This window comes from Pyrgilauda ruficollis, unplaced genomic scaffold (genome assembly GCF_017590135.1).
Source record: "Pyrgilauda ruficollis isolate IOZ18807 unplaced genomic scaffold, ASM1759013v1 scaffold25, whole genome shotgun sequence".
Taxonomy (NCBI): Eukaryota; Metazoa; Chordata; class Aves; order Passeriformes; family Passeridae; genus Pyrgilauda; species Pyrgilauda ruficollis.
In genome coordinates, this window is record NW_024523822.1 from 17,758,286 (window position 1) to 17,829,650 (window position 71,365).

General features: G+C 44.1%; 2 protein-coding genes across 2 annotated transcripts in view; one reads left to right on the forward strand and one right to left on the reverse strand.

The window, feature by feature from the left end:
- The first annotated feature begins 4,798 nt into the window (after window positions 1–4,798).
- Window positions 4,799–50,246, forward strand: ZHX2 (zinc fingers and homeoboxes 2). The gene is made up of 4 exons (XM_041470727.1): window positions 4,799–4,993; window positions 7,328–7,385; window positions 41,140–43,830; window positions 48,972–50,246. The coding sequence occupies exon 3, from the start codon at window positions 41,325–41,327 to the stop codon at window positions 43,824–43,826; it is 2,502 nt and encodes an 833-aa protein (XP_041326661.1). The 5' UTR covers window positions 4,799–4,993; window positions 7,328–7,385; window positions 41,140–41,324; the 3' UTR covers window positions 43,827–43,830; window positions 48,972–50,246.
- A 14,148-nt stretch (window positions 50,247–64,394) lies between these two features.
- DERL1 (derlin 1) overlaps window positions 64,395–71,365 on the reverse strand; it is a 16,316-nt gene continuing 9,345 nt past the window's right edge. Inside the window, exons 6-9 of the mRNA XM_041470728.1 lie at window positions 70,102–70,197; window positions 69,390–69,442; window positions 68,098–68,208; window positions 64,395–67,025 (exon numbers count right to left, since the gene is read on the reverse strand). Of these exons, the coding sequence (XP_041326662.1) occupies window positions 66,887–67,025; window positions 68,098–68,208; window positions 69,390–69,442; window positions 70,102–70,197 (399 nt within the window). The 3' untranslated portion in view covers window positions 64,395–66,886. The remainder of the gene's footprint in view (window positions 67,026–68,097; window positions 68,209–69,389; window positions 69,443–70,101; window positions 70,198–71,365) is intronic.

Here is a 71,365-nt window from a genome sequence, read left to right on the forward strand (position 1 = left end):
CAGGAGTTTGCAGTGAGGAGAGCAGCTGAAGCTCAGGACCAAGCAGGAGCATATAGCAACATATGAGGGACCCTGGGCAGCCTTTCCTATGTCTGTTTGTGGCTCTGTGATTACTTGTGGCTGACCCAGGCACCTCTCGCTGAACTTTCCAGGTATAGAGACATGGACTCTTACTGAAAACAAGAGAATCAGTAACACCTAATAGTGCTGATCGTCATGAGCAAATGAAGCACAAACACAATTATTTGAGAGGAGCAAAACGATCTTTTGCTTTATGTTTATATCCTGTGGTCATTTCAATTTTTTTGCACCGCTTTTGCACCAATGGCTGCTGTGTTTGGCAGGAATTTGCAAATACATTGGTGCTTTACAGCCAAAAGTAGGAATGGTCTAAACAGCTGGAAAAGGGAAACCCCTTCCTCTTGCATTTATTTTTATGGCAGCAAAATGTAGTCACTGTCTGGTCTTGATCAGTCTTGTTTTTTTTCCTTTTTTTTTTCTTTTCAGCTTGAGGGTTGAGGGAAACAAAAGAAGGAATGGATAAAGAGCAAGGGAAAAGAGTGATTGCTGCTGGGCTCTGTCATGTGGTGAGGAAATCAGGCTGAAACCGGAGAGACCAGGCCAGACCTAACAGTCATACTGGGAGGCCTTGAATTGTGTCACTGTGACAGTGGATCTGAGCAGTGACAATAGCTGGTGATGTTTCTGCAGTCTAGCACCATCCATATGTGAAGTTGTGCTGATGGGTTGCTGCTCACAACACTTTCCCCACCTGCCTGCTTTTACAGGCAGCCTCAAATGATGACCCCTGTCCTTCCCAAACTGGCACATGCATTTAGACCATGGGGACTGATGTGGTGTAGCATGTTTTTTTGTTGTGTTTGCATCAGTTCTCTCTTTTTTCTGTGTGTTTTTCCTACTGTTAACACTGCTGTTGTTATGAGCTTGGGTATATGGTGGGTGGTGGAAGGAGTGTGTGATTTTTGGCTCTGTCCCCTTCTGTACAACTTACACCATGTATCTCCATCAAATGAAGATATCATGTATCATGTATGGCACCTGGATGGATCTGAACATAGGGACTGCAACACTACAGGCATGAGGAAGAGTGGCTGGGAGGTTGCCCAGAGAAAAAGGACCTGGGGGTGCAGATTGACAGTGGCTCAACATGAGCCAATGTGGCCAAGAAGGCCAATGGCATCCTGGCCTGTATCAGAAAGTGTGGCCAGCAGGACCAGGGCAGGATTGTCCCCCTGTAGTCAGGACTGGTGAAGCCAGACCTTGAATCCTGTGTCCAGTTCTGGGCCCCTCAGCTTGACAGACAGTGAGGTGCTGGAGATTGTCCAGAGAAGGGCAACAGAGCTGGGGAAGGGTCTGGAGCACGAGTCAGATGAGGAGCAGCTGAGGGAGCTGGGGGTGTTTAGCCTGGAGAAAAGGAGGCTCAGGTGAGACCTTATCAATCCTTACAATTCCCTGAAAGGCGGCTGTAGCTAGGTGGGGGTGGTCTCTTCTCCCAGGTAGCAGTGACAGGATGAGAGGAAGTGGCCTCAAGTTGCAACCAGGGGAGATTTGGATTGGATATTAGCAAACAGTTTTTCACAGAAAGGGTGGTCAGGCACTGAAACACACTGTCCAGTGAAGTCACCATGCCTGGAGGTATTTAAAAGACACGTAGATGTGGTACTTAGGAAGTGATTTAGTGGTCAACTTGGCATAAAGGTTCTTTCCAACATAAATGATTCTATGACTATATAAGGGGAAATCCCATGGTGTTGAAAATTAATTAGCAGGTCAACAGTTGTTTGTTTGGTTGTTTAAAAATAAAAAAGTTATTGCTGTACATATGTTGGGCAGAAAAAGTGTCCAACAACAGTGCAGCAACCACTGTGTTGGAAAACAGTTCTCACTCGTGGCCCTTGCAGAGGAGGGGTGCAGCTACTGTTTTCCAACACCTTCATTACTACAGGCACATAGGTAACTAACCAGAGGGTGACAGTCTGAAATGCAAGGGTTAAGAGGAATAATGTGAAATAGTTTAGCCTTACTAAAAGCCAAATAAACTAATAATGAACTTTTTCATAGCCAGAACCCTACAGGACATCACTTTCTCTCTCTGGCTGAATTTTCTTATGCAATCAAACATTCTTCTCCTTTTCTAAACCCCTTGCTGCCAATTTAAAATAGTATGAGACTGAGATTTCTCACCCTTCAAGAAAACACTTTGATTTGTTGAAGGAAGTTAGGAACAGTTAAGGAGATAGGAAAGAAACTAATATACCTTTCTCTGTGCTGACATCTGCAGCTGGGGGATGTGTTGAAAAGTAAATATAATCCACTTTGAGCAATGCTTTCCCATTCTCTTTCATGCTGGTTCAGTGCTCTGATTCCCCATGAACTAGACTTAGCATTGGAAGGTGAGGTGCAGAAAGGATGTAGGACCTCAGTGAGGAAGTGAGTGGTCACCTCCCCATGCTGGGGCTGTGGGGTTAATGTTGTTCATTTGCAAATTTTTTGAGAGCACTGAGATGAGAAGTGGCAGGATCACTTCTGTCTGTCTGTTCAGTGCCAGGAAAGCCAGGCCAGGACCCTGACCAGCCCGTCTCACCTTGTAGCCAAGGCCAACTGCATCTGCTGCCAGAAGTGCTACCCCACTTCTTACCAGCTCCAAGTAGAACTATGGATGGGCACAAGCTGGCCCTGAGCAGCCTGTGCCCGAGGAGCTGGAGCAGTCCCCTGGGGTGGCAGTCAGGCAAAGGTGGCCTCCGTGGCTGCCTGGCTCAGCCTTCTGCTTCCCTGGAGTATCACGCTTCTGCTTCTCCCTAGAGGGGAATGTGAGATCAGTTTCAACCTGGCGGAGAAGAACATGTTTTCTGAAATTACTAAATCTCTCAGAGAGGAGGAATAGTTTCTGGGATGGTGCTGCACAGTGAAAATGTGCCTAAAACTATGAAATTCTTCCCTCTTTTTTTTTTTTTTTTTTCTTTTAAAGACAGCTAATTTGGTTTTTGATCTTATTTACTCTTTATTTTGCTGTTGTTTTCCCTTTGCTTATTTTTGTGCTTTGTAATATTTTCAAAAGCAGCTGGTAATATCAGAAGGCATTGCAAAGAGGGATTTGGTCTATTCCTATAGTTTATAGAAATTTTCCTGGAGGAAGCTAAGGCTGGAGAGCTGCAGCATGGTGCAAGCCTTGGATTGACTGTCTGGGACAGTTTCTGCTCACAGATCCCTGAAAATTGTGCAGCATGGATAAGGACCTTGTGCGAGTGGTCATCACTCTGATGAGGTGGAGAAGATGACTCTTGGGAGGGGCCTCCTGCTCTGTGTTTTCCAGGTCAGCACTGGTGGTTTTCCAGGGGAGCTCAGGGGCTGCCAGCAGCAGCTGGTGGGGGGTGAAAATACCCCTCTCTTCTTAAGCTTTGTTCAAAAGGCTGGAGAAGGACAGCTGAGTGCCAAGTGGGACAGGGATAAGACCTCTGCAAGACCTCTGGGGATGAAGTGCTGTGGGAGATACCCCGTGCTCTGTCCAAGCATCACTGTCTGCCCCATGTGTGTGCACTTACCAAGAGACCTCAGAGCACTTTGGGGGTTTTTAGTGGCTTTTTCATGGCATATTTAGAGTTTTGATGTAGACTTTCAGTTGTATTTTGTCTGTTGTAGGGATAGGGGCAGGGATGGGTTAATTTTAATGGCTTTAGGAAAAGGTGTTGAAGGCAAGGAGGCTCGTGAGCATGTTAGTCCATGGTGCTGTGCTCTGCCAGGTTTGGTGAATGCTTAACAAGGCCTGGACCGGCAGCCAGGAGCTGTTGGGCTCTTGGGATCTGTTGGGATAACTGTGATTTTCAGTGTGTGGAGAGAGACGACTTTCAAGAACATTTGTATCTGCTAATCACGCTGTAATAACAGCCTGCAGTCGAGAGGCTGCAAACCCCCCATTTCCAGCACAGCTGTGCATGTTTAACTCGATAGAAGGCATTGCTAGGCTGCTGTTAGAAGTAATTCAGATCACTAAGGTGGTAATTTTGATCATGGTGTTTTTTAGGGAAATATAGGTGTAAGCTACACTGAAAAGTTAATAAATGCCTAGTGTGATGCAAACACCAGGCAGTGAGGAGCAGGGACGTGGTGGGCGGCTGCCAGTGCCGCACCCTGCACCCTGGGCTTGCTCTATTCCTGCCTCGCTCAGCCAGCAGCAGAGGAAAGCAACACCCTGGGCACATTACCTTAGTGAAGGAGGTTTTTCCTGACCTATTGCCTGTACCACCAGTTTGGGCTTTGGGGCAGTCAGGCCATTTGATGGATCAGCAGTGCTGTGGAGGGAACACTAGAGCTGGTGGAGCTGTGGAGAGCTGGCACGACCTGCTCCATGGGGATGCTTTTGGCTGACCCCAGGATTTAAACCACCAAACCCGCATCTTCAGGAAGAGAAGTCAAGAGGAGAGTGAGGTTTATTTTCCTTCATTTCAAGCACAGCTTGGGAAAGCAAGTGCTTTCAGGGCTTGAATTCAGTTTCTCTCTGTAAAATAACGCTTTGCAAAATTGATAATTTCTGTAGGTTGAGAGAGTCTCAAAGGAACTTTTCTGTCAAGCATCTAAAAAGTACCATTATTTCTCTTCCCTGTCGTAACAGCAGCTCAAGATTTACCTTTTAGCTCTCTGAAGACATCTCGACAATCTCTCTTTTTTGTAAAAAACTCCATGGTGAATAAAGCAAAATAATTCCTTTTTCAGGTGGTTTATGCTGTAGTGTTTGGGTTGCAGAAACCATGTGGAGTGCTGGTGTTTATAAAGTATGTAAAAGCTGTTTTGTTTATTTTGTTTTGTTTTGCCATGAGATGTTTTACTGGAAAGAATCTAGAGTGATGAAGCAGCTGGTGGCTGAGTCTCCTGCTCAGTGTGCAGAGAATGAAGATTGGCTGGGATAGCTGGAGTTACTCACTGCATGCTGTGGGCCACGTAAACACACGAACAGGCAATTCCTGTCAACCAGGAGGTGTGTGGTAACTCAGAAAGCACCATTTACTGTTCTGTACATGCACTCACCATGACACCACAGGGAGCCAGCAGGTACAGCTCTCCCCAGCTCTTGTCCATTACTCTGTGGGTGTTGGTGTGGCACAGCTCATGTGGGTGAAATGGTGATGGCTGTATGAATGCCTCTGGTGCAGAGGGGAGGTCTGGTCTGAATTTGCCTGATCCCAGCATTGTGATGCATTCCAGGAAAGTGGTGTTTTCATGGCAAGGAAAGCTGCTTCTTCTGCCTTGTACTGCCTTGGAGTAAGCATGTCCCCATGGGAGGCTGCTCAAGAGCTGCCTACAGCAGGGATGCTCAAGACAAGCAAACTCAGGCAAGAGTTTTCAATAGTAATTACCTACCTGTTGAAAAAAGTTGATGTTTCTATATGAAACATGTTTGTGACTCCTTCATTTCACTGTTGCCTAACTCCAAGTGTTCAAAAGCAGTAGCAGATCTCCCAGAAGTGTGGAATAGTTTGAAAGATCTGAAATATGTATGTGTGTGTGTGTATATATATATACACACATATATTACCAACTTGTTTCTGAGCTGTTATATTAAACCCAAGTCATATTCTCATAGCCACGAGGGGCAGAAACTTTTTGCATACTTTCTGAAGAGGATTGTGCAGAATGATTACAACAGCAAGAGATTGAATGTAATAACCCTGAAGATTTCTTTCTGTTTTATGTTTCAAAAAGTGGAGAAGATCCTTGCAGAAGCTTCACCAGCTGGGTCAGCTTTAGGACAAGTACCAAAAATTGTGAGGGTCAATTTGCAGTCCCAACAACCAACAGCACCATACACATACGTATTTCGTTTACTTAACATTCTAAGCAGATGTTTGAGATCGGGGAAGGACAGGGCTGTGTTGGACTGTAGGTGATTTTCTTGTTCTTTAGAAGTGTTTTATTCACTTGGTTTGGATTTAGTTCTGTTGGCAAGCTGTAGGGTCACTTTTGTGTGTTGGATGCAGCACTGAAAAAGCAGGATTTCAGATAGCAGTTTTAGAAAAATATAACTGGACTAAACCTAGTACATACAGAAACAGCTTCATCCTAAGCCTACCATGTGAGAATGAAGAATTTGACCCGAAAGAGGGAGGAAGAGCAGCAGAAGGTGGCCTGCTGGGTCCCAAAGTGTTGGAGGTATAAATAGCACAAAATCTGCAGCTATCCCATGTGTTTTATTTCTCTTTTACAATTCAGTGAAACTAGCAATTTTTTGCCTTACTCTTAGATGGAGCAAAAGCGGGAAGCAGTTTCCCTTTTATCTGTGAATAAACATGCAGCTTTTTCTAGCCTAAGCTCTTAAAATATGGTTATGGTTGTGTAATAGCTTCTGGCTTCCCAGCTCCTCCAGTAGCCAGTGTGCTCTTTCAGGAAATCAAGTCATATCTTCCTCTGAAAAGATCCAAAAAAATATCAACCTAACCTGCTGGGAAGCAGCAAAAGACTCCAAGTGGTTTCTTTTGGGTTTGTCAGCCGACCTTCCTCGGGCCAGATAACAGAGGGGTCTGGAGTTTCAAAACCAAATGCTTCAGCTTAAGCTGAAAATGCAGGTTGTGCTCACAGTCCCACTGAGGCAATCAATAAGCTTCTGCCTCTTTTCCAGGGGGGCTTGTGAGGTGGTTTTCTGTTTGTATTTCTTTTACTCAGAGCAGCCCCCTGGCTGTTTATTATCTCTTTAGCCATTCTTGCAGACCTGCAGGCACTGTGTTTCTTAGGTGTGTATACAGCCACTGCCAAAGGGGAATATTTTTCTATTCAGTTCTGCTCTTGCAGCTGCTGAAGTGAAACCTTCCTCCTGTTTTTTTTAGAAAAAAAAAAAAACAAAAGCAAAAATGAGGAAAGCTTGCTTTAGCTTTGGGAGACAGCAGGTGAGTCCCTCTGGGGAGGAGAAGGACAATTTTGATGGTATTTTGTAGTAGCTCCCGATAGCCAAAGAGTTTGTTCTGGAACATGGCAGCTGCAGCAAATGTTTTGTGGGTATTTACAGTGCAAACCACAGTGGTGGTATCTCAGGATATCAGTGTGAGTGCTCTCCACTGTCTGCTTGGCCTAAGAAATTTGGAATTTTTTTCTCCTGAGAGACTCCCAAGGTTCATTATGTTACTGTAAAAGGGCTGGAGGACCAAATCTTTCAAATTGCTTGTCAGTGGTGGTCAGTGGAAGAGGGAATTGCTGGAATTCCTGCTGGCATTCCTGGTGCTGATGGAAAAACTAAATTACCAGTCATAAAGGAGAAGGGATGGCTGCTATTCTCTTTCATTTTTCTCCCTGACTTACATGTTTTTTTCCTCTTTTGTAGGTATCAGAAGTACTGTTCATCTTCAGAGAGATTCCCAGGATGTAAGAAATCAAGTGCTGTAAGTTTCTTTCCATTTTCCTTTACATGAGAAATCCAAGCTTGCTGAAAGAGAAGGAGAATCTTTTAAATTTTTTGTTTTAAAGACATTTCAAGAAATGTTTACAGCAAGCAAATCCAGTATTTTGGAACCAGTTGAGTGCCTTTGGCACCTCTTTGCAGCCCACAAAATAAGTCAGCATCGTATTACCACATAGGCTGAATAATTATCTCACTACAGATATAAACCACATGAATGCATTTAACTCAGAGTATGGTTAGCAGAATGGACCATTAGCACCATCTGAAGCTTGTTTGTTGTTTCCAAGCTTTACCAGCTATGGAAAGACAGAATCTTGCTGAAGAGTTGAGGCATTGGGAAGTGAGCTTGCATCTTTTGCAATGGAAAGAGAGCACAGATTGGCTGTGATGTTGTTTTTGTGTGTATGGACAGCACTACAGCCTTGTCATCACAATAGGAAACTATCAATATTTGGGTCTTCCCTGATTGGATAAAATAGCTTTGAAGGAAGTTTTATGTATCACAGGAGACACTTGCACACTTGCTTCAAATTGGCACCTTAGCCAGGAGCTTCTATATATATTTAAAAAAAAAAAGAATTGAAAATGTGTATTTGAAGAGCAGCTGCCCTAGGGCCTTTCCCTGTGCACTGCTGAAGGGCGTGGGCTGGGATTTCCCAGCAGCTGTGGCTAGTCTGCATCTCTCCAGGTGGGCCAGCCAGTGCTGTTCTAAAGGAACCGCAGGAAATCCTGGTTGGGGCCTTTGGCTGTGTGCCTGGCACAGGGGGGCTCCTGAGGCAGTTGCTCTGAGGCTGGATAACAGGGCTAAAATTTGGATGCTGTTGTTCTGGACTTCGTTGCTTTTTGTAAGTAAATTTCATTAGCAGAGGGGTAGAATAAGGGGGTTTTTTTTGAGGCTTTTATAATCAGCTCAACTCCTGTTTTTACCCTGTTCTGTGGTGATGGCAATCTGTGGTTGCTTGGACATCAGCAGAGTTTTGTTTCTATTTTCATTTTAGTGGCTTAAGCCTGTTTTCTGTTACAACAACAAAAATCTATTTGGGCTAGAGCAGAATAAAACCCCAAATTGAAATCAGCCTGAAAAAGAAAGGACTAGTTTTATTAAAGGAGAAAAACTGAGTCCATCCGTGTTTGGTAAAGGTGTGGTGAAAATTCCCTGATAAACACCTATCAAGCATTCAGAAACTGGTAAGCAAAAAAATTGAATCCTTCTTTCAGCATTTTGTGAAGGTTACTGGCAATGAGTGCAGTAACTGCAGAAAAAAAGGGATGTGAAATGATGACAGTGTTTTGTATTGATCTCCCACAGTAAGGTCCATGGTTCATATTCTTCCTTTGAATCACAGATGTTTTCTTCTAACTCCTTGGTGTTTAGACTGCCACACAAGACATCCTAATTGAGCTGTGGAGCTTGTTTTTTGTGAGACACTTAGAAAGCATTGCACAGGGTGGGCTCTGGCCTCTGTTTTTTTACAGCTGTGTTGGGTTCAGACTGATGAATAGATACCAATTTAAGTGAAAAAAAATTCAGCAGAAGTGTGCTTTGTATATATTGTGTTTCTCAAAGTATATCCACATCCTAGAAAAGCCCTTTGCTCATCTCAGAACCAAAACTTGATTGTTTTTCTGTTAGGTAGACTGTGTGAAATCTGGGAATCATTTTCTCAGTTCCTAATGAATCTATATTCTAATGCACCCCTGGGGTGGTTGGTTCCACGAAGGGGTTGAACATGGGGACCTGCTCCTGCTCTTCAGAGAAGGACTTGCTGGTCCCACATAGCTGTTGTCTGTGTTATTAAATCAAAGTAAAACAAATCAAAGCAGTGCTGAAACAGGCATGTAATCCACAGGTGCCTCTGATATAGCTGTGCTAAGAGGATGAGAGATAAAGCCAAGAGTAGCCTCCTTGGAAGCTCCCCAGGCAACTGGTGTATGGTCTCAGATGGCTGTGAAATTACTGCAGCAAGATACAGGCACAGTTCAGCAATGAAAGGAGACTGGAAGTTCCCATTTACCTGTCTTGCCACACTCTGGCTGCATGACAGGAACTGGGGAGCATGAGATGGCTGCAGTAGGACAGTTCTGACTGAGAAACTTACCTCCTGCTCAGAAGCTCAGGAAAACCCAGAGCTAGAAGAATTTGGCTCCTCTATGTCTGCTTTCTCTGTCCTCTTGCAGTATTGCCCTGCAAAATGTTTCAGTTCTTCTATGAGGGAACTGATGGAGAGAAGGAAAAAGAGGCTTTCTTGTCATTTCCCTTTCTCTGTTTGACTGCCAGCAGCTGGAGGTGAATCTTGCCAGTGGCTGCTCCCAGAGGTGCCTGTCCCCTCTGAGGGGTGGCAGTGTGGGTGTCAGCAGGGGCTTGGGGTGGCTCTGACTGACATCCTTACAGAGCAGCCTTGACCAAGAGCTGTGTTATGAGCTGTTAGGGAAGGTGTTGGTTTGGGAAGCTCCTGCCACTTCCAGTGGATCTGGGGACATTTTTGAGCAAACTGAGTGGTGGTTGCTTCACCCATTAGGCTTTAATTCACCATCCCTTTGTAAGGCAGCATCTCTGTCCTGCTGTTTAAAAGCAATACCCACTTTATTATGGGCAGAATTCAGCTGATGGAGTTTTGTTCTCTGCAAGGCAGAGCCATCTCTTGGTGGGGAACCAAGCCCTGGGAGGATGCAGGGGAGGGGTTCCTTCAGGTTGTAGGTGCTTGGGGAGAAGGATCCTCAGCTGGCAGGTGGTTGTGTGGCTGCTCTCCCACCCCAGGATGCCCTGGGTCAGGACAGGTTGGTGAGGTGGCTGCAGATCCCAGGATGCCCAGGACTGGCTGCAAGGTTGGACTACAAAGGCACAGCAGGTCTGATGGGGGAGCAGGAAGGACAAAGAAACTGTCCTTTGGGCAGTAGTAGCTTGGAAGAATTAACTCACTTATGTCAAGGCTTGTGGATGTATAACTTCAAAAAAATACATACTTGTTGCAGTAAACTGTTCTCTTATCAGATGAGCTTTAGATGAGTTTGGGGTTATTTTTGTTTCTTGGAGCTTGAGCAGTGAATTTGCAAGCATTTTCTGCAGGGAAAATGACAACAGTGTGTTAGGGATGCCAGAACTACACACAGAAACTGCTTTGCCAAGTGCAACAGTGGTGCTACCTCCTTGCTCTTATGTGGGGCAAGAGATGGGGCTCTAGGTGTAGCAGCCCTGAAATTGTCACTTGTACTTGTCACCAGTAAAGCCACCTCTCCAAACAGTGCGCTCCTCACAAAACCAACGCTCATTCTCCCAGTGCTCAATCAGGTGACTGTCTGGAAATTTTGGATAGACGGTTTTATTTTTTAAAAGGAGGGGAATACTATTGTAACTGAAGGATAAAGATGTGAAGGAGAAGTTGGTTGGAGAGCAGGAGAAATTTAGTCAGGGGAGATGAGGCTTAGCCAAAATCCTCCATTACAGCTCCAAGATGAGAAGGGGTGAGAGGATTTCATTCATGTAACTGCAAATCTGCAGTTCATATCATAGCAGTTCATATCACAGTCCTGGGCAGGTTTTCCCAAGAGTTGAGTACTGCCTGGGCTTTGGTAAGGATGGGATTGCTTCTCCCTGGCTCTCCAGCAGTCCCAGTGTGGTGGTCCTTTGGGATCTTGCTCCATTCTTCTTATTTTTGATACTGTCTCTTCTTCCTTTTCTTTTCCATTAAGTATGATGTCACAAATGACATCAGTCCAATAATTGCTTGTGGTTGTCATAGCCACAGTCTGTGACACCCAAACAAAGCAGCAGGAAACCAGAGCTGGCATACAGATGCTGTAATATTCATCACATTCCTTTTGGCTAATAACTGTGTGGTTAGGGATTTATTTTCCATTGGGAGAAAAAAAAAAAAAAGGAGGAAGGGGGCTTAAAAGCAAAAAATTGAGTCACTGAGGAGGAGGAAGGTGTTTTCCAACTCCATCTGACCTATGTAGCTGCACTTCTCCATCCCAATATTCCTGAGGGAATATTGCTCTGGCCTCAACTGCTCAACTCTCTTCTGCAATTGTTCCCATCACTTCTGGTGATGCTCCTCATGGAAAAGGCAATGGGAGACATTGCACTGCCTCTAACACAAGCTGTGTCCCTGGGGCAAAGCCTCCCAAAGGCTGGCAGCAGCAGCCACATGTCAGGCAGCTTAACTGCTGGATGGCTGAGGCTGCCGTTGTTGTGGTGCATGGATAGAGTACAGAAAGGTTTTTTCATCTTTTGGGAGCATTAGATACGAGGGGGGAGTGGTTGTTTGCCGTTCTTTGTCTTGATTTGTTTCTTGAATCTGTGAAATAAGCTTTTCTGGTTGAGCAGCAGAGCTTGTTTGTCCCTGCAAGATTTAATCACTCCTTCAGTTTTGCACAGTTGGCCTAATAGTACGAAGGTGCTTGCTACAAAAAATAATGCCGATAATGTAAAAAAAAAAAATTACAGAAATAGGTGTGGTATGAGCACTGCATTTGCATGGCAAGCACTGGAGGCAGGTGAGTGGGGCTTGCTGGGAGGGAGCCACCTCAGCCCCTCACTGCTGAGGGCATGTGGGGAGCCACCATCCGTGTGGCCCTCGCCAGAACTTCCCCTTGCGCAGTGCCACCCCCCTCTGTGCCCCCACGGGGATGTACTGACCTGGGGACTCCGGCATGGCTTCCCCAAAAGGTTTGGGCATGTGATTCCTGGGCTGAGCCCAGGTAATTCCCCAGACCTGCCTGTGCTGGGAGCAGGCAGCAAACACAGAGAGCAGAGTCCAGCTCTGCATTCAGGCATTCGGTGCTGTGGCTCCTGCTGGTGCTTGCAGGGAGGTGCTCATTATATAATAGCTGGTGGTTGATTAATATGCTGTGAGTCAGAAGCACCAGGGTATTTTAGCTTTCTCTAGTTGCTATGGAAACGTTATTTTAACAAATAGCTTTTTAATATTTAATTAAAACAGCTTTTGGCAAGCTGGAGTAAGAACGATTACAATTACTACTACCAAGGGTTAGCAGTGAAGTGTATTCCGGAGTCACAGGTTTTTTTGGTTGAGCCTGTGTCATGTGTCCCCCACCTTGATCTGTCAGCTTCAAAAATTAAAAAAAAAAAAAAGTAAAAAATCACTTATTTATTGGTTGTGAGAGATGTATTCTTGTTCCTAAGACACAAAGCAAATGCAATGCGAATCTGCAGTTACTCTTCACAATTGAAGGTTGTCACTTCTTTCAATGTACAGTGCCAAGGCAGCCCTGTAAGGACGAAGCAGTGTGATAGCATTTATTAATCACTGCTGTATCACTGGTGTTCCTTCTACCTCTGCCTCCCGAATGAGATCATTCCTGTTTTGCTTGCTTCGTGTTCCCTCTGTGTCAGGTTGGATGCTTTTCCTTGCCAGCTTGTGGAGGAGGCTGGTGCTGTGTCCGGATCAGGCTCTGGACAGATTCCTAGTCTTTTTTTAGGTGAGCTCCTCTGCTCCCTGATACCAAATGATTCTGCGGTGGAGACAAATGAACAGAGAGCTCAGTCTCCAGAGAAAAAGAAATATTTAACAGCTCTTTGTAAATAACCTTTATTTATAGAACAGTTGCAGGTTCTATCATACTTGGTAAATGGGGATGCTTTTTATGCAAGAATTCTGCCTTGAGAGACTCAGTGGATGCTTAATGTCGTCTGTGATATAATAATGAAATAAATATGTCACTCTCATGGGATTCCCTTTCAGCCCCTATTTCCTGTGATTAACTTCAGTATTGCACACTTCGTGTCTATTCACATCACATTCCTTAATATTGTACTGAAACCTTATTTGGAAGGGAACACCTTTATTTCCTGAGGGGAGGGGAAGGGTGTTGAGGGTTTTGACTTGTGCAGATGGGTCTAAGGCTGTATGTACCTCCATCGTGTATTAGTGTGGTGGCTGGCCCAGACCTGGGGATTCATGAGCTCAGCCTCTCACTCTCACAAAGTCTGGGATGGTGCTGTTATCCCATTTTATAAATGAGTGAAAGTAAACCTAGAAAGATGGATTAGGATGTGTTTCACCCCAGCTGTCTAGAAGTTAAGCAGTTATTCTATGGTAGCTGTCTAATCACTTCCAGCATCAGCTGAAAGACTGCACCATTTGCAGAGATGTTTCACCCTGCTTTTGGAGAGATGTTTGAGGCAGGTCACAGGCATAGCCCTCAGAATTGTCTATCTCTCCCCATTTAACTCTGGGCCATAAACTAGATGGGGAAAAAGTAGACAAGAGGAATGCCACCAGCAAAGATGACCTATAGAATTTCTGTAGGTGGTCCATAAGAGTGTTCCAGGCTGCAGGATGTCCTTGCTCGTCACACTGCTCTGGTCACACAGTGTCAGGTGGCCCTTCCAAAGCAGCACAGCTAATCTCTGCTACACATTGCTCACAGCTGGGCATCTGGGTTTTAACAGCTCAGAAAGATATGCAAAACCAGTCCCCAGGCATGTAAACGAAGGTGCTAAAGATTTGTCTAAACCGTTCCAGCAAGCCAGGAAGAGAATTAAGGCTCTCCTTCCTGTTTACATTGAAGGTGTATTGTCATGACCAAAACTAGAGTGATAATATTATTGCTGCAGTAATACAGCAAGTAGTTTGGGTGTGTTAGGCAGTTCTTTAAAAAATCCCTCTGAGTTGCATCCCATACTTCTTGCTAAGTTCTTTGATGTCTTTTTAAATCCCTCTGCTAGCTGATGGCAACCCCATCGACTCCAAAGGTGATCCCAGGATATGGTGGGAGCTGTGATGGAAGCAGGGTCTCTGGGTGGATGGTGACAGCCACAGAGCAGCACATGCTTGCAGCCACCTGTTCCAGCTGCTGCTTCTTCAGAGGTCTGGGAAGGAATCCTTTTTATTTTCTACCACCAAACACCCGATACACTGCAAAAACCAAATTTTCATGTTTTCATAGCAAATGTGGGTCTCCACTGAGCTTGCAAGGCAGCAGCCAGGACAGACTTTGCAGTGGGGTGGTGGGAGCTCCTGCCATGCTGGAGGGGCAGCATGGGTGGGGACAGGCAGTGGCTGTTGTGGGGGAAGCTGGCAAGCAGATGGATGAAGCTGGCATTACCAGTGGAGTGGAGGAGGTGAGCACTGCTACGTTAGCAGATGTGATCAGGCTACCTCAGAGGGACAAGGGGGGCTGAGAGCTTTGAACCAAATGCCCGGACCAAAGGGAACTTGTGGAGCTGTTCCTTGGGAGGAGGTGGGAAGGGTTTGGTTGATGGTGACTGGCCAGGGTAGAGGTCTGAGCAGTGATGCTTTTGAATATCAAAAGACAGTGGGTTAAGTAGCTGAAATAGGAATTGTTGCAAGAAGGCACAGAAATAACATTTCTACCTGAAATTTTCATCATATGGCCCAATTTTGCAAAGGGTACAGAGACAAGTGCTGCAGAATAGCAATCCTGCTTGGGCTACATGCTAAGAGAAATGCCCCAGGTTGTGGGTGGCTGATAGTGAAAATACTGACAGGGCAGCACATGGGGGGGCCAGGAAGGTCAGGCCAGCTCTGCTGTCCCTGTCCTTGAGCAGAGGCGGTGCAGAGGTGAGCAGTGGGCTGTTGGGGGGGATGGCTGTGCCAGGAGTGTGTGTGGTGGAGCAGGCCTGGTGCTGAGTGATTTGGGGGAGTCCTTGATGGATAATGCTCCTGAGTGCTGTGATGGGTGGCAGGTCTGGAAAGCTGTTCCCAGGGAGGGAAATTGGGATAATCGGGGGGGAAAAGTAGAAGGTGGGAGCCTGTATTTCTGTTTGGGTAGATGTGCACAGGAGTTGTATTGGAAAAGCTGAAATGTGATTTATGAGGGGAAATAAACGCTCCAGAGTGAACACAGACTGCTGTGAGAGAGTTTACCTGTCAGGTCCTCAGCTCAGCATCAACTACTCAGCCTCCCTGTATGGGTGCTATGTGCTATACAGATTTTCAATTTACAGTAATTTGGGACTTGGATGTAGTCTGCAGAGGCATGACATGCACTCAGGCAGGTCTGACTTTCCCACCCTGAGGATAAGGGTGGGTCCAAGGTGGCAGAAAGCCCTGTGTGGGAGCAAAGGACACATCTTGCCCAAGAGAGTGCTCATGGATACTGCAGTAACAAGTACTCCACCAAAATGAAGCCCAAGGCTTGTGGGGTTTTGTTTTGATTCCTTTGTATGTGATTTGGGATCCCTGTACACACCTTGCATTGCAAGTCTGTGGTCTGTCACAAATCCCCATGTTACCAAGCATGGGATCTTCTCCCCTCACTTAAACCCTCATTCTCTCCTCTTGAAGCTAAACCAGGCTTTGCTAGCTTTCCTCTTCACTGGTCCCAGTGGATTTAAAAGGTACACTGCTGCTTCCATGTCTGCCTGATAAGTAAGAACATCAAGGGGTAGAATAGAGTTCAGTGAATTGAAAGGAGAGAGATTGGAAGTGACAAAAATTGCAATGAACTTTCTTGGAGCTTTCCATCTCCACCCATTCCAGACATTTCCTTCTTTTTGCTACCATCAGTAGTTTTTGGTAATGTTGTTTTCTCAGTGGCTCCTCACTTATGGAGATGTCTGTTGGAAATCAGGAGCCCAAGGTCTTGATAGCAGGAGCACTTGGACCTGTGAGTCTGTTCTGAATGTGCTCCTGTCTCCTAAGGCAGCAAATGCAGCGGGGGAATCTCATCACCAACAGTTTCACACCAAACAGCTGCGATGTTTGTATGGGTCATTTGTGCTTAGTCCCAGTTTCCCTGTTAGTGCCATTAGGCTGGAGCATCCCATAGGCACTGAGCACAGTGGTGGTCTCCGAGTTGACTCAGTTTTCATTGTCAGCATTACTTATGACTCAGGTATAAACAATTCGGCACGTTTCCTGTCTGCAGTTCTCCAAGTACACTCTTCCTTGCGTGCCTCAAACCAAACTATCTCTGTGTTTGCCACGCTCTGAAACCCAGCCAGGCCTGCAACAGATGAATCAAACCCTGCTGTGCTTGGGGCAGCTGCATTTCAGATGCTGCTGTGAGTGTAGGGAAGGGCAAGGGGGGTGCAGTGCTTGGAAGGAGCACCTACTGGAGGAGGAGACTCGAGCTCTAGCAGGACGGGGAATAGCCTTACATTTATTGTCTTTGTTATTAATATTGGATTAAAATGTGGTGTATGTTACTTACATGATATATGTAATTTTATCTAGTGAGTGTGTATTAGCTATTATATACTATGTGAATGCAAAGAGGAGCTGCTTGGGGCTTTTTTTTAGCTCTTCCATAAAGCGTTCAGTAGAATGCCAACTTGATGTGACCTTGCTGTCCTGTTCAGGAAATTTTCCTGTCTGACCATGCAGGATTTGCTTTGGCAGTGAGCTGGGACCGAAGCCCTTTCACCACAGGTGGTTCCAGTGGCCGAGGGGAGCCCTGCTTGCCTCCCTACACTCAGACAGTCCCACCAGGCTTCCTTACCAGCTCAACCCAGGCTTTCCCAAGTCAGAGTCTCACATGTCTGGATTCTTAAAATAATCATGGTGCAATAACAGAATAACAGCTTGAACTGGTGCCTCTGGAGGTGGGATATCAAACAAAGGAATCCTTGGCCTTTTACATCCCCACAATCTATGTGCATGAAAGTCTGGGCTCTTCCTGCTGAGTTTTTGGCTCCTGCACACGGGCCTTTTGTTGTGCAAAGGGTCACTGCCAGCTTTTTCCTCAGGCTCCTTCCACCCGGAGCTCAAATCTGCAGCTCCACTGAATGTATTCCTCAACATCTCCAATGGTTTTACTTTCAGTAAGAGAGCCCTCTGAGTGGCCATGGACAAGCCATCCCTGTGATACTGGAGGAGTGCAGAGAAAAAGCAGCTTTCTTCTTTTATCTTGCTACTGCTGGAGTCAGTAGCAAAATTTCAGAGGACTTCAGTGAGCCAGGATCAGCCCTCTAAAAATTATACTCCCAAGGCACTAGGGGAAAAGCACTTGTGAGCAGGTGAGAAGCAGCCCTTATGTTCCTATGGGGTGGAAGGGAGCACACCCTTATTAGTAAGTGTTGCTCCTTTATGAATATGTTTCATTTGGTTCATGCTATCAAAAGGAAAAAAATCTCTGCGGTGGTAGCATAACATGTAGGGCTGTCTGTGGCAGCAGTAAGTTTTGATCTATTACTTTAGAAATTCTGCCCCTTTTTTGTAAGAGAAGATCCCAAAGCACCTTCCTTTGCTGTGTCTGAAAATCTGAAGGGTGCATTTGTGCATGTCATGAGGATCTCTGAGCATCTCTTTCCAGCTGAGTCTGAATGAGTAAATGTGTCATTTGGACAATCTCCTGATGCATTCATTAGCCTTGTGCTAGCCCTGACAGCCAGAGGTGGCAGTGAAATCAGAGGTACACTCTGTGTGTTAAAAGCAGTGTAAAGCTTCCAGAGCCTGCCGTAACTTTCATCACCTTTGGGGATTCCTAAGAGTGATTTTGAGCATAGGAAGGAAACAGGGTAGGCTGGGGGTCAGGTTTTCATCCCCTGGTATGTGATATGTGCCACCCTGGTGGTGGCATTGGCAAGCACGAGGGGATGGTGGTGCTCATCTCCTTTCCCAGCGGAGAACACCTTCAGTGTGTCCTTTAAGCCTGAAGCTAACCAGGAAAAAAAAAACCAAAAAAGCCATGCTCAGCCCCTGAGATGGCCCCAGCAGCACTCTGCAGTTGTGATATATCTGGTACGCATGAAGCTGTGCACTCAGGGACAGGATGGATGGAGAGAAGGGAGATGGTGACCTCCAAAAAGCTGCAGTGGTGGCAGAGGGGAAGGAAGCAGTGATTTAGCTGTTCTTGGTAGAGGGGTGTGTGACTCCAGAGAGGTGTGTGACTCCAGAGAGCATTTAAATAGCAAAACAAGTAGAAGGTGTTTTGAGGGTTTCATAAGCTGGTTGCAAAAGTAATAAACTTGGAAAAATCTCATTTATAAGGGTGGAGAGTTTCAAGGCTGCATCTCTCAGCAGCATCCCAGGGTTAGGAGAGCCATGTGATCATTCCAGTGTCTTAGTTTGCTTCAGGCTCATGGTAGGCTTGGTTTCATACCTGTCTAGCACCTCCCTCTTCTTGTACATCCATTCTCTCCTTGCTCAAAAGTGCTGGGTCTGTGAGAGGAGCCTTTTCGTGCCAGTGACTGTGGCTTCCCACTTAGCAAACATTTTTTAAAAAGCCAAAAAAACCACAACAAAGCAACTGGTAGGTGTAGCTGGTGAATTACCCCTGCAAATCACAGTCCCTGCTTCTGACACCTGGCTTCTGCAACACATCACTTGCCTGCCAGCAAACACAGAGCTATGCCCATCAGGTGTCTGAGGCTAGTCACGGATAGATACCTGTTAACTGTGGCTTCTCCTCTTCACTCCATGTACTGTGCTCTGGGATGTATCAGGGGAATGGAGTGCTGGGCTCAGGTGTCCTGTGCTCTTCCCTGGCTGCTGAAACACACCAGTAAATTTAGTGGTGGCAGCATCATCATAATGAGCATCAACAGCGCAGCTCTGCAATTTTCCAGAAGTTGTTCCTGGAAGTTATTCCTTACAGGATCCCTTCTCAACACCCTGAGCACCGAAGTGATATTACACAAGCTGGCTGAATGTCTCTTTTAACATGTGCTGCTTTTGTATTGCTTTCAAATGCTAGGAATTTTGCAAGAAATGAAATTTCAATTACATTAGCTCTTGCTCCATGCAGTGCAGGCCTGTGGCCTCAGCTGGTCCTGGTGTAGTGTCTGTTCAGGTGGAGGCTCCTGACCTGTTTATTGAGTGTGCTCACATTTTGTGTCATCTCCACGACTGTGGAGCACCAGGTCTTTTTCCAGGAGAAACCACCCTCTTCTGTGCAGCCTCCTTGGTTGCTGTTAGTTTGCTTTCCAGAGGACTCTAGCAAGATTAAGCTTGGCAGCACTCTGTGCCTCTGCTCTTCCTCAAACACTCAGCCTTGAGAGCTCTGAAAGGCAGGACAGCCCTGGGTCACCTCACAGGAAACAGAGATATTCAGAGTTCATGTAATTAGCTGCACTTTCCTTCTTAGATACTCCCAAATCTGCTTGAGCCGAGGAGCCAGCTGTCCTGTTTGCTGGCCAGGGCATTCTGTAAAGATCCCACTGGTGTGTCCTGGGGCTTTCCTGTCTTCCTGCTGGTGGGAGCCTCAGCTGGGATGGCAGCACAGACACAGATAATGTTGGAGATTTGAGTATGGAAGACAAAGGAAAATTAGGTTGTATCTGCTTTACAAATACTGGATTTTATTCCAGACAATTGGAAGCTGTGGGTGAGAGGGCTTTGTATTCCTGTGAGCGAATTTGGTGAGTTGTTTTTTTTGGGGTTTTTTTGTTTTGTTTTGGTTTGGGGTTTTTTGGGGGTTGTTTTGTTTTTTTTTTTTTGTTTTTTTTTGACTTGATCAAAAAGGTGGCTAACAGCATGGCTAGATCCATGCATGCTGCCAGTCTGTGCATCCTTCCCTGTGTGGGTTACTGGAGGTGCCTGGTGTTCCTCTGCTGCTCCTTATCCCTTCTGCAAGACGCTCCTCACCAGAGGCTGGGTGCCACATTGCTCTGTGCACCTTCAGTACAGCAGCAATTGACCCCAAGTGAGCTGTGTTTCATTGGGGGTCAGGAGGGTGGTCCTCCCTTGGCAAGGTTGGTGTCATTCTGGTGGTACCACTTGCTCCTTGCCCTCTGCAGGGTACAAGCACGCTCAGGCCATTGCCTGAAGGGTTTGAGCAAAATCTGTCTGGCTGCATGAGTTGAAATTTGTTCAGTTTATCCCTAAAACAAATTTGCCTGCATGGGGCTGTTGTCAGAGACAGTAATGCTTGGTGTTGCTTGTTGCTCCTGAGCCACCAATTGTAGAACGTGTAGCTTGTTGCTCAAAATTGCCATTTTTGCCATAGTGTTAGCAGAGAGTTTTGAAGTATATTGACTGGTGAAGACAGCAATATTTAACACCTTTTGGTTTTTTTCCCCCCTTCAAAGCAATTTACGTCTAATAGTCCTCCTGACTCCCATATTCGCAGGGACCTAGTGTGTAAACTCTTTGGGACAAGGAGCATGGCTTGTTTGGGTTTGTAGCAGTGATGTTGTGATTGGAGAAAAACTGTTATCTGGGTAAACCTTCTTGCCACAGAAATCCTGCCTAGGAATCATACAGAGAAATGGCTTTGCATGAATAACTCAGTAATGCTGGAAAAGGTATTAGGATTGAGATGATTTAGTGCAGTCAAACTGTATCTTGTTTTTCTCTAACTTATGTAAAGCAGTTTTATCTGTCTTGGGGTATGTGTGTGTTCTTTTCTTGTTTAAAGTTCCAGAAATCTACATGGGAGATCTTAAAATTGGATGAGTATTGTGTGAAGGCATTTCTGAGTTAAGTTGTAACCTGAAGCATAAGAAAAAGGTCTTCTTAACTGGCTGTAGTAAATTATATTTTTAGTAAATTATATTTGAAGCAGTGTTGCATGCCATTAAATATATGGTGAATCCCATCTGACAGATGTGCCAAAAAAAAGTCTGAGATAATGTGACCAAAATGACATGCAGGAACAATATTCACATAAGAGAGTAATTTCCTGGAATATAATCCTCAGGGATTGTAAAATTAAATTTGAAAATATATCCCTATTTCTATCTTGCCCCTTGTAAAATAAAACCACTGGAAATTGTTAACTCCTTGGTGGTTCTTACAGCAGCTTGTGAAGATGAAGCTTCTAATTGGGTCTCTTTTTCCTACCCCAGCTTTACATGCCAAGGAGAAAGTGAATCCCTGCACCATCCATGGCAGCACACACTTGTACTGCACGTGATGGAGGTTCCCCACAGAGATGTGGATGTTTTCTGCTTTGTTCTTTAGGTCTGCCAGATGTTTTTCAAGTCTTCAGGTTTCCTGAAACAGTGACCATTTTGGGCAATACCACTGCTGCCTATCAATGGGCAGAAAAAGAGTCTGGGCTTGTTTTGAGTTTATTCAGGATATATGCAACTAGAAGGCATTGCATGTAGTTAAGTGTGTGAGGAACTGGTGCTGGTACTAATGGTGGTGTTCTCCAGGGATCTTTTACACCTAATAATGGCAACTATCCTAAAACTGTGGTAATTAAACTTAAGAGATTACTGAGGTTGTAGGGTATGGTTTTCTGAGTTACTTCTGAACCTGTCTCTAATCTGTGTTTTAAACATGGACTTCAGCTTCTAACTAATCTTCCTTAACTTCCACTGTGTTAGTCAAGCAGCTAACTGGGAACTCTTGCAGGCTCCAGTTAGTTTGCACAGTCCTTATTGAATTAGATTGGAAAAGCACTGTGGAATTTGAAAGAAAAGCAGAATGTGGGAATCGTGATCTTTGCTTTTTATGAGGAAAAGAGGAAGACTGCAATCTCTTTATCTATGTGAATCATCAAATGACTAGCAAAAATACAGGAAAAAATGTCTTTTATCATTAGTGCCTTGACCAGGACTCTGAGTTGAGATGGGCAGGCCTGGAGGCTGGGCTAAAAACTGGGCAGGAGTGAGGGTCATGGCAGTTCCTGTGCATTTGGCATGGGAGAAGAGCCTGGAGTCCTGACCAGGGCCCTGCTGGTCAAGGCGGGCTGGCCCTGCCCCGGGGATTGCAGGGCAGCAAGGCTGCCCTTTGGCCATTGGAGCTAAACTCAGAAGGACTTAAGGAGGCTGAGGGCAAAGTTGTTTCTTCTTCATTCTCCTCTTCCCTTCCTCTCCAAATCCTTACAGTCCTCTTTTGCTGATGATTTCTTTCTCTCTCCCTTCTAAGCAATCCCAAAATCAGTAGAAGTGCAACCCATCATCTGCTGTTTTCTTCATCTGCTTACAAATTGCCCTTCCCCTCAGGAAAACCCATCAAAATACCCATGTGCACACACAGACAAAACAAACTTACAGTCCCACCAGGACAAATGCTGTGTTAAAATCACACATGTAATATCATCAGAGCTCTGGTTTAAGCAGGGCAGATGGAAAATGCCCTGCTGACCTAATGCCCATTAAAAAAAAAAAATCTGTACCAAGTGTCAATGGGCTGCTTTCTTCTTTCCCTTTATTTCCTTTTCTTATCATTACTGTGCTTTCTCTTCAGAAGAAGTTCAGTGCTGCATTAAAGGGATTACAGGTTCTTTTCATCTTACCTCCTTTTTCCCCCCAATTTTACTTCTTCCCAGCAAGCCTCAGGGGTTTTTGTGTTTGGGGATTTTTTTTTGCCCTCTTTTTTTTTTTTTTTTCCTTTTAAAGCAATTGATTTATAGCTCTCCTACCTGCTGGGAAAGATTGACCTGCTACTGAGCATCTTCAGACAGCCCTTCTTATGAGTCACTTGGGACTGAAAGCAAGCAGAGGGACAGGTTGAAAGGTGTTTCTTTCCTGATGCTATTTACACTCTAAGGAAACAGCGATGGCATGTGCTGGTTTTATATAGTTGGATACACATTGTGTGCATGTGTACCTGCATCTTGAAATGGGGCTGTCCAAGGAGAAAAGACCTTTTTTTTTTTTTTCCTCCAACAACAACCTCTTGATTTCTCCAAATCTGAATTAAACCTGAGTGCACTTTTTTCTTTACTCTTTCTCTCATACTGTGCTTTTGGTGAATTTTTGCTGTGCAGTTTTGTTTTCACAAGTTTCAGGCTATGCTTTGTTTCCTGTGAAACATGAAGTGTGGATTCCATCTGGAAACATTTCAGCGGGTCATATAATTTGTGGTTCTCTTCCTTTGCTGTCCTGGTCTCTGTGTGCATGTCTGTGGCAGGGGACATGAGGAGGGCAGCAGTGCTCAGCCACCATGCAAGAAGTGAATGAGGAAGGATGCCCTTCACCTCACTTCTGTTCAGTGCAAATTTGATGAACCATGGAGCCTCTTTTATTGTTCGGCATCTAAAGCCTGAAAAGATATTTCAGGGCAGTCTGGACAGGGTTGCCTTTTTTTTTTTTCCCCTCCAGTTCCCGCCATCTTGATACCAACATTAAATTGTTTTGCCTTCAAAGGAACAAACCTGATGTGCCAGGATGGTTGTTCTTCATCCTTTCTAAAGGATGAATCAGACAGCACTGAATTTCCTCAGACACATCTTCTGCTTTCATGTGTTGGTCTGAAAACACTGACCTCAGCAGCTGGGCTGATTTATTCCACAAAAGGAGGAAAATCTGTCTATTCTCGTTTGAATTCAGTTTTAAAAGAATAAGATCTAGAATTAAAAGCAAATTATGAGAAAAAACAGGCCCTTTTAAAATTTGCTTTCTTATACCTAATATTAAGGCTGTTTTCTCACTTGCTCATGCAATAGCCAAGGCCAAGTTCCATGGACATTGCCCTGGAAGTCTGTTAGTTAGTGTCACCTTTTCATCATTAGGGAAAGCCAGAGATGCCACGTTTGAACATTGGCGAGTGACAAAAGAAACCAATAAAGATTTACACACTGGCCCTGCTCTGAAGATTAATCAAATGTGGGGTTGACCCATCCTGTCTCATTTCTCCTGTCCCTTCTTGTCTGGGGGTGGTTTGGGTGGAACTAACTGATGTGAACTGCCAGTATTGGGAGAGGAGGGGTTCAAGAGCTGATTTCAGCAGCCGGATCCAATTTCTCAGCAGTGTTGTGTACAACTGGGCTGTGTTTCATCATATTCACTTTATTAAAATAATTGTTACAAGAGGACTGCTCAGTGACAGAGTGAGGATTTTCCATTGCAGGCTCTGCAGTCTTTTCCTGCTTCCTGGCTCCCTTTCCTTCTCTTGCACTACCGCACATGGAATAACTTTGCTTTAGAAATAATATTTTTTTCAAAAAGGCAGCAGAGGCCCATGGCCTGCATGAGCAGGGTGGGATTTTAAGGATTTCTTGTTCGTTCCCTTTCTCTCCCCTCTTAATTTTAATTATTTTATCCTTTAATTTACTGTTGTGAGTCCACAGGACATACCAGGGAAACAGAATGAACTGGATCACATACAGCCTAATTCCCCTCCAAGCCCAAAGCAGCCCTGCTCTGCAGGGACTGCCTCTCTGGAGCATTTCTGGAGACCACACAAGACAGGAACTGTGTGAACAGTTTGTCTGGTTTCTTCTGCCTGAGCTTCCTTCACTCTGTGAATGTTTTGGTGAGGGTAGAGAAGACAAAAGGTGCTGTAGGAGAAGCAGATCACTTCCACAAGGCAAAGAAATAATGAAGAGAAGAGGAACTTTGGGGAGAAACGACAAAAGTAATTCATTAATTTTTTTTCTTGGGCTCCTCTTTCAGGTGAGAAGCCTGCAGTAAGTCTTGACCTAGTTCCCTGAATATCACAAAAGTCTTGAGGTAGGAATTGCTTCAGGAAATGTTCATGGGCGAGTGTTTCCCTGCCAGAAGGCAGCTGATCTGCTGGAAATGAAGCTGTCCACATAAGTGTCTGTTTTGTCAATGCTTTTGTTGGGAAAGAGGTCTGAAACCCAGGCTAGATATGAGAGGTCATGGCTGACGGATGCTCCTCTGAGATCTGGTTTCAAGTCTCTGCCATCTCCATCCTTACTGATGGCACTATTGTCTGTCCCCCTCCCTGCTTCTTATTTGGATTTTGGGGTCAGGTCACTTCAAATAATAGCATCAGCTCTCGCTGTGGAACATGGCTTTTCCTAAACTTCAGAAACTGCTGTGTAATTAAATTTTCACATAAAGCTTCAGGAGAAATAAGCCAGGACCACTCCAGTCTGGGTTGTCATCGTGCTTAAGGCATCCTTGCAGGTGATAAGGCAGGTAGGGAGTGCTTCTGAGATGAGGGGCAGGGGAGGAAGTCTGGGGAGCTGGCTTGTGGGTCAGTTTTGGATTGCCTGTAGTGACACAAGAGGTTTGGCCACGTGGCTAACTTGAGGACTAGCCAAAGATCCTAGCTCCCAAGTGTGTGGGGATGCTGAATTGCTGAAGTATTCATCAAAGAGCATGGGCAGGGGGCGTGTTTAGAAGGAAAATGTGTAATTGCAGAGAAAAGCTTGGGAGCCTCACTGTTTTCCAGTTGGTCCTAGCAGAGCATCAGGGAGCTTGTGGGTGCCCTGCCCTCCACCCTGGCCAGGCTGCCCAGGGCAGTGGCAGGTCTGTCCTCCAGAAGGAGATGCCCTCAGTGAGCATCCTGCTGTTGCATGTGGAGACCATCTGAGCATGGCCTAGTTGCCTTAATTCCACTCCCTTCTGTATGGAGAATGATTTAGGGTCTAAAAAGATAATATTTCATGCTGTTTAGGAAACAAAATAGATTGATTGGGCTTTACAAAGCAAGCAAACCAACCAACCTGCAAATGACCCAGCAGCTGGTTAGCAGCTGGGGCTAAACCATGTTTCAGCAGTGAGGCTGTGGAAGTGCTGCCTTTCCCCAAAGTATTTGGTTCCCAGGGGTGACAGGATTGCCAGGATGGCAGCAACAGCCAGAGCTTTGCAGCAGCTCTTTCCCTGCCCTCCTTTTCTGTGCAGCAAAGTCTGTGGAGAAAAGCATGATTGGTGCTGGTGGGCTGCCATGGAAAGAACTGCCACATCGCACAGAGTTCATACTGGAGTGTTTGGTGGCTGCTTCTTTTCAAGAGAAAAATTTTCACAAACATTATAAAACCAGGTGACCATCTAAATTAACGCAAGCTGGTCACAGAATCAGTGTCTTTTGAAATTAAATCATTAAGGGGTTTTTTTGTTTGTTTTTGTTCTTTCCCTTGGAAGGAGTGCACATGTGTTTTGGCCAACAAATGCTGAATATTGGTGTCACACTGGATTTGGATGACTGGATGGCTGGAGCCTGTTTTGCAGCTCTGAGGAGAGAGCAGGAAGGAGGAGGATTTGCTAGAGACAGTGGGGTGAGCATAAGCCCTGGGCATGCTGCTGCAGGCCTGGTCCTGGCATCCCAGAAACAGGAAGAGAAGAAACCAAGTTTAAAGAAATTCTTTAAAAAAAAATTAAACAAATACCCTTCACTGGGAAACTGTTTTATGGAGCAGTTCTCCTCCTTTTCTGCGTTTCTCAAGTATTGCTCAAGCATCATTGTTACAGTTTCTTCATCTGGAGGAGCTATGAAGTAGCCCTTGGGGAAATCCAAGCACCAGGGAGACAGAGGCTGATGCCTGGGCTGACTCTGGCTCGGAGCAGAGCTCAGAATAGTGAGCACGCTAGGATTAAAACGTGTGGGAGGAGATGGGAGGAGGCAACTGCCAAGTACTTTGTCACACTTAGGTGTTCTGATGGCAAACCCTTCCACTGGTTAGAAATAAATGAATGGGAGATTTAGCCAGGCCTTCTCTTGTTGTTTTCCTTGGCATTTTATTCCTCAATATAGTAATAATTTCTGCATGTGAAGCATGGTTCCTTTTGGGGTTTGGGATTATAAGGGATTTTTTGTGCCAAAGCATCTAGGCTATGGATGGTCCAGATCAAACTCAGTTATGAAAGTAGGAACTGTTTTGATCAGTATCCCTTGATGCTTCAAATGAGAAGTAGAAGAAACGAAACATGTCCTTCTTTGTGTCATGGGCTGTGGAAAAAGTCTCCAAAGGCTTGGATTGTGCTAATCTCACTGTATTTACGACTGTGTCAATTCCTACTATTTTTTGAGACATATCAGGTCTTACTTCCAAAGATCCTTTTTGCTCTCTTTCGTTGTATATTTCTAGAAGAATCCCTGGTTCTTTTGAATTCAGATATTAAATAGTTTGTGAATGATTCAGTAATCATTTCCTCTTTGTGTTTCTAGAGTGAAATGAAAATGCAGAGACATTTGCATCCTGCTAAATCCCACTTTTTTTACCAGCAGCACAGTGTTGGGTGTGCTCATCCTCTGTCCCCCACGTCCCATGTTGGCATCCTTTCCCAGAGCTTCAAGATGCTGGCAGCTCATCTCCTGGCCTTGGGACCCTCATTGCAAGGGCCAGTTGAGGGAAATGTGGGACAGGATGAATTCAGAGCTGCTGCTTTGAAAAATAAAAAGTTATACGTACATGCACACACAGGCTGGAAGATCAGACACAAACAGAGAAATGTTGCACAAAGGAATCACATGTTGTTAGAGGAGATCAGATCAGTCTGACAAGTTTCTGGCCTATTGAAGACAAGAATATACTTGGAAATTGGAGACCTTTATATTCAGGTGGTCTTGTAGTATCTAGGTGGAAAAAGTTGTGCAGAGTCTGAGAGCAGAGCTCTGGCACTCACTCAGACTCATTCTTGCAGCAAGTCTGGGTAGAATGCACCAGAATTAAAGGCTCCCAAAAGCAGTGACTGCTCCCCACTGGCCTGCAGCCCTTGATAGGGGAAGAAGGATCTCGTGCTGGGGAGGGGGACAGTGTTTGGGTTTGTGGGTTGCAGTCACTGGGGGAGTGTTTCCAACCCAGCCATGGAAACCCAGCTCTGTGTGACAAGGGGGAAGGATTGCACTGTGCGCTCCACTTCTGGCACGGACAAAGGTCCTTTGTGGCCGTGCCAAATTCTCCCGGCAGCAGAACTGTTACTGTGCACAGAGGGCAGTGGCTCTGCCCTGTGACAAATTACAGCAGCCACGGGTGCTGCAGGGAGGAAGAGGAAGCTCATTTGATCCCGTGATCTCCAGAGGGAAAATGGCGTTTGTGTGCCTGCCTGATAGGTGCCCATAGGGACACTTAAACTGTTCATACCCACCCGAAACCTCAGCATCCTGTGGGGCAAGACAGGCCTTTTCCCCATAAGTAAGCACAGTTTTGAAAGGCTTTCTAACTCTGGGGGTTTTGTTTGGCTTTTGGGGGGGGTTAATTAAAAGTTATATTTATAATCAGTGATATTCCTAAGGAAAAGAAATATTTGGATGACTGAAGAAATTAGAATAGTGTCACTTGGTGAATAACTTCAAACAGCTTTTGATTTCACATTTCATAGGGTGTAGACATCTGGAACATCAGTGATGCTTCAGCTGGTTTCTGATGGCAGACAGGAGCTGGTATCTTGGCCTTGTATTAGGTGCCTCAAATGTCCAGTGAGCAGAGGAAAGTGTTATGTAATCTGCAGTGAAGGGAAAGCATGAAATGTTTCAAAAGGATCTTGCTGGACTTGTTATTTATTGTCTCTCAGCCTCTCCTGTGGAACATGTGGTAGATTCTCTGTCACACAGATGCACTAGGGTTACACTAAAACAAAGTGTTTTGTATGTGTGTGAGGACTGGGTGCTTAATAAGAGAAAGAGAAATAATGAAATGCACTTTGAAAACAAAGTGCTGAGATAAAACTTGAAGGTAATAAGGGGGAGATTATATGTAGGGGTGATCTGAGTGGGAATTGCAAGAGATGAAGTACAGCAAATGTAGTAAAACAACTTCAAAAAGCACAGGTACAGCATGGGATTCAAATGACAGAAACAGTGTAACTAAGCATCTTTTAGATGGTCACTTTTTCAGCATTTGACCTCAGAGCTGACTGAGGAACTGACCAAGGAATAATGTGATTCATTCTAGGAATGCTCAGCTTGTATCACCAAAAAGCAGAAAAAAATGTGTGCTCTTGACTGAAACTGATGTGGGTCAACTCATCCAGGGTCTCCAGAGAGAAGGGAACAAGTGTACTGATGGTGCCCACAGACTCTGTGTGAGATGGAGTTGTCATGAGAAGATCTCTGTTCTGTGGGAACCCTCTCTAAAATACTTGTTTTTTCCAGAATTTTGGCAAAAAAGTGTAAAAGGGAAGAGTTCTCGAACTTCAGGATTCAAGCAGAGGAGTTGGTGTGGTTTGCTCATGGTATGCTTTGCAGCAGCTGCAGAGGAAGGCAGCTTTTGTTTTGTGTAAGGACAGGGGGAGGTTTAGCAACCTTGGCAGAGAAGCTTCTCTCTTGTATATGTGCATGTGGCCCAATGAGTGATTTCTGAGAGAAGGCAGAGGAGTTCAGATCTTTTATCTTTAGACTTTTGCTTCCTCCCATGAGCCTCCTGGTGAAAGTTGTGGTGGTTTTGTGACTTCGGTGCTTTTTTGCTGGGACTTAATCTAAGAGTATCAGCTGCTTTCGCAGGCACTGTTAAATGTTTTCCACTTGTGAGCTGGGAGGGTAACCTGAATTTACTGGAGATTGGAGCAGTAACCAAAAACCTCAGTGCAGTTTCCAGCCCTGCTGAAGACCTTGGGTAAGGCATGATTTTTGCACTCTGATACCCAGTTTTGGTGGCAGCAAGCTGTAAATTGACTTGACCGTTTAGCAAAGCCTCTGCCATGTTCTCTTCGTGCCTTAATTGCCCATTTGAGCAATGGGAATAATAGCAGTGCCTTAACTCACAAGCCTGCTGTGAGGATAGATATCTTCACAGCCCTAAAGCCTCCAAATATTGGACCAGTGGGATTCTGTGATCACCACAGGTCATTAACTATCTAAGGCAGGCTCCTACGTGAGGGGAAAGGACCTAAAAGATACTTGCTTTACATGGTGGATAGAAGTGATGTCACTGCTTTTAGAGAAGAAAAGCCTCTAAGTGTGGAACTTATGTTTTTCACCAGGCCACTTTTAAAACAGCCTTTTCTTTAAGCAAGCAGAGCACAATAAATGGTGATGTAAAATGCACCAAGATGAGAGCGAGTGAAAATTATTTACAGCAAGATACATGCAGTGCCCTTCAATTGAACCAAATCTGCTCATCACCAGGAAGCTGAGGAGATCAGACTGATGCAAAGCACTGCCTGTGGAATTCTCCCAGGCATCTCACTCCTCTTAACCAGCAGCAGCCAACTTTCCCATGTGTTGCTTTTTTTCTCTGTCTTGGCTAGGAGCTTGGAGTCTGGCTATAGTTGTGACAAAATTGAGTCAGGTTTGGGAAAGAAAATGCCTTCCTAGAAATATTGGGGTTCATCTGTACCACAGGAGTCTCCTAATAGAGCAGGTCACTGAACTGTGTGAGTTAGGCCAACAGCTGACTCTGTGTGCTTAAAATTGGAGCTGCCCTGAAGTGCCTTGGACATCAGATTGGTTTGGTATCCCCTGGCTGAGTTTGGAGGTCACTGGTGTTCAGGTCCTGTGAAAAGTCATGTGAGAGTTTCCAGGAGTGGTCTTGTTTTGAAAAAGTTGTGTCTAAACTCCTGCTTATGGAAGTGTTGATGTGAAACATTTCCATTTCATTGCTGTGCAAATATTCAGTGTGGAGGGCTTTAAGACACATCTTTGTACCCCAAACCCAGCTTTTGGGCTTCTTCCTTCAATAGCATCTGGTACTGCAGCTCAAGAGTTTCCATTCAGGAAATGAGTATTTTTGGTTGTTACAGTCTATAAGCCAAACTTGATATTTTAAAAGGCAAAATTACCATGTACTGAAGCTTTTCCCAGTAGTGCAGAGGTTCAGGCTGTGTAAGCTGTGTCAGTGAAGACAATTTGAAGCTGTTGAGTTCACCAATGTGTAAGTGAGTGGGTAGGGAAATGGGGACAGGAGAGAACAGCAGTGCTGTGGGCCACAGGTAAAATCATCCTGTGGCAGGAGACATTATGCTGCTGTGCTTGTACTGTGTTATCCTCCAATCTGTAGGTCTCACTGGGGAATGTGAAGATACACAGAGAAGCCATTGGGGAGGGAGGAAAGAGGTGCAGTGATTCATCAGCTGTACAAATCACAAACCATCTGCCTTTTTCTAATACATCGTGAGTGAGTCAAACAGAGAGCTGTGCAGCTATAGACATACAGGTTACCAATGTTTTCTGTTAATTATTGAGCTCCTTCCTCTCTCCTGGGTGTTCCATAGACTCTTTTAGTGCTGCAGTTGTGGTGAATGAGGCTGATGGAAAGGCTGCTTCCCATATTGGACAGAGTTGTCCCAAACCTCCCATAGGTGTGTGTACTGCTTGTCTTGTTGAGACATGGCATGCTGGTGGCAGAAGTTTCTTCTCTTTTCTTTTACCCTCAAATTTAAATGCTTCTTAGAAGTGGTCACCAAAACAGTCTTGTGGCCTTAGCCGTCTCTCCTTCCCCTCCATCAGGTCCTCTGGGGGCTTTTTCTCCTTTTCTGCTGTGGTTTGTGCCATGTACGTGCCAGAGCCAAGACATGTGGGGCTCTAGGGGCTACTTCTTGAGAAGTGAGAGCTCTTGGAGTTTTTTTTTTTTGAGAAATTTAGAGCTCATTTCTGCCTTGCAGCCTTGCGAGAGGCACGCCTAGAATATGCATGCGATTTTTATTTTGTTTTCGCATTGCAATACACCTACAAAAGTGTTTGAGTGCCTTGGTAATTTTATTTTGGAAGAAGTTGACACTCATCTGACTAAAGGCAGGGTGCTATGGTTCCCAGAGCAGAAGAATTTGAGAAGGGATCCAAGTAGTGTTAAGAAGTACTAAGTAGGAAATCTGCACTGTTGCTTAAGTTTTGTAAGCAAAGTAAAAAAATTTAATGTCTTGATTCTGTCACAGCTCATGTTCTTTCTGCTTTGGAAGAATGTAACTTAGAGTGTCTCTATAGTAACAATAAAATCTGAAGAGAAAAAATATGTGATAATATATAAAATATATAGTTACATTGGAAATGTGTACAGCTGTTCCTTGTCTAGGTGGCAGTGTTAGGAATGACCGATGACATGAAGGAGAAAGTGGACCAGATGTTGCTGTTAGGATATTTGATCTAAACAAATAAGAAATTATTACTAAAAACTGTTCTAAGCAAAGAATACTTATTTTGACATATCCACCATTTCCCAGAAAAAATACTGCTCTTTAAAGTGTATCTGAAAAGAAGTTAAGCTGAACATTCTAACAGGATAAACTATTTTTTTCTGCATAAAATAAAAGACAGATTCATCCAGGGTTTAACCCACTAAGCTGAACAGATAATTTTTACTTTGTGTCTGTGAGTCTCTTGTCCTCCTACCACATGATGCTGGATGAAAACTCAATATGAAAAATTATTTCTATCCAGTGACTTTAATTTAGTCCAGTGATGAGAACTCAATGAGTTGCACAGACAAGTAATTAAACTTATTAGAATGAATGTTTTTATAGCTTTTTATTTCTCTTGTAAGAAGTCTGTTGGTTTTTATTTCTCTCTTCTGAACATGCAAGTACCCACCCTAGGAGTAAACACTGAACACACCACTGATTAAAGGAGATAATTTTGACACGGTACATGATGACTATTTTGGTGCTTGCTGCCCCTGGAAGCCGCCAGTGGAGGGTGTTGGACAGAGGATCAGCCCAGCCCCTCTGTGGGTGTTGAGAACATTTGCTGATGTACCTGACTGTATCTTGCATGGGCTGTTCATGCATCACCTTGCTTGGAAGAGTTCAGTTTGTATTCCTCCTTCCCAAAGGGGAGAGCAAGGTCTCAGCAGGGCATCCACCATCACCGTCTGGGGTTTGGGTGCACAGTCAGGTGCCACTGGGATTTGGGGTCCTTTTGTGCCCCAGAGCAGGGCAGCAGCCAAGTCAGGTGTCCAGCAGGACATGGATGCTCGTGCCTCTGGCAGAAGCACACACTGCAGAGAAAAAAAAGCTTTTCCCAGACTGCACCAACTTCACAAACCAGTGGGAGCTGCAGCAACCACAGATACCCACGTGTCCCATTTTGCGTGCAAGCTGTGGGTTGCCAGCCCTTTTTCTGGAGGAGAAAGCAGTGGCTGGGAAGGAGGGAAACGTGGATGATGTCCCCACCTTGGCACTTGAGTGTTCTTCTCCCTCCTGCTCTGGAGTGTGCCCTCCTGGAGAAGGACCATCTCCTGCCTTCATCAAGATTAAGGCCAATATCCTAGGTGGAATAAGTGACTGTTGCTACAATATAAGTATTTTTTCAGGGCATGGACCAGTTTGCAAAGTGCAGTTTCTAATCATGAGTAGATTTTTTCCACAAAGCAAAAAAGCTAGTCAGGCCTAATCTAGTTTTTAGCAACTGAATTAAGCCTGCATTTAAAAAAAGGCAAAAAAAGTAGGAGCCAGTGATTGCAGATTGGTACTTATAATAGAAAATTCACAGCGTGCAATGTTCAGCTTCCCCATTTCTGGGAAAGGGTTGGCCTCTTGTGTTCATACCACCATTTTCCCCACATCTTTGGCTTAACAGCAGCTTGAATGAGAACATTTTAGTTCAAAAGAACAGCCTGTTAGCAGTGTACTCTGAAATAAGCCTATTGCATGGTGCTGCCACACAACCTATTCTGGTGAAGCCTACAAAGGGGTTTTTTTCCCCAAAATACCCATGTTTTTCAGAGTGAGTTCTTCTATCTCTACACAGTGGTTGCATCACAGCTGAGCTGTTAATGTTAAGAGGCAGCTTTCATGTGATTAATTTCATCATTCGGTTCTCTGGGATTTTCTACAGCTGTTGGTGCCTTTTAAAAACCCTTTCATTCTACCCTCAGTCCACCAAAACTTTTGATTTGTGTTTTATCTTTGTGTTTTTACAGTCTCTCAGTGACTGTGCTGTAGGGGAGTGCAGGGCAGAGGTGGGATGTGCACTGGGTTTGCTTCTGCCCCCATTCATGTGTTGACATCCAGTTTCACAGGACTTGTTGCTGGAGAACTCAGCATTCCCGGAGGCACTTTGGTTTGCTGATTGCCTTTGAAAGGTGTGAGTCTCTGATCCTTGAAAGAAAGAAAAATTATCAATTGCTGCTTTCCTGTAGAAAAATATTCATGGTCACAGCATCCTGTTACAGACCTCTGTGTGGGAATTTTTTTATAATTAGAAATGTCTACACCAACATATGCAAACTTGTAATTTTATTTTTTCACATCTGCAAAAATTGCTACTATAACAGTATGTATACCTCCCCTTTAATTGGGATTTATTCAGCTTACAAAAAACTGTAGAGGTATTGGAGCTCTATGCTGGTGTGACTTAAATGCTGTTTTAAAAGCTCTGCCCTAATTCACAAAACCTGCCTTTCTTTCTGTGTGGTTTTTTTGAGGTTTTTTTTTTTTTGGTTTTTTTTTTTTTTTTTTTTTTTTTTGGTTTTTTTTTTGTTTTTTTGGGTTTTTTTTTTTTTTTTTTTTTTTTTTGGTTTTTTTTTTGTTTTTTTGGGTTTTTTTTTTTTTTTTTTTTTTTTTTGTAAATCGTTACAGTCGCAATCTATCACGCAGGAATTATTTGCCCTGGTTTGCTTCCACTTATTCTTCTGTATGTAATTAAGCAATGTTCTTAAGTGTTTTATCACAGAGGAGAGCAACAGCATGTTTTTTGCTGTGCTTGCTGATGTGCTTTTTGATATTACTGTAGCAGCTGCATGCTGAAAGCAGTTGAAAGGAAGGAGGAACATCACCCAAGGCATGTTTCTTTTTTTGCACAGTGAAATGTGTATCTCCCCTCTCATCCTTGTGTTTGTAGGAGAAAAACATTACCACAGCTTTACTGCACATGAATTCAGTGTCTCTGGTGGGGAGCAGGATGTCAGCTCTGCCCTGTGCTGCTTCTGTTTGCACTGCTGCAGCCTTCGTGGACAAAGAGTAGATGGTCAAGGGGGACTTATGATGCTGTCAAGTAATATCAGTGAGTTTCTGCTCTGCTCTGAACTTGAGCATGACTTCTGGGCAGGCACACAGTGTTAAAATCTGAGACACACAGAGGGACACAGCATTTGCATCCAGGGACCCACAGGCTTGGAGGGTTGTGAGAGGAGATGGCTGAAGCTATCCAGGAATGAACAGAGTCACTGGGGCCCTCACAGTGTGGTTGGTCACACGTCCTGGAGGGGGTGGCAAGTTCTTCAGCTCAGGAAAAAGGATGCAGGTGGTGTCTCTGCCTTAAGCACAACCTGCAGTGTTTGCAAGGTGGTGATCAGCAGGTGGACACTGGCTGGTGACCAAGGGCAGAGCATGGCATCTGTGTTGAGCTTTGCTGAGATCCACTTCCTGTGAAATAAAGCGGGATGGTATTCCAAAAGAACCCAGGGGCTGAACATTGTGTGCCCAAGTCCTTGTTGCTGAGCTCTGTGCTGTGTTCCTCCTCTGTTAAGGCTGCTGTGTCCTCAAGCTGGGGAAGGGGCGTGGGAAAGCTCTAAGGAGGAGTTTTTACCTTTGTGATATTAAATGTCATGTTCAGACAAGGGGGGTGTGGGTGTTAAATTACAAGGGTGTAATTTGCTGCTGCTTGTCCTGTGTAGCAGAGAGGATGCTGCTTGTGGAGACTGAGCTCCTAAGCAGTAAAATAAAACGTTTCCACCCTCTTCAAACATCAGCCAGCCCTTGCAAATGAGCATTGCTATATATTTGTGTGCTTATTTGCAGTTATTCTCATGCTGGTGGTTTTCCCACTGCTCATTTTCAAATGAGGCCAGGTGCTGGGAACTCTCTGCCAGCACAGGGCAGAGCAAACAATGCAGCAAGATGAAAAAATAAAGAAAGATTTTATTGGCAAATTAAAGTGTCCCTAAAGTGTTTGGGTTTTTTCTGTTTGTTTGTTTTTAAAAGTGAGGTTTATCTGTGAAAAGTAAAGATCCATTTGCACTGCCTGGGAGGTTCAACCTCTTTCAGCCTCTGTTTACTTTACTCCAGCCCTTGGCTGAAAGCAAGGTACAGCACAAAGCAGTGATAATGCTGATGCACTTTTTCCTTTCTGCTAAAATATAAGTTTTCCATGCTTTTTTATTAGACGTACCTTCAGATTTGGTTGTCTTTAGACAGCCTTTTCCAGACTCCTTCATGTTTCTGGTATAAAGGAAAACAAGCAGCATCTCTCCCCATCTCCCCCCTGCCCTACCACTTCCCCAGCCACAGCTCGCAGGGTTTTGAATGATGCTTTGTGCAACTGAGCTGTGTCCAGGTGCCGTGGAAAATTCCTGCTCTGCCACCACCTTGGAGGAGCCTGTGGGAACAGCAGTGCAGAAAAGGAGTTCAGTTTCTACCGAAATACTTGCCTTTTGTTGTGGTGGAAGTAGGGTGTAAAATTTAGCTATAAGCACTAGGTAAAGATGCGAGAGAGTGAAAAGATTTCAATATCCAGCAAGAGAAACCTTTTGGATTTGTTGTTATCATTCCTTAGCTTGCACTGTACAGTTACCTTATGCTGATGGAAGGTGGCATTGCTACACAGGCAAGCACTTTCCAGTGCCAGCCAGGCCTAAAAACACGGTTTATTTTTCCTATGTGATTCTCTGCAGTTTCTCCAGTGTGGGGCTGGGATAGGAAATCTGGCATTTCCTCAGTCATGCACAGAGTTGCCATTAAGATCCCACTTCATTCTCTTGTCAGATGCTCTGTAGCTGTTTTAACAGGGGTTCAGTTGATCAGAGGACTGTGGAAGGATTATTTCATTATTTAAACAAATTTCAGAAATTAAATGAAGGACGGTTAGGCCCTCACTCATGAGTGCTGTGACACACTTGTGGGGAGATAACTTTAGAAGAAGGCATTGCTTCTGACTTGTGTGCTTCTGTCCTGCATGGCTTTACTGAATCAAAGCAAATTTAAAGTTTTTGTTCCTGCACACAGGTTTGGTTTGGTTCTCTGTGGTTTGGTTTAAACCTCATTCACAATGGCAGATTCTGCTTGGAGCCAAGCACTTTTGTTTTTCACCTGGTTGCCTTTTGCTGCTTTGCGCATTTGTTCATTTTAAAGAAAATTCAAAATATGAGTTTTTGGGTTTTTTTTTTGTTTCGACCACTTGCAGTTTGGGGAGTCAAGCAAGAGATGTGGCAGGTGAGCAGGAGGGAGGAGGACTCTCCTCTCTCCCCTTGCCCAGTGAGTACACAGTGAGCTCACAAGGCAGCTGCTGACTGCACCCCTCTGCCTCACTCCTGTGGGCACTCCACAGTGGCAGCAGCCCAAAAAAAGAAGTTATTTGTCCACAGTCCTGTCCATAACAAAACATAAGGAGAACAGGGCCAGCTTTAGGGGCAGAGGTTGACCTGACCATGGTGCAGCCCTGCATTGAATATCAGATGTGGGTTTTGCCCCTTGAAGGAACGCATGTGCTGTGGGCAGGGCTCAGGTGGTAAGGTGCAGCTCAGGCTGCCATCAGGATGTGCCAGTTGCTAAGCCTTGCATTGGAGGAACTGAAGTGGCATCCTTTATCAGTTTTGTCAGGAGCAACACCGCATACTTAAAGCTGTCTGCTGGGGCTTTGATTTTCTGGCAAGTGGCTCATGTTTGAAAGCTGTGAGATGCTCTTGATGCTTTCTCTAATGTTCTGGGATGAGCTGTGGCAGTCCCTGCAAATGTACATTATGCACCTCCCAAGGATGTCTTTTGAGGGAGGAGAGGGGTCCAGTTATTTTTTGGAGCTTTTTCTTTCTTTATCCCAAATGACATCCTTACTGAGGTCCTGGAGGAGACACTGCTTGGAGATCCCAATAAACTCTCCTTGCTCAGGTAAGTGTTGAGCTTCTCCTCCTCCCCATCATTCAAGATGTGGGTTGATGGGACAGTCTGTAGCTAGTTATGAGTTCCCAAGACTACACATCATAGGCTAAAAGTCATTTGTTTCTTTTATTGACCTCAAAAAAGAAGCATTTGATTTGTGCTTGATTTCTGTGGTGCATCATGATTCTCATGTGGCAGAAAAAACTACTCAAAGTGTAGGGTTAGAAAGCCAGCAATTAGACATGCAGAAAACCACTCTTTGGAAAGGAAGAAGGAAGAGAAGAAACAATCTGTATGATTTTCTGGAAAAACTGTAGCAGACAGAATTGTTCATCTTTCCACACACATAGATATGTTTTGAAGGGACCTTGGCCCTTCCTCTGTATCAGAGCATCCTTGTTTGAGGCCAGTCCTCCTGTCCTCATAAGAGTTGGGAGCTTGGTGCAGCAGAGAGCTTGCTGAGCTTCCAGAGATGGGGGAGTTCAAAACATTTAGTCTGACTTTTAAGAAACCTTTGATTGATTCAAAGCTGTAACCTAGATGTTTCTCCTTCTCCACTCTTTCTCTTCCATCACATTCCTTTATGTTCCTAACTTTTTCTTCCTGTGGAGGCGGGGGGAAGTTCAGTGAAATATAAATAAGCCTTGCTCTGTCTTTCATGTCCTTTGAATTTTCTTCCTTTTGCTGATGTTGCCACATGAATTTTGCACGAGGTCATGCATTAAAACAGGAGCAGACCATTAGGTGCAGCTGTGGCCTGAGAGGGAGAGCAAGACTCAGAGGAGCATTCCAGGAGCTGTGGCTCCATCTTCATTGCCCTGGCCCAGGACACTCCCTTCCCTCATCTAAGAAAGTCAGTATCACAAATGTTGTGGGATCTATGGGGAGGAGTGAGATGACCTGATCACCTTCACCCTGTTCACAGCACCATCTGGGCTTACAGAGCCCATTCTGCCCCTGTCTCTCATCTTTTGTCCTGTTTCAGCCAAATTTGGTATAAGGGAGGAAGCTTCAAAGCAAATTAATTTTCTGCAAGCACAATTGAAAATGGGTGATCGGGAAGATGGGCATTGGGACAGTTGTGTGTTTGTCTCTAGCTTTGGATCCCACCTGCAGTGGGATGCAGCAAGTCACAGATCACAGCCAAAATATCTGTGGAAGGACAATTGTGAGGTGAAGTAGAAGGGGAATTTTGAAGGAATATGTGGAAATATATAGAATGTTCAGTGTGATCCAGTTCAACAGTAAATCGGCACAAATGTACAGAAAACCAGGAATCATTGCTTTCACTGTTCTTTTGTTTATCTTTAAAAGGCAGAAGGAAAAAAAATAAGCAGGAAAGGAATTGCTCAGAGGCAAATGCTTTGGGGAATGCTGGTGACAATGTTGGTGGTCCTAGGTTAGGGGGAAATAGCACTGGGTCACCCTGACCAAGGCAGAGCCATAAGCCTGTGGGCAGCCCCATCCCTGTTTCACAGAGCTCAGCAAATATGCTCTATTTCCCAGGGAAGCACCTGGAGCTCGAATGCACTCTTGAAAGTCAGCCAGCTGCTCTGATGCTTCACCAAGTGTGCAGGAGCGTGCCTGGGCTGTGTCAGGACTGGGAGATGCAGGGGTGGCAGTGGCTGTGAACACAAAGCACTACACCATAGTAAATGTGCATGAGATCTTCTCCATGGTGTGTTTGGTGTTTCACAGCCTGAGTTTCACAAGAGCCTTATCCGTGAAGGTGCTGCGTGGCGAACTCGCACACGGAGTGTTTCGTGTGTGGGGAATTGCTTCATGCTGGGTTTTGAGTGCGTAGAGCGGGGAGCTGCCATCCCTGCTCTTATCCCCAGCTGGAGCTGCTTCCTCTGGCAGTGTGTGGTTTGAGTTTCCATATGTACAGGAATGGGATGATCTGTGACAGGCAGAGCAGCAGCACTGCTCTGGAGACCTGCAGCATGTTCCTCAGCTGCAAACACAAGCGAGGAGCTGGCGGCTGCTTTCACAGGTTCGCTCGTGCCAAGGCTCCAGCGAGAGGAGCAGATACAGGGACAGCACTCAGCACTCAGTTATAAAGTCTCTGCTGATGTTGGATGTGTCCAGATGTGACTGCAGTGATATTTTATTTTGTTAGATCTTCATGTCTCCAGTTCTGGATGCAGCTTATCATTTACAGTCTTCACAATAAGCAAATGTGCATTTGGTTAGACATGAGATCATGGTTTGGATTGGAAATTATCTTTAAAGATCATCCAGTCTGTCCCCCCTGCAAGGGTAGGGGTATTTTGTATTGGATCTCTAGTTCAAATTCTCCATTTAGAACACTTCTGCAGAACTCAGTGCAGGCCTGACCCGCTCTGCAAATCCCCACTTTCCATCCTTCTCTGGTTTGTAAGCACCAGTGTGTCTCCCACTCAATTCCAAGAACTTCTTGATTGTTAAATCTGAGTTTTGTGTCAAGACCATAGAAATATTATGGAACCAGAGACCACCTGACCAGGAAGTATAACAAATTTGAATCAGTGGTAAATTTTAAAAAGCATCTTGTCAAATAAGGAAGTGACCTTTTTTCCCTCCATCCAGTCCTGATGAGTGTGTGTAGATCCTGAAAAAGCTGGTGTAATTTTTCTTTGTGCTTGCTCTGACTGATGTTTGCCTCCTAGCCTTCAGAAAATACATTTTACAGAATTCCTGCATTTGGGAACTTTCAAAAGTGCTTCAGCATTAAAAATAAAGCTTTGAAATGTTTTGGTTCGGCTTTTTTAATTCTTTAGGGAGTGACATGCACAAGTTGGGACATTACCAGTGGGGTCACAGAAAGGGACCCTGTGTAAGAGGTATCTGAGGGCTTCTGTGGCCTTTGGTAGCTATTTCTGTCAATGTTGAGTGAGAAGTTGTGTTTTAAGGAAACTTCTTGTCTGGAAAAGACTTGATAGGCCTCCACAAATCTGCTGTAGTTTTCTGCTACAGTTTCTTTGAGCCCACCTTTTCTCAAAACACAGACATTTGGAAGTGTTGATTTACATTAACTCTTCTTTCTGCCATTACTTTTACAACCAAGGCAGATCCTATAGCTTTATTTAGAAATCACCCATCATTAGTAACCACAGTCATTTAGTAGTCATATTTACAAGGTAAGTGACAGTGGGAAGTAATTAAGTTTAATATAAATCACACTCAATTTCAAAGCTGCAGACTTCAAAATAGTAATTAATAGAATTGCAGCTTCTATAAAAAGATGCAGTATTTATAGTACTATCTTCTTCTTTTCCTAACTAAACACATCGAGTCTAGTGGAAATTAAAATTCCCTGTCTGTTCATCTTATTTGTTCCAGTCATTTTCTTCCTGTGGTGCACTTCATTGCAAATTACCCATGACTTTCTTCTTTTTGAGAAGATTTTTGACTCTTAAAATGATGACGTGGAGGAAGAAGTGTTCGGCAATATCCAAAATACACACATGCCTTGCAAATGCACTCATCTTGAGCTGTGGCTTTCTGCTAAAACTTGGATTGATCAGTGGCTAACAACATGTGCTTTGTTTCACAGGTGTCATGCAGCTGACAGGTCTACAGGCGAAGCTGAGGGTCACAGCCAAGGCAGAAATTCTGTAGACAAAACAGAGTCAAATAATCAGGGAAGTTTGGAGCTGTTTGCAAGATCTACTGAGTTGGTTGCTCATCCTGTCAAAAGAAGCCACCATCTAGGACAACAGCACACTGCCAGCAGCTGCCATGGCCAGCAAAAGAAAGTCCACAACTCCCTGTATGGTGCGAACTTCTGAAGTCGTGGAGCAGGAAGGTGCCGAGGGTGTAGAGGCCCCTAAAGACAAAGGGACTGGTGCATTGCAGCAGGACTCCAAAAAAACCTGGCCTTCAGAAAACTCAGTCAAAGACTGCGAAGTGGTGGAGGCGAAGCCCCCGGGTGAAAATCAGTCTAAGAAACCCCAGGGTGGTTATGAGTGTAAGTACTGCCCTTACTCGACACAAAACTTAAATGAATTTACAGAGCACGTTGACACGCAGCATCCAAATGTCATTCTCAACCCCCTGTATGTCTGTGCTGAATGCAACTTCACAACCAAAAAATACGATTCTTTATCTGACCACAACACAAAATACCACCCGGGAGAGACTAACTTTAAACTGAAATTAATTAAACGCAATAATCAGACTGTTCTAGAGCAGTCTATTGAGGCCGCCACTAATGATGTCACTGTCACAAGCAGTGGGCTAGAAAATGCAGAGTGTGACGATTCACTGCATGGGGGAGTCAGCGCAAATAAAGCACCCGTGATGAAACTGGGAAAGCCTAAAGGGGAAACCAAGAAGGGATCTAAAAAGCCAGAAGAGGGAGGTACGGAAAACCACATGGATGGTGCTCTGCCCCGCATCATAACTGAAGCCACTGAAGCTATTGCCTGTATAAATGGAGACCTTCTCCATGATGTGTTAGCCCATGTCATGCCCTCTGTACAGCTGCCACCAAATATCAACCTTGTCCCCAAGGTCCCGGTCCCTCTGAACAGCACCAAATACAACTCCGCACTGGACACTAACGCAACCATGATCAACTCCTTTAATAAGTTTCCTTACCCAACACAAGCAGAGCTGTCGTGGTTGACGGCAGCATCAAAACATCCGGAAGAACAAATCCGAATCTGGTTTGCTACGCAACGTTTGAAGCATGGTATAAGTTGGTCTCCTGAAGAAGTGGAGGAAGCAAGGAAGAAGATGTTCAATGGTACTATCCAGGCAGTTCCCCAGACCATCACCGTCCTGCCAGCTCCTTTGGCAACTGCAAAAATGCCGCAGCCCATCATCCAGACAGCTTTGCCTTGTCAGATACTGGGCCAGACTGGCCTGGTTTTGACTCCTGTGTCAAATGGTTCAACTGTTTCCTGTTCACCAATTACACTTGCTGTTGCCCCAAACCAGGGGCAAAAGAGGACAATACAGACCTTATCAAGTGCCCCAGAGGCCAAGCGTCCTCACATAGTTCAGGTGCCTGAGATTCCTGCCAAGATGAGTGCTGTTCCAGCAACCCCAGCCAGCGAGCGGAAAAAGACCAAGGAGCAGATAGCAGAGCTGAAGGCCAGTTTCATGGCAAGCCAGTTTCCTGATGATGCAGAAGTCTACCGGCTTATAGAGGCAACAGGTCTTTCCAGGAGTGAGATCAAAAAGTGGTTTAGTGACCACAGGTACAGAAGTCAGAGGGGCATTGTGCAAATTCCTGGTGATGCTTTAGGGAAAGATCAAATAGCACCTTCAGCTGGTCGACATGGCCGGTCATTTCACCCATACACAGATTTTACTCCCCAGAGATTCAAAGAGAAAACTCAGGAGCAGCTTAGGGCCCTTGAGGAGAGTTTCTTAAAATGCTCTTTTCCTACCCAGGGAGAATTGGACAGGCTTCGAGTAGAGACTAAGTTGAGTAGGAGGGAGATAGATTCATGGTTCTCTGAGCGGAGAAAGATAAGGGACAGCATGGAGCAAGCTGTCTTGGACTCAATGGGATCATACAGAAAAATTAAGGATCAAGGAACTCCCAATGGTGCAATAAGCCAGGCAGAACTTCTGGGTAGCTCTCAGCTCCCTGGTGCTTTATCTGGGTCCTCCACCACATTGAAGAAAACACAAGAGCAAATTCATCTATTGAAAAGCACATTTGCAAGGACCCAGTGGCCATCACCCCAGGAGTATGACCAGTTGGCATCTCAGACCGGGCTCACGAGAACTGAAATAGTTCGCTGGTTCAAGGAAAACCGGTCTTCACTAAGAACAGGGTCACTTAAATGGATTGACCAGTACCAGCAGCAGTATGCTGGTGATGGTCATAACAAGCAAAGCCAGAAAAGGAGCTCAAAACACACTGAGAGTCCAAAGAATGGTAATGAGGTGTCTCGGCAGCATTACCAGGAGCATAAAAAACTGAATGAAGAGAATGGGGGGAAACCAGTGGTGAGAGCAAAAAGAGACTGTGAACCACTGAAGGACTCTTTGTTGGGGAATCAAGCAGAGGGTGCAGACAGGCTGGAGTGCAACAACAGCCACGATGGCCACGGCAGTGAGGAGAATGAGGAGCCAGCAGAGGTCAACTGGGTGGAGGTGACGGTGGGCGAGGATGACGCTGCCTCGGACTGTATGGACAGCTGGAGCCAAACAGCCCCCGAGGGCCACACAGAGCTGCCAGACTTGGACTCTGAAAGTATATCTGGAGACAATTCCCACGTATAGACAGGTAATGCTGAGGGTGCCCTGTTTCTCTGAGCCTGCCTTTGGCGGGGTGTGCTTCCAGCATTCTATAGCCCCGCTTCAGTGTAAATCCCTGGAGCCCATCCCTGCCGGATGCTTTGTGCCTGCTGGATGCCTGAACAAAAGGGACACCCATTCTGCTTGTAAATTAAAGCCAACTGCATGATAGTGGAGGGGTTAGTGCCATTTGCCTTGTTTTTTGTCTGCTTGTGGGTCAAGTCCTGGATAAAGGGAGGTTTTGGAGGTTTTCTTTTTCTTTTGTTTTTTTCAATAAGTGATTAAAACTTTCTGTCTTTAAACAACCTATATGTACTTTACATAAAACATGCTAGCCGACCCACACAAAGAAATAGTAAGTAACACTAGTTGCTAATATCCCCCTTGCTGAGAGATCACTGAATGGAGGCTGTGCCTGTTTTTGCATCTCAGGTCCTTCCTTTGCAGCATCCTGCCATGTTGAAAACAAAAGGTCACTGGGGGAAGGGCCTAGGACACAGATGCCTCTTTATGCAAAAGCAAGCAAAAAAAAAAAAAAGTGGGACTGAAGTGGCTCATGCAAATGTGTTTTCTTCCTCTTGCAAGTGAGAACTCTCTTCAGTCTCGCTTTGTTCTGCTTGCTCTCACTAGAGGCTTAGGAAATGCCCCAGACTAAGCTGTGTGGGTGTTTAGCAGCTCTTCTTCACAGGATCTTGAATTTAAAAGCAAGCTGCAGGGTCTGGCTTTAAGGAGGGGGTCATATGATCTTTCCCAATGCGAAAGGACTTGTTATTTGGAGAGCTGAAACCTGTTTCTGATTGCAACTGCACAGGTGTAAATCTGGAACAAGCACTGTCAGTAATTCTTGCACGTTGAATTGAGTTCACTGGAACCTGTAACATTTTGTGCTCAGTATACCTGAATCTGTCTCTCCCAAGCTGGAGTTTCCTTAAACCACAACTTTAGAGCTTATCCTACAGAAAGCTCAGCATCCTGCATTAAAAACTATAGTGAGAGAACACCTGTTTGAGAAAATTGGTAATTTTCTGGCATCTAAAAAGTAAAATATAATTTAGCAATTCCTTAAAAATAAAAATTTAAAAAAAAATTAAAAAAAAAAAAAGCCAGGACTGCTAGAAGTGCCTCCACACTTGTATTTAAGACTTCTGCTATTATAGCTGCCAGTACTTGGATTGAACTACCTGTTGCAGCAGTGCAGTTTTTGGCAGCAAGCCCTGCTGCCTAGCATGCCACTTTCTCCATGTGCAGTACTTGTCCCAGAGTCTCTTGGACATTCTCTGAGTTGGAAAAAAAAAAACAATCCTGAAGTGGTATTCTTTTTAACTATGAATTTTGTTAGATAATCTTGAGAAATGTTATGACAGCATCTTTATAACAAAATATCTTAAAAGATTCAGACTGCATTGCAAGGCATTGTCCTCCATTTTCCTTGGAAAAGTTGGTAATTAGGGATGTGAGGAACAGGTGTTACCTGTGTCTCAAAGGCAGGGATTAAAGGAAGAAGGATGTGGGAACATCAGCCAGAGGCACACTGGGGTGCCACTTTTGTGCAGCCACATAAGAGGGAGAGCCAGGATCTGATCTGCCTTTTAAAGTCAAACGTGTGACGAATAAATGCATTGTGGGATTCTTTCTCTCCGGGTTGTTATTCCCGAACATTTCCCCCTTCCAGCTACAACTGTTGATTCTGAGGAGAGGGAGCAGACCAGGGGCTCAGAGGGGCAGTGGAGAAGAAGGCAGGAGCAGGGGGAATTGCCTGAAACCCCTGTTTCTTACAAACCTCTTGTGCTATGAAACCAAGATCTGCAGAGCTCCCTTCCAGCAGCGTAGGTTTTGTGCTTGTGAGCAGTGTCAGGAGTGGAGTGAACCTCCTGCCACTGTGTCCTGGGACAGATGTTGGCCATAAAGCTTCAGGGCTCTGGAGGTGCTCAAGTGTTATCAGAGAGGAATTTTTATGAGAACTTTAATCTCAGTTAAACTGTTGCTGAATGATCCTTTTGATGAGGAGCTTTCTGGTGGTTGTGTGTAAAATACACCTGCTGAGAAAAGGTGTACTGGAACAGGACTTCTACTGCTTCTACTGCTAACAGCGTGCAAGCCTGGTCACAGGGTCCTTTTGTCCTCTGCTCCTTGCCAGTTTCTCAGTGTGCTGCTCTGGGGACTTTAAAAAGTCTTTTTTTTTTTCCTATATTCTGCCTGTAATATTCAGCTGAGGAATGCGAGTGCCTGCTCTGTGGTGCACGCATGGAGGCATTGCCACAGTCATTGTGACACAAAAATTGGGATCTTTATACCCCACGCTGATGGGACTCAGGGAATAATCTCAGCTACTTTTTCTAAGCTTTCATTGGGCAGCCAGTCTTAGAAATTTTCAGCTAAAATTTTGGTGTTAAATTAACAAGGTGTTATCCCAAGTGACATCCAGGGTATGACTCAAAAGCAGAGACTTTTGTATGACCTGACAGGGAACTTATTTCTGTCAGTTGTCATAAAAACTTGATTTTTCCTAACATGCTCTTCAGGTCCCACATGTAAGAGGTGGACTGAAGAGCTGACAAGGGATTCCTCTTGTCTCTCACACAGCCACTCTTACTGTGTGAGTCTCTCACTGCTGAGCCATACATCAGGCAGAAGCATACTCCTTTCACATTCGTGGTGTTGCTGTTTTGCCAGCTTGATCTACATAGTCCAAAATGAAAGGTTTTTGATGATTGACCTCCATACCCTTCTTGACTGAATTTATGTGTGGCTTTTGTAAAATCTCAGTTCTTCCAGACCATCTCAGTCACTCTCTTCTCCAGTATGTAGCTTTAGAAGATTTTGGAACTACTAGAGAGCATTTGTGTTATAGCCTACACAGACCTTATGCCTTAAAAAACCAAGTTTTTCCAAAACTAATCCATGTTTGGCAGATTCTGCAGCTAGAGGGAATTTCACAAGGGACTGGGCCTCTGTGAGAGCAGGATTTGTGCCAGCCTCTGCAATGCCATCCCGGGACTAAGAAGAGGCTCTGTTACTAAGTCTGTATCTGAAGCTTTTGGCAAAATTGGATTTATTCCATGGAGCATATCAGCTTTCTTGAATAGTGGGGTTGGGAGATCTGTCCCCATAGGGTACCAGGCCTTCCAGATGTTGAGTGGCTGCTGTAGGGTGCACTTAAAGCCATCTCTGGAAGTGTTCCGGACTGTCACGAAGCTTTGTGTCCCTCTTGGAGTGAGGCCCAACTGCTCTGTCAGGAGAGAGCTGTAGCTCCCTTTCCATCAGTAGAGAGGTTCCTGCCTTCCAACAGCACGGGTCAGACTTGGGTCCCTTGTCCTCCTTTGCACAAACTCAACAAACAGAAACTGGTTCTGAATTAAACACAGCAAACTACAGCTCAGACAGGAGAGCAGGACCAGAGCGTGCCAGAGTGTTTGGCAGCTTCTGCTGGCTTTCTTTAGTGCTGTCTCCCTGTGGGGATTTCCCAAGATCAGAGCTTTTGTTTTTTTCTCAGAATGATCTGGTGTTTTCCCCCATCACCACCTTTCCACAGTAAACTGTCTTTTTTTGGAGTTATTTCATGACCTCCTTTTTTAAGCATGAACCCTGCAAGATACAGGCACCAAAGCCTGTGGATCATGGTGGGAACGAGGTAGCTGAAGTCCCTGGATCTTGATGGCTGTGACCTCTGCTCTGTGGAGATTTGCCAAAGTCAAACCATGTGTGAAAGTTGCACAGTAGGAAAAAAAAAAAAAAAAGCCTGAAGGCAGTCATCAGTTGTATCTGCTGAATGCATGATACTGAGCCTCAGAGGTAGTCTGGGTCCTCCTGGCATCTCCAGCCCCTTCTGCACTGTTTCAGGAGCAGAGATGACTTGCTTGCCAGTGACCCAGTGCATCCCTCAGTGTCCAAAACCACCAGAAGTGAACATCACTGGGGTTTCTCACTTTCTGCCCAAGTTCTCCCTTTTCTTGAGGCTTAGGCTTTCATTTAGAAAGCTCACAGTAGTGTCTGCTACTGGTGCTGGGCTCCAAGTCAGCATCCTGAAGTAACTCAGCATGGGATTGACCTTGATCAGTGTTTTTTGCAGATTTCAGGTCACCCTAAAACTTTTGAGGGAATAAGGCTGAAGTAGGGAGGACATGGTTTTTCCCCTGAAATGGGTAAGGTACGTTAGAGACTCCAGCTCTAATATAATGAAGAATTTCAGAGGGAGAAGCAAAACCCAGTGCAGCAATTAAAATTTTCCAGTGAGTCAGGACGAACAGGGGCCTGTGTGGGAAGGTCTCAAGGGCGGGAGGACTTTTCCCCTTGATGTTGGTGCAAGCCTATGGCCTTTCCCTGGGTTTGACTGCATTGCAGATGCCAGATAGAGCCCACTGCTTCTGTGGGAAATAACAGACCAGACAGCAACATCCATAAGAGGTGTGAAATAACAAGTCAGCTCAGGTTTCAGTGAGCATTGCTGCAGGGTGGGTGAAGAGGATGTTTGCACTTCTTGCACATTCACACCTCAGTGTGGAAAAACTGAGCATAATCCCTGTCATAGAGCCCTTGCTTTTTGCTGGGAACTGGGGATACGTGTGAATTGGTGGCTATTTGAAGGTTGGGTTTTGAGGGGTCATCTTTTGATCTTTGGTCCAATTGTGCAGCCTTTATGTAGGTGCAGGAGAGATAGCAGAACCAGGAGGCTGCTCTGCAGAGCACAGGCACATCCAACTTTTTCCACTGTCTTTTAGTGTGTATAATTTTCTAAAATAATGTAAAATGGGAAGTATTACAAGGGCATTTTGTGGGGGAGAAAGACCTGAAGTCTTCTTGGTTTAGCACTGTCTGTCCTGTGGTTGCAAAGTAGTTTCCCCAAACACGTGCACGCATCATTTTGAGTCAGTGTGAGGATCTGCCTGAGCCAAGGCTGGACCACATATCCCTGTTAGAAGTCTATAGGGGATTATTAGCTGGGTGTTACATGCAGGAAAAATGCAACACCCTACCAGATGAGGCTGTGATAAGGATAGGCCTCAGGGTACAGTTAACACAAAACAGTGTTTCCATACGTGCAGGGATGCAAACCAGGTCTCATCATAGTTAACAGTTCAAACAGTTCATAGTGCCTTAAAAAATAATATGGTGCTGTTGTAATTTTTTCAGGGGTACTCCTCAGCTGCACTGTCCTGATGTTGAAGGGGAAATGCTCTCTGAAAATAGAAGAAATCTCTATTTTCCTGCCTGAGTGAGAGAGTGTGTTGTGAGTCCAAGTCTCAAACTGCGCTTGTGGAGGCACAGTGGGAAGAAATATTCTCATGGAGCGTCACCATGGAATTGTTGATAGTGCCAAAGTCCTACTACTGCATTACAAAAGAGAAGAAAGAGAGAGGAAAGGGTTCTTGTATATAGTTTTCTCTTAGTTTCTCTCCTACCCATTTTCCTGCCCAGCCTCTTCTTCTACTGGAACAGATTTGTACAACATAAAAATTTTGTTAATTTTTTTAATAAGTGCAAGTTATTCTTGCATATAATGCAATTGAGAAATTTTGGGGTTGGATGGGGGGAGGGAAGTGTCTTTTGTGGAAGAGGGAGATTTTGGGTTTTTTTTCCTGAAGTGTTTTAAGAAAGAGTTGCAATCTTTTGGAATTGTCTTGGTGCAGATCAACACCTGAGCCCAGATCCCCACTCCAGTTTACATTTCAGACCAGTTAATCATGTTCTGGACCAGTGGGGTTTGGTTTTTTGGTTTTTTCTCTTGTTGTTTTGACTTTTTTGTTTTGTTCTATGGCCACCTGCTACTGATTCAAATAATTAAATCTCTGCTTTTCCATGCTTCTACAAGGCAAGTCTTCTCCAGCTCCTGTACTTCACTTTTCACCAGCCAGCCCCAGCTGTGGGTCTCTGAAGATTTGGCCAGAATGCCTTTTTTTGATTATTGGTTTGGAGGTTTTTTTAAGCACTTTTTGTTTAAACATGCAGTATAACTCCCAGAGGGGTTGGAATGAGGAAATGAAGATGCTTCATAATCCAAATGTATTTGTGTTTCTTTGGCTGGTACAGTGATGGACACCATAACCAGCAGGCTGCCCTCCAGCTTTAGACGTTGTCGCGCACAACAGAAGTTTCTTATTAACCCGTGCCACTAAATTTTTAGATCACTCTTAGGTTCCTGAGTGCACTTTTTTTCAAATATTGCTAATTTGGATTTGTGTGGGGATGTCTGTCTGTGCATGTGTGAGGAGGGAGCAGAGGGGAGCAGGAGCCCGGGTGCAAGAGCTGTTCAGTGCTCATTCCTCTGATGAGCTGGGGTTGGAAAACTTGCCCACCTTTCAGTACGCTGCACAAATAGGATGCTAGGGAGTTTGAATAAATCCAACTTTTCTAACTTGTTGCTGATTTGTTGTAACTCAATAAAACAAAGGCTAAAAATTTTGGTAACTTTTTTCTCAACTCTTTTGTTTTACTCTAAAATAAATAAATAAAACCCAAGAAAACCAAACCCCACGCAACCTCAGCCCAAACTTTGTGCACAGGAGTTTGATGCCTTTAGAGCTGCGATGAGGGTTTTACTGGTTTTGCAGTATTTGGCAAATACCAACTGTATTAAAGTGGACTCCGTGAATGTTTATTTCCCCATGTCAGTGAGGTGTTTCCTGCAGGAAGGATGCAGATAGTGCCTGGGAATGAGCCTTTGGGGAACACCTTTTATTCTGATTGCAGATTCACAAACTGAATGAATGAATGAAACCACCCCTGTGATTCACCCATATGTAGTTAATTTTTATTAATCATCAGCACAACATATAACTGTAGAGGGAGGTTTGCAGTGGGTGGCAACAAGTGAATTCCCTTGCAATAAAGTTGTCTGGTTCATTGCTGAAGAGGAGTGACTGGATGGGGCAGCACTTCGCTGCATTTGTGTGTCACAAGTCAACAGCACAAGGTGGGGAAGTGACATCAGCTGCTCCCTGGGCAAAGGCTGCCAGACAGGGAGCATGCACATGTCCCATCACACCCAGCTCAAGTGTTCATCTGCAGGGTGGAGGCAGATGCCTGTGCAGTCATGGATGCACAGATCAGGTGACCAGAAAGAAAATGCATCTGAAGATGCTTGTCCAGAACTCCAAAGCTCTAACTAAAACTAATTGCCACTTTCCTTTCCACTGCTTGTATGATAGGATGGTAATATTTTAATTGCCCTTATGATGTTTTTAACAGCCACTTGATGGCTTAGTATTGCAGTTTGCATCTCTCCTGTCTGATATGTGTTGTACATCTGTGTGTTTGGAGCACTGACCTACTTAACTAGCAGTGTTCCTAGGGAGCTTAGGAAGAGCAAGACCCACCTGGGTTTTTCTGTATTTGTACATCACAGATACAGTGGATTAGGGCACAGGACTGGGGCTCTTTGAGATCTCTGCAATTCAAATAAAACAATAGCAGTGGCCCTGCAGTCTATCACCACACAGCTAATACATCTGAGGCTGTTGGCCAGCGTGGCAGCCTGGTGGCACTGAGGGGCTTTGTGCAGGCAGGTTGTGGTGTGGTACCAAACTTCAGACCCCAGCAGAGCCGAGCCCAGGAGCCCTTTTGGCCGAGCTTAAAGCAGCCCAGGTGCCCACAGAGGCTGCTCCAGCGTGGCTGTGGGAGCTGGGCAGGGCAAGCAGGCTTTGTTTTTAATTAACACAGCCACAGTGACTGCGTTTCCAGGAGCAGCAAGGGACAATCGGGACATTGTTTGTGCACGGCAGCCATTGGGGACAGGGCCTTGGAGTTTCATTGCACACCATGAAAACGCTGCTGACACCGAGTTTCCTCCCACAGCCCTGCACCCCAGAGCTGCTGCTGCAGCACGGCCAGCAGGGCCTGTGCTGGCAGAGCCCTGCAGCGAGGAGATGGCTCAGGACAGCCTTTCCTGGGCAGGGTCCCCCAGCAGCAGCAGTCCCTGGTGCTCAGGTGTTGATTGCCATTTTAACCTAAGTGTTGAAGTTTCTAATCAGAAGAAATCTAGTTAAACACAAAGTAAAATCAGATTTTTAAACTTGTACAAGATTAAAATGTGGCTTGTAGAAGAATCTGTCACTGGGACGTCAATAACAACTTGAATTAGGTGGCCTCTGCTTTTTTAATTTTGTCTGATTTTTGCTGACAAGGATTATCGTTATTCTTGTGCTCGGTCCGTAAGATGCTGGGAAGCTCTATACTGGTGTTAGAGATCTGGGGGCTCCAAGTACATCATAACACACAGTTTAGACATGTCAGAAGCCTTATTAAATGTGAATAGTGAGAGACCACTCAGACAACAGAGAAGGGCATCACAGAATGGTTTGGATCACAAGGAACATTTAAAAATCATCTCATTCATCACCACTGCACTGGGCAGGGACATCTTTCAATAGATCAGGTGGCTCAAAGCCCCATTTAACCAAGCCTTGGCAACTTCTGGGGCAGCAACTTAAGCTACTATAAACTCCCTGCAGTCTAAATTATTCAGTTCAGTTTTCTCAAATACTATTTTTTTAAGGAAGAAGAATAAAAAACCTTCACTTTTCAATCACAACTGTGCAATAGCACCATTTCTTACCTCAAATCTCCAATTCTGACCTTTGGGAATTTCATTTAATGTGTCACTCTGAAATTCAGACCGTGAATGGGGCAAGAAACCTGCACCTGCAGGGTGAAACTCAGCAGTTGCATGGATCACTCTTGGAAGAAGGAGTGTCCCAGCACCATGTGGACCAGTACAAACTGGAAGGAAAGTGCTGGGTTATACAAGAAATCTGAGTGATTATGAGCATAATGATAACTATGTGATGATAACTTAACCTAGAGAAATACACACACAGGTAAAATGGCAACCAAGATAAGTAATATTTATGCATTATATTTGCCATCAGCAGAAATTTAACCACTTAAACATTTTTCATCTTGTAGCCCTCAGATATTTTTAGGTAGCAAAACGATGCATCCTGAAATCTTACCAGTTTACAGAAGGAGGAAAAGAATAAATTTTAGAAGCACATAAGACAACATGGTAGGAAGACCATTTGGCATCTTGTTAGCAAGGAGAGAGCACACCACTGATGGACAGGAACTTTTTTACTATCTGCTGGGTAAAAAGAGAAACCTGAGCAGGAAATCTGCCAGGTAATGAAAAGCAGCTATGAATGGGACCTGTGGCTCTAGAGCATAACTCCAAAAATATTCATAACACAGCAGGAAAAGTGAATGCATTCAGTGAAAGCAGGAGAATGTGAGATACACAGTGAAGGAATGGAAAAGCAGCATAAAAAGCACCAGGCAGGGTTTCTGGGGTGTTATGCAGTTGAATTATCCCAATGAGATTATTGCAAGCTCTGGCTAGGACAGAGGTGAGAGCTGAGTGACCGGGTAATTGTCAGAGCAAATCACACAGCACGCCTTGAGCACAGCAAGCAAAAGCAGGGGGGTCTGTGGTTTTCTTATTTCCCTCCAACTGATGCACCAAAATGGTAGTCACAATTATACTAAAATTCTCATAATTTACATGTACCTAACACATCCAGCAAGCTGGCTCAGGCACAGTAAATGGGACATCTTTGTCGCTTCCTCAGTACACAAACTCACCCTTAAACCTTCCTCTTTTTTAAAAATCTTTCTTAAAAGTCTGGATCATCCCAATGCAATATATTGTGTAAAATTTAGTGTGCAGCAATTTTAATCTAAAAAAATAATTAGTTTTGCAAACATCTGTAAGACAGCTAAAGGAATAAAAGCATTAACCCAAGTTTATGGACAGAGAAACTGAGATGTATGTAGGTATTCATAAGACTGCTGAATAAATGTGTTAAAGATAAGAACTGAGTTCAGCTTGGCATAGTCGACTTCCCAACAAAGAAGCTTCATTTTATATTGGTATCAAATCATTGCTCTTTCATTGGCATTTCTAAGCCTTTCAGTCTACAAGGGGCAAAGGCACAAGGGCAGAAATGAGCAACCTGGGACTGGGGAGTCTCAGAGACCCTCATCCCACACAATCCTGCCAGGACATGTGTCTTCTCCTGCTCAGGTCTCCAGGTAAAGCTTTCACCTTCCTGCTGTAATTCCTTCCACCTTTAAGTCTCTTCCTGAGCATCCTCCATCCATCTTCCTTTCCCAGAGACCTGTTTTGGGCAGCGTCGTGGTTTAACCCCAGCTAGCACCTCTGCCCTACACAGCTGCTCACTGACTTCCCCTCAGCTGGATGGAGTGGAGAATTGGTAAGGTAAAAGTGGGAAAACTCGTGCATTGAGATAAAGACAGTTTAATAGGTAAAGATAAAGCCATGTACACAAGCAATGCAAACAAGGAATTCATTAACATCCCGTGGGCAGGCAGATGTTCAGCCATCTCCAGGAGAACAGGGCCCCACCACGTGTAACAGTGACTTGGGAAAACAAGCACCGTCGCTCTGAACATCCCACTCCTCCTTCCTTCTTCCACAACTTTTATTGCTGAGGATGACCAATGGTTTGGGATATTACAGAATCACAGAGTAGTTTGAGTTGGAAGGGACCTTGCCATATTCAAGTCAATGAAGGAGAAATCCAAAACATACCCCCAAACCAGCTAAAAAAAGAAAATTAACTCTACCACAACCAAAACCAGCACAGGGAACCCCAGGGGGAGGTGCCAGGTGCTCCCCCCAGCCTGGGTAACATTTCTGGCCATTGCTGCAGCTGCTGTTTTAGTCTCACACAGAGAGAATTTCCTTTTCCGTTACAGTAGGAGGTCACAGCGTGCCGAGGGTGCTTTATAAACACATCAGCACCTGCAATTAAACCCCTCATGGTTTAAGGAGTGTTGTTATCTCCTCAGACGAAGAAGCGTGGAACCATTCAGCCTCTTTGGCCTCCCTGAACCACTCACACCAAATCCTTAATACCAAAAGGCATTTTGCCACACAATGGCATGTAACATGTATCTATACCTAAATGATCAATTTTTACATACTTTGCTTTTTAAGTCCTCCCATAACCCCAGCAGTCCCTGGCATCTCAGTGCTGGGGCAGGAATTTAAATGAGCACTAATTTTGATTGGTATAGTTATTCATTATTGTTTGTGACACATTTGGAGATGATGGCCACTGCACATGCTAAGAGCAAGGGGACACAAATGAAGCATTTGCAACAGAAATAGGATGCCAGAGGTTTTGGCACTGTCAGCCCCATTATAGAGAGGATGAGTAGAAATATCCCAGGTTGAGAAGCACAGCTCCAAACCTCCAGCCCAGACTCAGCTATCATCATACTTTAACCACAACTGAGCAAACAGCAGGCAAAGAGCACTTGTGTTGGGGTGAGGTTTGACCCAGCATGGCCCAGGTGAAGAGTCCAGAGCCAGGAGTGCAAGCCAAGACCTACCCCTGCATCCGATGGCTGGCATGCTCTAAGGCTCCCTTATTAGGGATTTAAACAAAAGGAATGTTAATCTTTTTCTTTTTAATGTCAGCATTTGAATAGGGAGGGAGAATGGAAATTTTAACACAAAGCGCAAACACTGAAGGTCATGGAAAGGCAGGGAAGACATTTTCTCCATTAATATTAGAAGGAAGATCAACCCTGCTGTATCAGAGTAAAAAAATGAATACTTCTTTTGATTGGGAGGAAAGTTTCTCCATGCCTGGTTGCAGTGCAGCATTGCACATCGGAGACTGCTGAGGCTGAGAGCAAGGAGAATTAATTACTTTGCTTTTTGAAGCATGGACTGCTCTGCTCTGCTGTGCCAGCTTCAAGAACGATAAGCACTTATCCAAAGAGTGCAGTTTTGTCCTCCAGCATGGGAGTTTTGCCCATGTAAATCACAGGAGGCTGCTGAAGCTTTGTTTTGTTTTCTTCATACTTGGCCTGCACTTGAACCTGGACATCACCACTCTCTTTTCAGACTCTCATAGAGCAATTTTGTGCCATCCGAGGGAGGGACACTGGACTGGGCACCGCTGACCACAAAGTGCCCTGGTGTCACTGTGCTCAGCACTGTCCTAGAGTGGGGCTGCTGCCACCAGGGCACAGCACAGCCCCATGGCCCAGACAAGGCTTTGCCAAACATGAACTTATCTCCAAATCACCTCCTCTCAGAGGATTTTGCCTTTGTAGAGTCATAGCATATGCTGAGTTGGAAGAGACCCATCAGGATCATTGAGTCCAATTCCTGGTCCTGCATGGGATACCCAAGAATCACACCCTGTGGCTGAGTTTCAAGGGCATTTCAACATCTAAACAAAAGTGAAGTACACCTCTCCCTGAGGGAGCAGGTGGTGGCACTGAACAATGTCTTCAGCACTTTGTCCTCAAATAGACAGCAGCAGAATAGGCTTATTGATAATGTGCTTGGCCTTTTGGCCTATTTTGTTGAGTCTCATACCTCCCACTCCTACTTATTCATTTAGAAGGTGATTTTTTTTTTTTGTACAAGTGACTTGGGAACTGAAGTCATACAGGTTGATTAAACTTTCCTGCTTTCCTTACAAATAACTTCCAGGTGGCTCTTAGCAGGAGGGAAATGTTTTTGCTCAGTAAAAGCACAACCCACTAATTCAGGGCATCTGCAGGTGCTGCTGCACTGACCTTCATCAGGCAAAATTACAGTGCTTAAATTTTCACTAAAGTGTTGACACTCCTTCTGAAAAAGAGCAGTTCCCACCTCTCCCAAGCCACTTGTTTGTGGCCATCTGCAACTTCAGCTTGCCAGAGTCATAATTCCTAGTGCTCCTCCTCATCCCAGCTTTTTGGCAAAAGCGGTTGATTTACCTAAGCAGTTGCAAAAGAACCTAAGGACACAGGCATGGGGCAGTTTTTAAATTAAGAGCTCCTGCTGGCCTGTTTTAAGCAGACGCTTCCAGCAATACTCAGTAAACCTCACCCCAGTTCTCTGTAGAGCCAAAACTGATAGCTCCTCTGCATCCTGCACACTGAAGTTCTTAACTCATCTTCACAGCCACAGCATTAATAATTTTTTAAAAGAATCCAACATGCCAAACATAAGACTACATATAAAAGCTCCTTGGAGCTTATCAGGTTTTCTCATCCATTTCTTGATGCCAGCTAGAACTGCCTTATATCCATGCCATGCATAACTTGTATAAATTTGATACTACTGAGACACGGTCACCAGCACCTAAGCAAGTCAAGGATCAAGCTGACAGACAAGAAAAATCAGCACTTCTTTTCAATCATGTTCTCCCTGAATTATCATATGCAGGTAACCATTTCTTAATTGACACTCATGCTTGTTCAACACTAGATCAGTCCTTCAAATATGACCCCAAGCTAAGAGCTTAAACCCATCACCATTCAGGTTGCAAGACAGATGTAAAAGGGTGGGGAAAAAAACAGTTATGCCCAAAAGGTCTCTGTTGTAACTGCTATTCAAAAAGAGGGACTGCAGGTCTAAGGCACCAATATAATTTTTCTTTCAAGTCCCTTCCCACCCTCATTCCCCAGCTCTTTACCAGGGCTGCAGTGCCAGTCAGTGGCTGCTTTTCTGGCAAACACATAGCAAAGCTGAAGCCTGACACACAGTGGCATACTCAGAAAAAATGCAAGTCTACAAAATTGCCCTCGTTTATTGGCTTTACAATTGCTCACTGCCCAGAAGCACCTAAGAGCAAGCTCACCTTTTGGCATATACTTAACAAAGCTTGCAATTTTAAGATACTACTCTGAAAGGGGAAAAGATTAAATTTTCATAGGTCAGAGAGTGAGTGATTTGGCCCATAGATTAATTTACACCTCAGGTCAAAAAAAAGCAAAGCAGAGATACAGCAAGGTATGTATCCAGCATAAATGATCTTGGCAGTGACAACAGTGCTGAGTTGAAGAACACCAAATGTGAGGGAGATGTCATATGCTGTGCTGCCCGTGCCCTGGCTGATGGGGACACACAGCCCTGCCCCACTGTCCCACACCCTGCTGGCACTTCCAGGGCAGGGTGTTCCACCAAATTCCCCAGAGAGCAAGCAGGAATGAGCCCTCCCCCATGCATTAAAAACCAGATCAACCCATGGAGTGGGACTGAATTCCCTCTGGTTTTGCAGCCATGAGTGCATTAGGACTAAACTACTCTTAGACAGCCCTCCCCAGGGTCAGAGTGCTGCCTTCATGGTCACAGAGGAACAATCAATCACCTTCCTGCATCCCACTCTTTTCCCTGGATTCCTCCTGCTTTCCCTCCCCTTCAGCAACATGCCCATGCATCCTCTTCAGCAGGGCTTTTCCTCTAAACAAGGCAGCCAGGGGTCATGATTAAACACAGTTTTCCATACCACATTTCCCTGCTCATTGTCCCAGCATTTGTTGGGAACCTTATCTTTATTAGCTGGTCTTATCATGACTCGATTACGCATTAACAGAAACTCTCCTTACTCAGCAGGATTTCCTTGTGGCTTCAGAGGGCAGCTCTGTGGAATGAGCCACCCCACCAGAGCCAGCCTTGGAAGTCACTGATCTCATTCAAGATGCACAAGGGGACACAGAAAGGTCTAGGAGAACTTTGAGGAACTGGCAAGAGCAGATTTAGAAGACAAAGACTTTCTAGAGGGGAGCAGACACATTAGCTTATGTTGTTTGTATTAAATTATACAGTAAATATTTGGGCCCAATGAGCTGTGCTCTAATAGCAGCTACACAGCTGAGATCCTTCAGCACAGAAACTGCATCCAGCTAAAACATCCCCCTGCCCACTTAGCTACTTAACCAGATAATACTGCCCTAGGGCCTGTTGTTATCTGTCTGCTTTCAAGAAATTAGACTGATACAGTTCCTTGAGATTTACCAGACCTTCAAGGTGCAGTATCACCACACCTCCAATACAGGATTTTCTCCTCTAATTCTACTACCACTTTGCCCAGGAAGGTTAAATGACATTAACTTATATCAATGGCTCTTACTATTTCTTCTTTTCTTGAAAGATACATTACACAAAGGAATTTGTTATTTGAAAATGACAGAATAATGGGTGCAAGGTGGGGGAAACGCTTTGTTAGAGATGAGAAAAGTAATTTCCTAATGGGTGGATCTGTGAACCTCATGAATCCGTCCCTTGTGAATGCAATGGTTCATCCAAGACCTTGCAGCCTGGTGAGACCTTCCAATGTCTGACAATCCAGGTGAGGAGCAAGCAGAGCTCACCATTTGGGTAATCACAACTTCCCTACTGTTTGGGAAGAGTGACATGTCTGCAGTGACACTGCAATGACTGCACACTCCCCTCTGCTCCCAAAACAGTCCATACACATCCCCATGGGGTGGCTCTGAAGTACAGAAACAAAGAGAAGGTTTGGAGAAACCATTAGATGCTCAGTTACAACAGCTAGAAAAAGATTGGGTAAGACAGCACAAAAATTCTCCTTCTGAAGTAGCAACTCCAAAAGCTCGAGTGGCATTTAAGGACAAGAATTCTTGAGTTAAACTAGCTACATTCATCAGATCATCTGAGAGAACAAGTAGCTGATATCTGAAAAACAGAGATGGATGTAAGCAAGGGAAGAGGTATTAGACTGGTTATCACCTAAAGGGGTGAAAAAAAAAATAGAGATTGGTAATTTACTGCCTGCATGACAGACAGCAGAAGAGGCAAGAAAGATTATAAATTGCTATAAAACCAGTATTGCTACTGGGCACATGATTGTAAGCAGCAAGGCTCAACTTCTGAAAATGGTCTGGAGTTCTTTATATCTGATGGCAGACACTGCAGGCAATGGGTGAAGATCCCTGTTACAGCCTGCCCAGGCTCTTTAAATTAATGAGGATTTCATTCTGCAGGTGCCCCTCATGCCCCTGTAAGGCTTGTCTGCTTCTGCAAAATGCAGTAGAGCTGAAAATATCCCTCCTCTTCTTCTCCTGTGCAATTGAAACATTAAAATTGGCCCTAATACTTTGAGTGCAGTTTCAGATGAAAAATAAGGAAGGAAGACTTACATGAAATAATACTTACATGAAAAATGAAAAAATACTTAAATGAAAAATGATAAAATCAGGTTGTAACTACCCCAATGAGAGCAACAGACATGCTAGGAAGCTTTTACCATGAATACAGAAACTGCCCAGAAGCTCCAGGTTCTTAAACCCCTTCAGGTACTCCCTGCTCAGGGAGCAAGAGAGATAGAAACCCACTGACCCAATGGTTCAAGTGAGGCCTTTTTTCCTACATACAAGTCTCATCGCAGACAAGAGCCATATATATTTTTTGTTAAAATTTTATTGCAGTGAAAAGCCACCACCACCATAAAAGCTCTGGAAACAAAGGCTGCAGAAATGTTTTGCCCCAATCAAAAAAACAGGCTCTGATTTCAGCTTTTAAGGGTTGATTTGAACTGTAAAAGCAAAACAGAAAACCCATGATACCTCCTAAGATAACTGAAATGCCATTTTAGAAATAAAAACCTGAGGCATTTCATCCTCATCAGTATCACCCAAATAAAATACTCTCATGTTGCAACTCCCTAACCTCCCCCCCCACACAATTTCTTTGCAATCCTGTTCCAGTGAAGCCTGTACATGTTGCAGGCACACACAGGTCTGATCTCCAGCTAAGAACCTCCCTTCTGCACACACCAAGGCTTTGCCCCTTCATTATCACATAAGGAACCTTCCCTTCTACAGCCTTCAGGAGCAGCACTTTTCATCCCAAGAGGCTTTTCTGACATACCCTGAGAAAGGCTGTACCCAGGAGGTGCCAAATCAGGACCTCCTCAAAATGATATGGCCATTTCCTCATCCTTGTCTGTCCTATTCCCTCCTGGGTTGTACAGCCCCACCAGTTCAACCCAGCCAACTAAAGAAAGTAAATAAATCAAGCTTACTGTCAGGTCACACCTCCCACTCTTCCCCTTCCTCTTAGCCCCCGTGGATTTTTTTGGCATGCTGGGGTGTCCTGGTCTCCCTGGGGAGCCCCTGCCCTGGCTATGCTCTTCTTGTACTGCCAAAGCCAAAGCAGATGTTGATACAGCTAGAGAGGAATGTCTGTCCCTGTGAATGAGCAAGGGCTGCACTTCAGTTTGAATGTTGCTAAGACAGAGCTGTAGAGTAGAAAAAAAACCCAAAAATTGCTGTGCTGGATGAATCAGAGCACTTCTAATTACAGCAGAACTTTGAACTTTTATAAAACTTTTGCACTCCTGCTTGTATGTAGATCCTGACCAGGTTCTTCTAAGAACATCAATCCCTAAAGATGTAGTCTGGTTTCTGATTTACACAACACAAGGGCCAAAAGAACACTAAAAGCTCTTTATGCCATAAGCTGCATAAGGCATAAAGTCTTCAAGCTTTATGGGGTCTTCAAGCTTCTTGAAGCTGCTTCAGAATCTTTGCTGTCCTTTTTCAACATTAATTGGATTTTGATCTTACATACCTTGGGGAAGAAAAGTGAGACATAACAGAAAACATGACAAGATTAACTTTCCTAGACATTTATACATTCAAAACTCCAAACCCTCTAGCAGCTTTGAATCGGATTTTAAGAAAATTATTCTGTATGTAAAAGCTCCAGAGTGAAAAAACCAAAACATTAACATTAGTTAGTTAACTCCTCAGCTTAAACCCCTAAAACAAGTGAGGCCCATGCCCAAGGCACACACATGCCATTTTCTTTTTGCAGTTGCTAAATTCTTAACAGCAATAAGCACAGGCAGTTCAGAGTCAATGGACAACTGTTTAAAAAGACAGGTAAAGGAGTGTAACAGGCACACAGTCAAGGCTTCCTTCCAGCCAAAGGCACATCCCTGAGACCAGGTGAGGGCACCAATACTGAGCAGCATCTCCCTTTGTCCCTCCTCCTTCTGTGGGGTTAAGGATTCAGCAGAGGAGGACAGAGACAGGTGTTGCTTTTCTTTGCAGTCTGAATGGAGACTGCCACTTTCTGAGCCCACACTGCAGATAAAAAAGCACTTTGAAAAACATTCTTTGATCAATGAATACAATCACTAATTAATGTTTTTCTTTCCTATTTTCAAGTCCAGTTTAAAACACAACTTCTCAGCAACTACAGATCCCTTCCTGATTAAAAATATTTTTTTACCTGAAAAACAGTACCTAAGGCTTCTCTACCTCATTCATACACCAACACCACACCACTTTCCCAAAAAATAAAAAGAAGGCACCATGTAACCCAAATTGCATTTCTCCATCACAGTCCCTGTTCCCCATAGCCTGGGGCTATGAGCACACCTGCACAAGCACCAGGAACTGAAGCAGTTTGGATTGCAGTGATCCAAGATCCTCTGTTCTACAGGAAGCACACCGTGCAGGAGGGGCACTCCATGGACTGCAGAAGGAGGCAGCAGCCCAACCCTTCATGTGCCCTCTGTGAACTGCACACCCCATGGCCCAGGGGAGGTCCCACAGCACCAACACTGAGCAGTGCCAGGCCAGTCAGTCTTAGGGAAGACAAATGCTTAAAAAAGCCTTTCCAGTAGGTGAGGAGCTCTGATTTTTAAAAGAAATTGAGTGGTCTGTTAGGGTTAACTACAAACTAGCCTGGGGTTTGTTAGGGAGGGCTAACTGATACACTAACTTGAAACCAAAGGGAAACAAACTGTAAAGAAACTTCCTCCATTTAACTAAATGCCACAAGGTGACCCAAACTCTGTAGTGTGAAGAGGCCAAGCAGCTTCACAAGCCCAAGGGTTGGCACAGGCATCCTCACACCTCCAGGGGCAAAGACAAGTCAGTGAAACCATTAATAAACAGATCAACCTGCTGTCCTTTAATCCACACCCAGTCCAAGGACTAAATACACACATCCTCTTAAGAAATACTTGTAAATATTCAGATGCAAGAGGACTACTTCCAGTGGTTTCGGGTATGGAACACTTCCTCCAGTGGCCATGATCTCATCACTCATCAAAGGGTTAGGATTGGTCTGGCAGTCAGAGAAACATCACCTTAAAATCTGATTTTATTCCAATGGCATTTTGGAAGTGCTTTGTCCTCTGGAGAAGGAGCAAAATTTTAAAAAATGAAGCACCAGAATTAAGGTTTCATCATCACCTTTCCCCCTCCCCCACCCAACATCAACAAGATTCTGCACAGGCCTTGCCAGCATCTCACAGCTACAGCTCTTTCATGCACTTTTGCTCCCAAGTAGTGTAATCATTCCTAGATCCTGTTCCAGATGATGAAAGGGTGAGCCATGGCTGCAAATGGAATCTGAACAGTGTGCTTGAAAAACACAAGCAGCTGAAGTGTTCTCATCTTTTCAATTCTAGAGAACAGCACATCATCACCTTTTAGATGTAAGTACTTCTGCTTAATATGCACATATTACAGTATTTAGCTTAATTAATCAAATCATGACAACAGACTCAATTCTGAACTTCACACTGTTACTATCATCCATGGCAAAATAAGTATCTAGGGATGCTTAGAATAAGAAAATCCATTTACTAGTGCAGGCAATAGCAATAAGAACATCTTCACCAAAATTTGTGCTCTGTCATACTATGGCAAGTACAGATGGATCCATCATCCTAAGTCTAGCACAGAACAAGGGAGAGTATGAATCATCTTAACTGATAGATGCAGAACAGGATAACAAAGTCATTACAAAGTGACTTGTTGTATCAGAAGCTTCAAACTGTAAACTGGAGTGTATCTCTCCAGCTCACGACCTGAACCACCAAGGCAAAGCAATCCTCCTCCCTGGTAAGGTACACAGTGATACATAAATACAGAAAATCTTATGTTGCAGTGCACACAATATGCTTCCCTGAAAATGAAAGGCTCTCAGTTTTCCTAGTGCAACCACTGGATGACAACAGATAATTTCTTATTAAGTCACTGGAACACCACATCACTGAGCTGTGCTGAGAGAGGAGCTGTTGCCAAGATGAAGTGACAGGAATGACAGATGAAGCATTTGATTTCATATTCTTGGCTCTTCTGCTGACTCTTTATGCAGCTGGAGCAAAATCAAAAGGTACACACTTGCCATGCTCTTCTATTTAGCATGGACCCAGCCTGTCCAGTACAAGGAGCACAACTAATTCATACAGTCCTTTCTGTACCAAGTCCATGATTTTCTTTGATGCCACCATGGTAACAAACAGGAAAAGTGCAGTCAGATGAATGCTGAGGGCTGGAAGAGTCAGAGGATGCCCAATGTGTCCATCACCAAATCAGCTACGGTAAGAGCCTCAAAAGGAATTCTGGCAGCTGTGCACACCAGTCTGGACAGAGAGGGTATTGCAGAATTCCAAGCTTACCTCTGGAAAATTAAGTGATCTGTATCAATCCCACAAAGTTTCAGAGTAGGTAGAAGGATGCTTTCTCCCAGATTACAAAGAATTGATAATCAAGTACATAAAAAACAGCTGTAAAATGGTAATAGCCCAGAAGGACACAGTCTGTCAAAACTCATGGTGTAAACAGAGACAAAGAAAATGCCTTTATGATTTTGCAACTGATCAGAGAAGACAAGACTCTCACCTAAAAGCAGGTCATTTTTGTGAGTACTTTTATCAACAGCAGGAGATGGTGTCACAGTGCAGCTGTCAGACAACACCCATGGACCTGCAGATCACAAGGCTTGTCTTAAGCTGAAATACGATTTAGCAAAACAAAGACAGTAACAGAGATTAAAATTTTAATTTAAAACTTTGCCAACAAAAATTGATTACAAAAAGGGAAATTATCTGTACAAAATAAGAAAGGAGGTACTCATTTTAACAAGAGACTGCCATCATTAATGTATGTGGGAGGACAAACAGCAGTTCAGGTCAAGTGACAAATGGAGAAACAAACAAACTGAGCTTGTAATATGGAATTCTGAAGTGAATTTTCCATAAACAAAGTAAATTGACCTGAAGCAGCTCAGAAGCTAAGCAAGGTTTATAAGAAGTCTATTTTCCTTGCAAACCTTTTCTCTTAATTTAGAAAGGAGGACATACTAGAAAGCAAGACCCCATGCAGTGCAGTGGGCCAGTACAATGCCTTTTGCTGTGCTTTCTCTCACTGAAGCCTTCCTTTGGGCCTTCTGTACAGAGATATTTTGCAGTTTGAGTGTGCCAGGGGTTTAACTGAGTCACAAACTATTGCATCTTCACTTAAAAGTTGGGTCCTGACTCAAAATGAAGACAAATGCTTTGGAGACTGTGAAATTCCTATGACTAAAAAGACTCCTATCAAAATGATGATCCTCAGACTATTCAAGTCCACATCAAATAACAGCTGTTGGTCATGATAAATCTGTATTTACAACACTGCACTCCTCTTTTCTACCTACCATTTTTACACAAAGAAAGACAAGAGCATCTTTAAAATTCATCACCAAACAGACAAAAATGGCAGGTGATTTCTAAACTCCAAGTTCCTGTAAAACTTAAGCACACAGTATAATCACTACCAGCTTTCTACATTTCTCCACGAGCCAAATCAACATAACTGAGTTGCACTGAAGACATGGAACAGGCATTTTTAAAAAATTTCCAGTTATTTTCCATTCAGCTTTGCATCACTTACTATTTACAAGTTTTTACACCTTCAGAACCCAAGTTTAGTGAAGAAACAAAGTAGTAATAAAAACGTATCAGCCCAGATTCATTTCACCTACTCACAGTTACCTGAGATACCTAAGTTGGGGCAGAACAGCTTTCTGTGCCCCACCTACCCAGTAAAAAAAGACAAATGCTAAAGGGCAATTCAGACAGACTTGAAACTTATCCTAGTGACAATGCTCTTCCTCCTCTACAAAAGAAAAAGTGAGCAACTACATTCTGACTTAGTCTTGGTTAAGCTTAGAGTAATTGTGTCCCTAGCTGAAGTGTTGGATTTATGTAAACCTAAGCCTTACTTGCTCACTAGCAGCTCCCAGCTAGGGAGGTCAGGGACAGCTGTCTTGTAAGAATGCTGTGAGACATGCACAAGTCCTCCTTACAGCTGGGAAAACTGAGATAAGTAAGAAGTTTGCTCAAGAGCATGCAGTGAGTCAGTAACAAGCTGGCATTACGGCTTCCTGGATCTTAGCCACATGCTCTGCCCATGGGAACCCAGTGCAAGGAAAACTACTGTACAGAATCATTCCCTTTTCCATGTCAGAAATTTTTACCAAAAAATAGTACAGATGCTAATAAACAGTGTATGCAATTTCCTACTTGACAATGAAAGAGTCCTACAGTAACCTGTTATATTGTATCTTCACCCTGCAAAAGATTATTTCCAGCTTTGATTCTTAGATGTCTTAAAGCTTTTAAGATAAAGCTGAAGATTCAGTTAAACAATGCTGCCGTCAGTACCCTTAACCACAACAATGTTACATTTCTAGTTTAAGCAGTATCTATGCTACCCAATTTGGCAATCAAAAGAGAAACCTTGAAGACAAGAATCCACAGATCTGGGGGGGGGGAAATCATGCCAGACTTCAGTTTCATCAGAACAAGCTTTGTAACATGCCATGAAGAGTTCAGGGATTTCAATTCTGTATCTGTTATTGCCATTTCAAACAAAAGCCCTCTAATCCTTAGCCTTGCCCAGACCATGATGTAGCAGGTAGGACAAACGCTGCATGGCAAGAAACAGCTCTGCTCAAAACACAGCTTAATAACAGAAATGAAACATTTGCAATTTGCTTTATGAATGCATCAGAGAGATACCATTTAAATAATGTTTCCAAAGACCCTGGGACTTAAGCACAGCTATGGAAAAAGTCAGCTTCCTAACTTGGGGGCTTGTTTGAGACATCTGCCTCACACTAGATTCTTACTTTACTGTGGTCAACAAAGCTTTTAACATACCAGGCAAGACAAAATACCACTAGCTTGTTCCACCACATTGTGGAACAGGATAGCCAATGGATCCTGTTGTGACGGACAATACTGTATAAAGAAGGCTTATTTTTAATGGCAGAATCACACTGGACACTACTGGCTAACCTGGAGCAAGATCTACATTTTTTCCTTCTGGAGTTTTTAATTTGCTCTTGAACCAGAAACATTCTTTCTTTCCAATCAGTTAAATCCAAGAGTACTGCAGAGAGCTCAGTTCTTAAGCATGCTCTGCACCAGGAGCGGTCGGTTCTACGTCCAATTGAAACCGAAGAGTTGCTGTTTTCCAAGGGCAGGAATTCTTCACTGGTCCCCTAGCCGGAAACCTTGGCCCCAGTTGTGTCTTCCACCACCCTGCTGATCTTCTGCAGCCCTTCTCATGCTGGCAGGAGGGACACCAAAGCCCGACACTCCTCCTCTCCTGTTTGGCAGCCAGCGGTAACTAGGACAAACAAGAGGAGGAGGAGTTAGAGAAACAGCTGGACCTTGCAGGTAAATGCCAAGGCTGGGCTTTCCACTTCTCCATGCACTTTCTCTCAGCTGATACACTTTGTATAAAACTGACTTTTCACACTAGAATTTCAGACAATTCTTTCCAAATCTAAGCCCTCAGCACACTGACAAATGGAAATACTGGGAAACTTCCATCTCTGGGATGTGTATGGTAACGAGAATTGCACAGAACCAACAATACTGAGGGCAGTTTCAGAGCTGTTACCACCTTCAAAGACATTTTTAAAAACAATCTTGTCTTCTAATCATTATGGAAAATTAGGTTTACCAGATGGGCTTGCAAGCACAGAATTAGAATATAAAGCTTCCCTATTCACTGAAACTTGTACAGAAAGTATAACTGTAATTCAACACTTTATGTTACAAAAAGGGTTAACTGAGCTGCTAACTAAAGTTTGATAGAGGAGGAGTATTTGCAGCCCAAAGCTATGTGGGCAAGGGCAACTGAACTACAAACTTTGGCTTCTGATCATAGTATTTCAATGCCAAAACACTGAACGTATCTCAAGAAAAAGCACTTCAAAAACCAAGACTTGCAACCCCAGTGAGGACTGGTACAGACTGAAGCAGAATCATTTATAGCCCTGCACAAGTCTAAAACTACAAACATTGTTGAACTGGTAGCTACTATAACTATACATGGGAATACAGAAAACAGATGATTTACAGGATAAAAGCTCTTTTATATACCATCTGATAATTGTTAGGGAGTTCTCTTTACTGCAGCTCAATTCAACAGCAGAACTATGACATTTATTCTCATGCTTAAGAATGGGTAAAGACATAAGCCATTTCAAGGGGCAACAAAGAACTCTCACGTGGGCCATTTACAAGTAACTCAACATTTTTTATGACTCACCAGCTCAGTCTGTATGAGAGTCTGAAGAAGGTTGTCTTGGCAAAGTATTTTACACTTTATGATCCCACCATATATATGTCTCATGAACCATACAAAAAAATTGACCAAACAAATAGTGAAGTAAAGAATCAAGTCAGCTTACAGGAACTGAGGTGTGGACAGAAAATTCCTTCCTCCCAAATCCATTGGATATTTAAACATTAAGAAGAAATACAGGTGTCCAACAAGATTTCCTATCAGCTCATTGATGACTCTGTAAAACAAAAGAAAGAATGGTTTCACGTGCTGTCTTCTCTGAAAATAAATGAGTGACAATCTTCTGTTCACCTGCCACCAGGCTTTGCCAGGGTCATGACACACAAAAAATTTCCCTTCCCTCAGCATTTTGCAGCCGCTTCTTTAGAACAACCTCCTGTGCCAACACATCAATAGTCTGTTCCACCCTCCCTTCCAAGCCTTCTCTACATTCTGGATTGAAAACACAATTAAATACTTGTTTACATTGGGGAATTAGACCGTATAGCGATTAGCGCCCAAAATAATCGTCTGCAGAGCTAGAGAAGTTACTGCTGTTTTCACTGGACAACCTGTCTCCTGCTGTTTTGTTCCCAGTTTTGTAGAAGCAATGCTGACTGGAGGCCCTTGAGTATCTTCTGTCATGCATAGAAACAGCAGGTATCTAAGAGCAGGCAGTTTTCACAAGTGACAGATGAGTCAGTAGGAGGCACAGCCAGAAAAGGGAATTTGGTTTTGCTGTACTATCTCTTCATTTTATAACTCAACCACAAACTTGTTATTGTCACTAATTATGTTACAGCAGCACCAAGAGGCCCCAGTCAATGCAAGGCCCCAGTGAAGGGGCCCACACTGTGCAAAGAGGGGATTTCTGCATCAAGGGGTTCAGTAAAAAAAAAAACAAAAAAAACCAAAAAAACAACAAAACCCAAGAGAGTCCAAAAAATTCAACAAGTGCTAATATGGCACGCTGTGGGCTTATTACCATTTTCCCTTGTTGAACAAACTGAACAAAAAAAGACCAGGTTGGACAAGTCTGTGAAGGAAAGCAGTAACAGCACTATCAGAGTCAAGCCAAACTTGTTTCTAAAACCAGTAAAAATGTCTTGTTCCAGGGGATTACATCTTTTTTTAGAGTGTGTTACTTTCTTAGTATGGAGAAGGCCTAATGCATGGAGTTACTAGAAAATACACCAAACTCTCCTTACTCTCCCCTCATCTACATTCTATTCTCTAGTTCTCACATGCACATCTCCTCTTTGCTTTTATGTTAAATGACCACCTGTGACACTGAGCATTATATGTCAGATTATACAGTTTTAAGCTTCTTATTTTAATATTACTCCTAAATTCAGCAGCAAGTTAAATAGCTGTAAAAGCTTTTTTAACTTCAAATTGGCCATATAAGTAAATACATACGATCCACCAATGATGTAGTTGAATCCCAGAATAACCCATGGAAGGTAACAGGCCTGAAAAAGAATGCAATGGAGAGAGTAAGTACAAGTTAAAGATGTAAACCTGCTCTCAACTTCCCACTGCACTAATAAGCATGATCATAATCTCAATGCTTTAGGCATTACACAGGTCCTGATCTATTAACTTAAGCACATTCAGCTTAAAAAGGTCACTCTAAACTGAGCAACCACTAACATTTTTAGACAAAACATACTCATTCAAACATTATAAGCAAATGTGCCTTTTGAACCTATGTTCCACAGCAAGTTTGCATCTGGAATAAAGTCCTAAAGTTTTTGATTTTGAAAAGGTCTAGAAATTATCAAAAGAGTCTTCTCTACAAGATCTGACAGAAACAGCCAAGGTCACACAGAAAAAAAAAAAACAGTTTAAAATACCACAATTTTGTCACTACATTCAGCTTTTATCCAGGCTAAAGTTTACTAGGAATTTTTTCCTTTTTTTCAGAACAATGAATTGTCAGGACATCTTTTCAGTAGAGACACACTGAGTGATACCACATGGAAGACTATGAACTTTGCTGCATCTCAAGGAGTATTCTACGCGAGAGTACAAGACACGTTTTAGAAGAGAAAATATTTCTATTTAGCCCTTCACCCACTACACATGCACCTTATTGACAGAAATCTTTCCCATACACTGACTGACATACCTTAAATCTTGTTCCAAACCAAAATGATACAATCATGTCTCTGTTCAGCTGGGCCCACACATAAAGTACTGACATGATGAGTGGAATCATCAGCAACTGCAATGTTTAAAAAAGACAAAGTTACCATTATTTTCACAGAAGCACAAGAAACTCAAACAGGCAAGAAGAGCTATTTTTCAGAAGTGGTTTGTAAGCATGGTACATCACTGAAATCCTTACAGATTGCCCCAGAATCTTTTCCATTACGTGCCCTGGATCTGTTCAAAAACTATTGAGAAATTAAGGAGGAGAACCTACTTGGTCATTCTCCTCTGCATGACCATGCCAAAGCAAAGGGCTCCAACCTGTGCCAGGTGAAAGAGCAGCTGCAGGGAATTCTGCTCGTACCCACACCTCCAGCAGTGAGCCCTGTACCTGTGCCACAATCATGTCAGGGCACTAACCCAAACACCCTCATCTGGGGCCAGATGAAGTTATCCATCCAGCTGCCACCTATGTCCTGAGAGCAGCCCAGGGGAAGGTGCTCCAGCCAATCCCCATTGCAGGGTATCACAGCAGCCTTGGTAGAGCTTGGAGTGAACCTGAGCTCCATGCCAGGAGCTGAGGTTGTTTCAAACACTTTACATTGACTCTGCATTAGCTGACTGGACTATTTCTAGTGAAAGAAACACAAAGCACTGCTTTAGCCATCTGCTGATTTCTGAACTGAGGGCAGGCTGCACCAGTAACATTTCCATGAACTGGCTGAATGCCGTAACCAGCTCCTGGGTTTGGAAAAGAGGTTAGAACTCATCCCTTCAGGGGTGCTGCTATTTCACAGATTCCACATTAAAGCTGGCATCCTAACATCCATCCAGCCTTTCAGAAGCCCCATGGTGCACTGTGACTCCCCACAAAAGAACCTTAAAGGTTCTTTTTTATTTTACTTAAAAGAAAGCAACATCTAATACCTGAACGCATTTGACTCAGGAATAGAGGCCTAGCTATCCTACTCTGTCTTCTGAATTTCAACAAAGGCCACTCAAAACAAGTAAAAATTCTCTTGTCTTTAAGAAAAACCACACTTTTATATCAAAAAATTGATTCTTCTTTAATCAATACTTTGATGCTGATAAAAAAAAAAGCAAAAAAAAAAAAATTAAGTACCTCTTTAAGAATATACAAATCAACACAATCAGTCTAAAATTTGTATAATGTGTGGGTAACTGCAGCATGCTTTTGAAAAATCTGTGGTAACTTCCCCACAGAAAAGTGTAAGTATAAA

Excerpts from the sequence above, each read along its gene's own strand:
- ZHX2 (XM_041470727.1), top strand. The coding sequence starts at position 41,325 with ATGGCCAGCAAAAGAAAGTCCACAACTCCCTGTATGGTGCGAACTTCT.